The following is a 60,948-nucleotide window of genomic DNA, read 5'->3' on the forward strand; positions in this document are numbered from 1 at the left end:
AGGGATTTTCCCTGGGATTTAGCGAGCAAAAAAGTTTTACTTTTCTGTTGTTTCTGGTGGCGAACAGGTCTACCACTGGTTGACCCCATCTGCAGACGATCAGATTGAAAATGTCTTCGTTGAGAGACCACTCTCCTTGCCTTAACATGTTTCGGCTGAGGAAATCTGCTGCCACATTTTCCTTTCCTTTGATGTGGAGAGCCGTCAAAGATAGAAAATTGAGCTCTGCCATCTGGAACAATCGATCCGTGATTTGCATCAATGTCTCGGAACGAGTTCCCCCTTGCCGGTTTATGTAAGCGACTGCAACTCTGTTGTCCGACAGAATTCTGACGTGCTGGCCCTGCAGATATATGAGGAATTTTTTAACAGCCAATTCAACCGCCAACAACTCCCTCTGGTTGGATGAGAATGTTGTGAAGGGTTCCCATTGTCCCTGGACCACCATGTCCCCCATGTAGGCTCCCCACCCTGAAGAGCTGGCATCCGTGGTTATCACCCGGGACACATTTACTATCCAGGGGACCCCTGCTGATAAATTCTTTTTATCTGACCACCACCTAAGGGAATCTAGCGTGGTTGGCTCTAACGTTATTTTCCCATTTAACACGCCTCCCAAGGCTCTGTCATGGAACAAGACTTCTCTTTGTAGGGATCTGGTGTGGAACGGAGCCCACTTAACTGCTGGAATGCAAGATGTGAGTGACCCAAGTAGGGACATTGCTTGCCTAAGTGTCATGGAAGGTGTATTAATTGCATTTAACACATAAATTTGAATTAGATCTATTTTTTCTATGGGGAGGAGACACTGTTGTGTCACTGAATCCAACATTAGACCCAGGAACTTTTGAATATTTAGGGGCTGTAACTTAGACTTTTCGAAGTTTATGATCCAACCCAGGTGTTCTAGCTTGGCTTTAGTAACCTCCCATTGTGACAGACAGTGATCTATCGAGTTCCCTACAATGAGGAAATCATCCAAGTAAGGAATTATAAGGACGTTTGATTCTCTTAAGTGTGCCATGACTTCAGCGATTATTTTAGTGAACACTCTAGGAGCAGAAGTTATCCCGAAGGGGAGTGCCCTGAACTGAAAATGTTGAATCCTACCCCCCATTAGTACTGCTACCCTTAGGTATCGTTGGAAATCAGCGTGAATGGGTACATGATAGTAGGCATCTTTCAAATCCACTACTACCATAAAACAATTGTTGAAAAGCATTTTTATTGTTGAATTGATGGACTCCATTTTGAAGGTATGTTTCACCAAAAACTTATTGAGACCCTTAAGGTTTATAATGGTCCTATAAGACATATCCGGCTTTTGAATTAGGAAAAGGGGAGAGTAGAACCCTTTCCCTGCCTGAGAATACGGCACTTCAATCAAAACATTTTTGGAGCAAAGAGTCCTCACTTCCTCTTCTAAGGCAAATTGTTCAGTGGGAGATGAGCGCCAGGGTGTTAACTGGAATTTGTCCCGTGGGGTATGGACAAACTCAAGTCTGAGACCATGGGAAACAGTGTCTTTTATCCAAACACTGTTTGTGATTTTTGACCACTCTGCTGAGAAATGCGACAGTCTCCCTCCCACCGGGATTGCCAGTCATTGGTCTTGTTTTTTGTTTTCCGTCGGGTTACGGCGAAACATGAGACCTGTGCCTCTTTTTCGCTTATCATCCCATCTGGAACGATCCCTACCCGGTGAGAAGGTCCGCCTTCCTCCCCGATTGAACCTTCTTTTGTTGAAGGGACGACGATATGGATTGAAAAGGTTAGGAAATTTTTTCTTATCTCCTGCCTTCTCCAGGAGTTCGTCCAGGGTAGGTCCGAATAGATACTCGCCCTTACAAGGGATAGCGCAGAGTTTTGTTTTTGCCTGCATATCCCCCGGCCAGCATTTCAACCATAGGGCTCTTCTCGCAGCATTAGAAAGACCTGCTGCCCTAGCCGCCAATTTAACAGAGTCAATTGAGGCATCCGATAAAAAAGCTGCCCCCTCCTGGATTACTGGTAACGCTGCAAGTATGGAATCTCTAGAGGCCCCCTGTTTTAATTGGGTTTCTAACTGGTCCAGCCAGACCATTATTGACCTTGCCGTGCAGGTTGACGCCACCGCAGGTTTTAAGGAGCCGGCTGCCATCTCCCAGGTTCCTTTTAGGAAGGTATCCACTTTCCTATCCAGGGGGTCTTTAAGCGTACCCATATCCTCAAACGGGAGAGAGGATCGCTTTGCCACCTTGGCAATTGCCGCGTCCAGCTTTGGGGCCTTTTCCCAATTACCCACTGCTGGGTCATCAAAGGGATACCGACGCTTCTGCGCAGGTGGTAAGGAGCCTTTCCTTTCCGGTTTTCTCCACTCCCTGTTGATAAGTTCCTGTATCTTTTCATTCAGGGGAAAGACTCTGCGCTTCCTCTGTTCTAGGCATTTGTTCCTTAGATAGCTGAGGCTTGGGTTCTGTTATACCCATTGTGCCTCTGACCGCTTTTATTAATTTGTCTATCCTCTCTATGGGTAAACAAAACCGGGCAGCGTCTTCCCCCGACGAGGAAGATGATGCTGCTGAATCATCCGATTCTTCACTCTTGTCTTTATCCACAGATGAATCAGATGCCCACTGAGTTCTCTGCTTAGAGCCTGACTGTGAAAGATCCTTAATGGATTGCTTGACCTCCCTTCTAACCATTTCCTTCAGACTGGTCACCATAGAAGAGGATTCTTCTGCCACCTACAGGGATAAGTAAGGTAGACTAGAGTGTAAGATCTACATGCTATATCCCCTCCCTACTTTCCAGGACCTCACCGTCTGCTGGATACAGGGGTCACATAGTTTTTTAGGGTGTGAGTCAGGCAAGGGGACCCCGCAGATGGCACACTCCCTATGCTTCGCCTTACTGACGCTTTTCTTTCCCTGCATAAAACATATGAGGGGAAACTAGTCACTAAGTGAACTTTCTCGAAGATCACTTACCAGAGGCTGCCCACACCCATAGAGATACCGAAGCACGAGGGGGATCTTTTTTGGCTGATGCTCCAGACCCCTGTCTGGAGGAGCTTCTGCGGCCAGATCCATCGCTCCTTTTCTCACGTTCCTTCTCCATAAGCTTCTGGGGTTCTTCATCCAGCAGCAGAGGCTGCTGATCCTGATCAGACTCCATCTGAAGCAGTTTGGAGACCAGGAGCAAGGAACGCGCACCTGGAGCCGATATATAGCCCCTCCTTCGGCCAGCGTAATTGCACCGCGCTTCCAGTTGCTCCCCTTCCCCCCATGCAGCTGCAGGGGATCAGCCGACACCTGAGGGTGATGAGCGCACATTTTCCGGTGGGCGCCGCCATCTTGGAGCTCCTGCGCATGCGCAGAAGCTCCGTGACCCGGAAGTCACAGCTGGCTCCGCCTTCCGACGTCACCCCCGGCCCACAGCGCTTCCTGTTAGCGCTGTGAACAACGTGGGACGCCGAGACTTGCCACGAGACTCCGGGTGGCGCCCCCTCAATGTCGCCGACCCCTCAGAGCCTCCCCTAAGCCGCTCAAGGGAGGGAAACAATATACTCACCAAGCGCCGGCTTCGGAGATCGGACACCCCCTGGCGACCGCTCCACGCTGATGAGACACTGCCGTGCAGCCCCCCAGAGCCACCGTGTCTCCTTCAGGTACCCCGCACCGGCCGAGGTAGGAGACCCTCTCGCTACCCAATTCGGCCCGGCCGGCCTGGAATCCTAGTATCTTCCGTAGGATCCAGTCCCTTCAGGAACAGGAAACCAACTGATGCATGGGAGAGGTGCCACCCTTTTGTATCTGTAGGTTTCCTGTTCCTTAAGGGCGGATCCCCTCTCTCGTAGTGCTATCATGGGAGTCCGAATAAAAAGGTCTTATGGTCTGCATCCCTGGTGGCCTTTGGCAGAAAAGGGTTTATGATTTGCAATCCTGGTTGCCTAGGGAAGAAACGGGTTAAAGTCTGCATCCCTGGTGGTCTATGGGAGAGAATGGGTAAGAATATGCATACCTGTTCTAGTGAAGATAATGAAGATATTAAAGTCTATCTCTGGTTGTCTAGTAATCAAATGAAAGAGAAACCAGGACCATAAGAATCAGTGTGTCATTATGATTTAAACAAAAACAATTTGGTAATAAAATCCTTCTTTTATCTTTATTTGTGAAGTAATAAGAACCGGTTTTTGGAAATGAACGGTACTTTTCCAAGAATCATTTAGGAAGCTGTGGTGTTCAGGCTCCGTACACTATCCTATAGCCACTCCAAATCAATCCGATATTAATGGCACATCCAAAGTATAGACCATCAATATTGAAGTTGTGGACAACCCCTTTAATAAAGCCACAATAAAAATAATTTGCTTTCTGTAATAAGTTCTATAAACCTCTTATGGCAATCGTCAACATTATGGGAAGAGAGGAAGCAAACATCTGACGTTAGGTCTATGGCCTCGTCTACCCTTGTCCCATCTTGCTGTAAGGTCCTTAGCAGCATATTTCAGTGGTCTCCATTTATAGTCATAGGTCATGTATGGCAAGGTTTAGACCTTTTGGAGTCTTCACTTTGAAGTTGCTTTTTCTTTTTAAGATCACGGTATGCCTGGACAACGCGCTCCCGTTCATCCTCCAACAGCCTCTTTCTGGCCATGGAGATAACAGGTGGGGATGATGGTGTGCTGGCTTTGTCCAAAAGGCTTTTCAAGAGAAGCTTCTTTTCTCCCGGCTATAGATGTCAACAAAAAGTGTAAGATTATCGAACAAGGAAAACATCTTGCAAATCTGATATTTTAAAGATGCATTCCCTTCTAAATCCACCCATGAAGACTATAAGGAGAACTGTCTCACCTTAGTTTTGTCTGCACTCTTCCTTGGCTTTACTGTGAGAGTTGGGGGCTCGGTAACCACTTCCCCGAACATCACCGTGTCTGGCCAAGAAATGAAACCAGTAAATGATCAATCCTCACAGGGTATGTGCAGTACCTTTACATGGTATGCTCATATTGCCTTTGTTAGCTACTCGTGAGCTGTCGGGTGCCTGTTCTTACTACTATCCAACAAAGTAGATGTTCTGTTTCCCATACATCACCTGTGAATATGTCTTTTTCTAATCTGGTCTCTTTCTTGTCTTCTTTTCTCTTCAAGAACTTATCAAGACGTCTTCGGTCAAAACTGAAACAGAACACAAAGTTTGTATGCAAATTCATGTAGCTGCAAAAAGGGCAACTTGTTACCCCAGGTGGGTCAAGAACCAAAGGATGTAATATCCACATACTCTACTACCATACCAGTCTTAGAAAAATTACCATCTGGGCCCAGGGAACCCATAACAACCCAAACCCTGGACAAACCAGATCTAGTTGGCCCATATTGGAGAAGTCTCCACTGATCTCCATGATGAAGGACCATCGGTAACTAAAACTTTACAGCGTTTAGTTGGAATTTGTGGTGGGTGACTTATGCATCCTTTTAGAATATTACCAAAATTTAGGTATATGCACTTCATACTAAAATTTATCCCATCCAACTTTACCACCTGCTGTACAAATTACCAGTTTAACTAAATGCCCCCCAAAAAGTGGACAACTCCCAAGTCTTGTTCTCTATAACAGGTAGACATGGACAATGTTCTGCACAGATTCACCACAACTCACTCTTTCTTCTTCTGTGACTTCTCCTTCTTGGCCACCTCAGTCACTGGCTTGCCCTTTTCATCCACCTCAGTCTCTGGCATCCGATCCGGCTGGTTCTTGCTAAGGAAAATGACGTGTTGAGTTTCTCGGTCCATTCGTTCCAGATAGGCGTATACAGGTTCATGGATCTTCCTCTTGAACTTTGGGACTTTAATGTCTGTCTGCAGCTCTTCATTGTCAGGACCCTGTTTCTTTGCTGAAACTAAGATGGCAAAGTCAGAATCTAGTTATAAGACATTAATAATACATGTTTTTCACATTTCTAATGTCCCCATCATTAAAGGAGCATTTCCACCAAAACTAGATGTGAAGGCAAACTCTCCACCCAGGACACTTCTCTATGGGCCACTCAGAGATACCTTCCATTCTGGAAAACATGAAAGACGACATGCAATACCATATTTTACCCGAGGTGGCGTCATTTGCAAAGACACCCAGGATCCAGACATACAACCATCAACAGATTGCTGCAACAAACCGAAACCTTTAATATATTTACTATACTAATTTTTATCCGGGGTATGATGATGCCACATCATGGCTACAATGACTATTGGGAGCAGATACAGCACCCCTAGAGGTTGTCAAATACAACTAAACAATAACTCAATTAATTAAGTAAATAAGGCAGCACACTGCAGCGCTAGAACATACAAACTTGAAAAAACGAAATTTGAACTGCATTACTGCACTAGAAATATGAAAAATGAGAGCTTTTAGCGCATAAAAATGGCCAATTTTATGTGTACCTGGTAGCCCCTTTACGGCATCTCTCTTATACCAGGTCCTACGCTTGCCTTACCTCGCTGAGAATAAACGTCTCCATCTGAATGGGTACATGTGAAAACCTCTTACTAGACTAAAATTCTCTCTCATTTTTCATATTTCTAGTGCAGTAATGCAGTTCAAATTTAGTTTTTCAAGTTTGTATGTTCTAGCGCTGCAGTGTGCTGCCTTATTTACTTAACTATATACGAGTTGGCGACTCTAGGTTCAGCACCTGTTCACACTGAGTCTATGTTTGGATGTGCCGGTCAGGTTTTTGAAATGTATTTTCTAGCCTTCTGATCGTGCACTCCGCCCCCTAGCTTCAGGTGTTTTAATTACAGCAGGTCCAATACCCCTCCACAGAGAGAGAGAATTTTAGTCTAAGAAGAGGTTTCACATGTACTCATTCAGATGGAGACGTTTATTCTCAGCGAGGTAAGGCAAGCGTAGGACCTGGTATAAGAGAGATGCCGTAAAGAGGCTACCAGATACACATAAAATTGGCCATTTTTATGCTCTAAAAGCTCTCATTTTTCATATTTCTAGTGCAGTAATGCAGTTCAAATTTCGTTTTTCAAGTTTGTATGTTCTAGCGCTGCAGTGTGCTGCCTTATTTACTTAACTATATACGAGTTGGCGACTCTAGGTTCAGCACCTGTTCACACTGAGTCTATGTTTGGATGTGCAGGTCAGGTTTTTGAAATGTAAACAATAACTCAAATTATGGAGTCCTATGAAAACAAGCGTTTTTTTGGGAATCCAACTGATGAGACTCTCTCCCCCTCCCCACCAGCAAAATCGACTGGATTCTATGGCAGTATCCAGCAGCAAGTGTTCAATTTTGCTGCAGAGCCACCACAGGAAAAATGAAGAATTACATAGTTCTAATTAAAAAAATGAGCTGTTCATGAAATAAAGGCATATCCCGGGTCCTCCACAGTGAGGAACACTCTCTGCTCTTGGCAATATATGAGGGTCCTGAACGTTAGACCTCCTTCTATTAAGTCTATTCTCTACAAGTGGATTTGAAATTTTATTTTTAAGCCCCTTAACGATTAACCTTATATCCCCCACCTGGCTTTTTCTTTTTTTTCTTCGGATTGTTCATCTCCATGCGGCTCCTCATGATCTCTCGAAGCTTGAAGGGGATCTCCTGGGTATCCAGGTCTTTTGGTTTACTATTTGTTTTCTTCTTTTCAGGTCTAAATACAGATACATTAGAGCATTATAAATTACAAATCCATTATATACAAGTGCTTCTCACAAAATTAGAATATCAAAAAAGGTAATTTATTTCAGTTCCTCAATACAAAAAGTGTAACTCAAATTATATAGTCATTACAGAGTGATCTATTTCAAGCGTTCATTCCTGTTAATGATTATGGCTTACAGCCAATGAAAACCCAAACGTCACCATATCAGTAAATTATAATAATAAACAACCACCTGCAAAGGCTTCCTAAGCATTTAAAAAGATCCCTTAGTCTGTTTCAGCAGCTCCACAATCATGGGGAAGACTGATGACTTGACAGATGTCCAGAAGGCAGTCATTGACACACTCCACAAGGAGGGTAGGTCACAAAAGGTCATTGCTAAAGAAGCTGGCTACTCAGAGCGCTGTATCCAAGCATATTAATGGAAATTTGTGTGGAAGGAAAAAGTGTGGTAGAAAAAGGTGCACAAGCAACCGGGATAACTGCAGCCTTGAAGGGATTGTTAAGAAAAAGCCATTAAAAATTTTGGGGAAGATTCACAAGGAGTGGACTGCTCCTGGAGTCATTGCTTCTAGAGTCACCACACACAGACGTATCCAGGACATGGGCTACAAGTGTCACATTCCTTGTGTCCAGCCACTGATGACCAATAGACAACACCAGAAGTGTCTTACCTGGGCCAAGGAGAAAAAGAACTGGACTGTTGCTCAGTGGTCCAAGGTGTTGGTTTCAGATGAAAGTAAATTTTGCATTTCATTTGGAAATCAAGGTCCCAGAGTCTGGAGGAAGAGTGGAGAGGCCACAATCCAAGCTGCTTGAGGTCTAGTGTGAAGTTTCCACAATCAGTGATGGTTTGGGGAGCTATGTCATCTGCTGGTGTAGGTCCACTGTGTTTTATCAAGACCAAAGTCAGTGCAGCCGTCTACCAGGAAATTTAAGAGCACTTCATGCTTCCCTCTGCTGACAAGCTTTTTGGAGATGGAAATGTAATTTTCCAGCAGGAAGCAGGACTTGACACCTGTCCACACTGCCAAAAGTGGTATTAGACCTACCGGTAATTATGTTTCCAGGAGTCCATCCTGACAGCACCATGGAGGTCGTCCATCTCATCCTTACAGGGACAGGAGAAGTTAAAAAAACCCTCCCACCCACCTCAGTGCTTTTTCAAGTAACACACCATGATTGATGCAACTTAAATTTATTAAATTCCCATACAAAGTTAAGACACAATAGTAATAGGAACATCATCAGGGAGGGAACTGTGCTGTCAAGATGGACTCCTGGAAACAATTACCGGTAGGTCTAATACCAGTTTCCCAGGATGTCCCTCCTGACAGCACCATGGAGAATACCAAAGTACTTCACTTAGGACTGCCTGGGGGACCTTCCTCCCAAAGGCAGTCTGATTATTTGACATGTCCAACTTATAGTGTTTACTCTGGCCTAGGTTGTGGCCCTACAGATCTGCTCGACCGATGTCCGCATCCTCTCAGCCCAGGAGGTGGAGACTTCTCTAGTTGAGTGAGCCTTTTTATTTTTATGGAGGAGAAACCCGTTCTGCACTATATGCCAGGGAAATTGCTGAAATAATCCACTTTACTATAGTGGCCTTGGAAGCATGCTTTCCCTTATTCTTAGCCCCGTACTGAACAGATTGGAATCCTGTCTCCAACTGCCTGTGGCCTCTAAGTACCTGATGACCACCTGCCTAACAAAGAAAAGAGGGATTCCTTTTGATTTGCCAGATGATCACAAAACGAGGGTAGCACTATCTGGACAGACATTACCTTGGGCAGAAAGGTCAGATCTAACCTAACGACTATCCAGTTATCCAGAATCTGGATATATTGATCTCGGATGGGCAGAGCCTAGATCTGCCCTATCCTTTTAGTTAATGTAATCGCCACTAGTAATGCTGTTTTGAAGGTGAGTCTGGATATACTTATGTGATCTATGGGCACATATGGGGCCTTACAAAGGGCATTAAGCATCAAGCTTAAATTCCACAGGGGCATGATTGCCTTAACCTCTGCACTGCTTTAATAAACCTAGACACCCATGGGTGAGATGCTAAGAGATGATCTAGTAATAAAAACTTGCAGGAAAAAGAAAAGCACAGATAGGGTCTTATCTCACAATTTACAAGTGTCGTATTAGCAAAGAGCTGCTCACCTGATCGCGGTATAGTGAAAGCGTGTATATCCAAGCTGCCGCAGATCCAAGGGTCGACACGCGACCATAACAGGAATGTTATAGAGGAAGCGCGGACATAATCCACAAATCTTCCTCTATAGCATTTAAGAGATTATCTAGGTAGATGCTCAAGGACGAGATCTGAACCTTAAGGCTATGTGCACACGTTGCGTATTTTTTGCGTATTTTTTGCAGATTTTCCTGATAAAAACGCTATAAAATCGCTAAAAAAACCCGCAAACAATATGCATCCTATCATTTAGAATGCATTCTGCATGTTTTGTGCACGTTTGCGTTTTTTTCCGCAAAAAGAACGCATTCCGCAAAAAGAAGTAGCATGTTCATTATTTTTGCAGATTTTTTGCGGATTTCCCATTAAATTGGAAAGTCCGGAAAAAAAAACAAAAAATCTGCACAAAACACGTAAAAAAGACGCAAAAAAACGCATGCAGATTTCTGGCAGAAATGTCCGGTTTTTGTCAGGAAATTTCTGCAAGAAATCCTGACGTGTGCACATAGCCTAAATGTGATCGGCCTAAGATCTTTGTTAAAGCCTGTCTGGAGGAAATCCAACATTTTTGGGATGTCCAGCAGGCCCAAGTCAAAATTGGAACTGCCACACTCCAAACAGAACCACTTCCAATTTGGATCGTAGATATGACCTGGTCCGATAGACCCTGGGCCCTTAAAATGTTCCAAGCTGACAAATGGGGCCTCTCCAACTCGTGGTTAAAGACTTGACCCTGATGAATAAACCTTTCTCCGAGACAGCATCTTCCAGAGACAACCTTCAGCAAGGGGAACCAACTTCTTCGTGGCCAGAAAGGAGCGATTAGAAGTACCTTTGCCTGATCCTCCTGAGCACCCGTGAAATGAGTGCGATCGGTGGGAAAGCGTTTGACAGCCACAGGTCCACTCTAGATGGTCTGTGGGGTTCAGGTAGTAAAAAACCTTTGTAGTAGTGGGGTTCAGGTAGTAGTAAAACCTTTGCATTTTTCTTTGTTGCGAATAGATCTATCCGGAGAGTCCCCCAAAGTTAGCACAACTGCTGAAATACCTTCATGTTCAATTCCCATTCCATAGGTCAGATCTTCCGTCTGCTCAGATAATCTGCCACATCGTTCTGGGCTCCTTCCAGATGAACCGCAAAGACTCAGTCATCTTCGCCTGGGCAGAGAAAACTGTCCTGAGGACAGATCCTGAAGTAATCGATCTCTTGCTCCTCCTTGATGGTGCAAGAAGGACACTGTTGTCATGTTGTCTGAAATGATCTTCACATGTTGACCTTTCAATACTGAGAGATTTTGTTTCAGGGCTTCCCACACGGCATAAAGTTCTCTGTAATTTGATGACTAGGCCTGAATGTTTGGAGGCCAACATCCCTGGAATATCTTCCCTTCCAGGTGCACTCCCCAACCTTCTTTGCTGGCATCTGTGGTAATTACTACACAAGGAGAGGCAATCCACGTGATTCCTTGCTGAAGATTCCTGAGAACAGTCCACCAGAGCAGAGATTTCCTTACTGACAGGGATACGCAGATTCTTCTGTCGAGTGTCACCAGGAGTCTGTCCCAAGAGGATAGGATAGCCCTCTGTAGACTCCTGGAATGGAATTGGGTCCACCGAATGCAAGATATTAGTAGCCCTAGGATCTTCGTTGCCGTTCTGATGGAACTATGAGTTCGGGAATAGCAGAACCTTGTACTTTAGGACCTCCGTTTCTCCACTGGTAAGAAGAACGTTCTTAGCTTGGAATCCAGTAAGACCCCCCAGGAAAATCTTTCTGGATCCTAGCTCTAAGTCTGATATCTCCAGGTTATGACTTTTGGGTTTTCATTGGCTGTAAGCCATATCATCAACATTAACAGAAATAAACACTTGACATAGATCATTCTGACTGGTGGAATGACTAATATGAGTTTCACTTTTTGTATTGAAGAACTGAAATTAATTAACTTTTAGATGTTATTCTAATTTATTGAGAAGCACTTGTACATATAAGCTCCAGGGAAGGTAAACAAAAAAAAGGGGAGACTCAGCTGTCCAACTTATCACGGTCTATCTTTGTTTACTCTGCTACGGTGATGATGTGCCGTACAATCACGTGACCATTGCCCCCAATCGCTGGTCTCTGCTGTCTCATGCTGGACAGTGATTGGTTGTAGTGAACATTAATTTTTGCGAGAGCTGTATATGAAAATTAGTTATGCTGTCACTCTCAGACCTGTAGCTTTTTGATTTTTGTGTCAATGGACCTGCGCGAGGGATCCTTTTTGCATTTCACAGCACAGACATACGGCCGCAATGACACAAAACGTTTATTTTTTACATTTCACTTTGAAGTTGGAAAAAAAAGGCAATTTAAAACATTTTTCAAATATTCTTAAAAGTAGTTGATTTTTCCGTTTTGTTTTAGTCCCTATAGGGAGCTTGTACAACACGGCGCAATACCACATTCTGGGCTTTATAAGAGGTCCAAGATGCCAGCGACGGGGGCCTTTGTTAGGCCGTTGGCTGACATGGGAACCTATTGACTTTGCGAGGGGCCACTGGGCACCGGTACATGCACTCATTGGCAACCCACCTGTTTATATGCTGCCATCAGTTATCTAGATGGCTAAACAGAAGAACTGTGCTCCGATCTGCAGCTCTACTGCTGGTGTAGGCTCTGATCTGTGCTTTACATATCAGGAACTGGAGCTGCTGGTACCAAGGCTGATCGCTGAGGATCAGGGCAAAGTATACAGGAATACCAGGTATAAAACACAGGCAGAGCGCGTCACAAGCGAGTTATAGGCCTGGGATATTCTCAGTTATCACACCGCAATAGTAAAAGCCCCCATACCCGGGACATCATCAAGCACTGACACACAGTCACAAACCCTCACCGCTTCCCCTTTCCTACTCCGGGACCTGGAGACTTCGCTGGTTTCATCTGTTGCCGCTTTCCCATCGCGCTGTCAGACCAGTAAACACACGTGCAGCGCACGGGACGGAGAACTTCCGGCCACGGCGTTATACGTCATCGTGAAACCGGTGCACGCTTTACTATTCATGGTCGGAACGCGCCGATGACGTCACGGATGCGCCATCTTTGAAACTGGAACTTGTTTTTTTGTTCGTCATTTCCGTTTTTAGGTGTCGAGGGGGAGGGGGGAATGTGAATTGGAGCCCTAAAAAGAAGGGGAAGCGGGATCCATGTCCCAGACGGTGTCGGGGGGAGCGTTACTATGGTAACCACAAGGACCTATGTTTTGTGCCTTATCCGTGTTCAGTAGGGAATCTGTATATGTGATTTTCTGGATGTCAGAGCCATAAATATCAACCTTGTGTTGTAGTCTTGTGTGCACACGACAGTCCTGGTCACAATGCGCCATAACATTACCTACTTCATGTAGTGCCAGTTACAGTGCGCCCATAACATTGACAGTCCTGCCCCCATAACCGTGTCAGCCAAAGCTCCCCCATAACACAGAAATACACGACTCTTCCACATAACGACATACACAGGGCATCCATAGTATTGACAGCCACAAAGCCCCCATGTACTGTTCCCCCATAACTTACACGACACCAGCATAACAGTGACAATCCTGCCTCATAACACAGGCATACACAGTACCCTCCATAACACTGGCATACACGGTACCCCCATAACATAGACATACATGGCGTCCCCATAACACTGGCATACACGGCATCCCCATAACATAGACCTACACGGTACCCCATAACACTGGCATACACGGCGTCCCCATAACATAGACCTACACGGTACCCCATAACACTGGCATACACGACGTCCCCATCACATAAACATACACATACCCCCATAACACTGGCATACACGGCGTCCTCATCACATAGACCTACACGGTACCCCATAACACTGGCATACACGACGTCCCCATCACATAAACATACACATACCCCCATAACACTGGCATACACGGCGTCCTCATCACATAGACCTACACGGTACCCCATAACACTGGCATACATGGCATCGCCATAACATAGACATACACGGTACCCCATAACACTGGCATACATGACGTCCCCATAACACGGACATACATGTCACCTCCCCATAACACGAACATACACATCACCCCTCCATAACACAAATATAAATGGTGCCCCCCCCCCATAACACTGGCATACACGGCGCTCCCCCATAACACTCGCATACACAGCGTCCCTATAATATGGACATACACATCACCCCCATAACACTAACAGCCATGACGCCTCATAAAACACACATGGAGTCCCCATAATAGGGGCAGCCAGTGCATCCAAGAACAGCGACAGCCATGCCTTCCCCATAACATGGTCGGCCATATAGGTAGTGGTGATGAGTCCTATAACGAAGGTTTGACACCCCATGGAATCATTAGGAAATTGTGGTCAGGAGTACAACTGTCCTCTTAGGTCTGTAACCATATTACAATGCTCATACGTGAAGAGCCAGGGATGCTAGCAGGGAGGAGGTACGCAGGACTCATGTATGGCTGTCACCGAATATGAATGTAGATCAAACTCCTGCAAATATATTTGCTCATCTATAGTAGCCATGTTACTGTTCATGTGATTACCCACTGCCCACAGATTCTCTTTCTCGACACCCATCCAATCACTTGAGTACTGATCCATGGGAGGAGATCCACCAGAAAGTCTTCACCCATGGAAGAGAAAGGAATCCTTGGACTTCTGTATGTGGGTTTTGTCCAGTGACTCGCCGAGATTTGATCAAATCTGCCCAAATTCCTCCATTGCTTCAACTTTTGAAAAGAAGTCAGGCTATATTATACTCCTCACCATCCAGTCTGTTGTATCTTACAGCTGCTGACTTGCCTTCTACGAAGATTTCCCTCTTCCGCCTCCATCTTACTCATTAGAGATGGAACTTATTCTAGAAGATCCATGAAATCCTATGATCAAGGTGCGGAGAACACACACATTATGCCCTCTTTGGATAGTAACCCCCTGAAGACCAAGGATTCGTTTCCTGGAGATCCTCACCAGCTCATCGAACCTCATCTTCCACCTCCTCCCACTCACTGTTGTATGAGCGGCTGCCATAACTGCGTGTGGATTGCATATGCTGAAGAACTACTGGATCTGTACAAAGATGGAGGGGAGAGAGCGCTGGCCGCCCTGGAGACGCAGATAGACGATGAAAATATTAAGATGTTTATAAGGATGGAGATACGGTTCCGAATTCAGAGCAAACAACATCCATAGGAACTATGGTCAGAGGAATGAACAGTCAGTGACGAACGTTATGGCCACTAGATCAGCCTCCTCTGTCACCTTGTGACTTCCTGTTTGCCATCTATGACCCCCTGGTAGTCTCTCACGATCCTGAACACTCCCCTACAATTTTATGTCAAGTCTAAATGTTGGATTGTGGAGGCATCTGTATTATGGACTTAAAGTTTATAAAATGTCCATATGACTGTACTACCAAGGGCATAGCTGACAGATCTATAAAACTGGTATTCGAGTTTAACATCCCATGGGCAGGTGTTGCAAAATACCTGGAAGACTGCTGCCACCTTTTTGTAAAACACCACCTTAAGTGGTCTCCGTACCAAAGTTTGAGTACAATAAGTGTTCTGTATATAAATGTTTTAATTTAAAATATATATTTATTATAACTGAAGGTATGTTTTGTGAATTTCTTTCGTTGTAGGGCTGACTAAGGGAACCCCAGCATCTGTCAGCTTGTTTATGGCAAGTGTTATGACCTGGTGGTTAGGACAATAATGGACCTGGTGGTTAAGAGCACACGGAATGACCTGATAGTTACTAATAATACAGAACAAGCTCTGAGACGTGGGAACTCTGGTGACCGCAATCCCTAATCCTATCACACACACTAGAAATAGCCGTGGATTGCTCCTAACGCTCCCTATGCAACTCGTCACAGCCTAAGGAACTAGCTAGCCCTAAAGATAGAAAAATAAAGCCTACCTTGCCTCAGAGAAATTCCCCAAAGGAAAAGGCAGCCCCCCACATATAATGACTGTGAGTGAAGATGAAAATTACAAACACAGAGATGAAATAGATTTAGCAAAGTGAGGCCCGACTTACTGAACAGACTGAGGATAGGAAAGATAACTTTGCGGTCAGCACAAAAACTACAAAAAGACCACGCAGAGGACGCAAAAAGACCCTCCGCACCGACTCACGGTGCGGAGGAGCTCCCTCTGCGTCCCAGAGCTTCCAGCAAGCAAGACAAAAATCAAAATAGCAAGCTGGACAGAAAAATAGCAAACCAGAGAAAAACAAGCAGGAACTTAGCTTCTGCTGGGAAGACAGGTCACAAGAACGATCCAGGAGCGAACTAGACCAATACTGGAACATTGACAGGTGGCATGGAGCAATGATCTAAGTGGAGTTAAATAGAGCAGCCAGCTAACGAATCAACCTCGTCACCTGTGGAAGGAAACTCAGAAGCCGCAGCCCCACTCACAACCACCAGAGGAAGCCCATGGACAGAACCAGCCGAAGTACCATTTATGACCACAGGAGGGAGCTTGACAACAGAATTCACAACAGGCAAGATTATGTTAGACAGCTGTACTGAGCCTCAAGTAGTCAATCAGTGGTAATGGCTTCAAAAGGAAGAACTGCTTCACAGTGCCTTGCATAAGAGTGGGCCCACATAACTGTCAATCACAGCACCCCGTAATAGAAGCACTACATGCATCAACAGTCAAAATGACCCCAGAGTAGAATGAGCCACCTCTAGTGCCCTCATAAAGAGCCAGTTGCAGCATTAGTCACAGTGCCCACCCAACAGTGTGAGCCACAGCAAACTAATGTAGGCAGCCACAGTGACCACATACAAAAAGCCAAGTACAGCACTGTTTACTAGAGTCAGTTACAAGGCCCACGTCACTAGAGCCAACCACAGCACCCTGTAGGGATTCGCACTCTCAGGCATTAGGTAGCGTTCTAACAGGCACTGTATTCTTGGGTTAAAATAATGTGACGTTTATTTCCACTGCTTGTACAGTACGAAAACCATAAAACACAAAATCCCAAGCCCTGTCCAGGCACTAACTAAACAAAATACACTGGCTACCACACACAGCTGAGCTAGTCCCAGTTTGGTGAAAACACAATGGCTACTGTCTATAGCAACCATTGATTCTTGCAGATTCTGGCTTGTTCCTCTCTTTAGCTCTAAAACAATCCACTCTGCACAGCTTCCCCAACTGACTAAGGCCGGTTTCACACGTCAGTGGCTCCGGTAAGTGAGGTGCCAGTTTCCTCACATACCGGAGACACTGACTCACGTAGACACATTAAAATCAATGTGTCTCTGCACATGTCAGCGTGTTTTCACGGACCGTGTGTCCATTTGGAAAACACGGAGACATGCCAGTGTTCGTGGGAGCGCACGTATTACACGGACCCATTAAAGTCAATGGGTCCGTGTAAAACACGTACCGCACACGGATGTTGTCTGTGTGCAGTCCGTGTGCCATGCAGGAGACAGCGCTACTGTAAGCGCTGTCCCCCCCGCGTGTGGTGCTGAAGCCCCATTCATTACTACTCTCCAGCAGCGTTCGCTGGATAGAAGGAATGAATAATCTTTTTTTTATTTATTTTTGTTTTTAAAATAAAGTTGCCGGTAATCTGCCCCCTCCCACCCCCTGTGCGCCCGCCCGCTGGCATTAAAATACTTACCCAGCTCCCTCGGCGCTTACATCCTCTCAACGTCGCTGCTTGTCCTGTATGAGCGGTCACGTGGTGCCGCACATTACAGTGATCAATATGCAGCTCCACCTCCCATAGGGGTGGAGCCGCATATTCATAACGGTAATAAGTGGCACCACGTGACCGCTCATACAGGAAGAGCTGCGACGCTGAGAGGATGCAAGCGCTGAGGGAGCTGGGTAAGTATTTTAATGCCAGCGGGTGGGCGCACAGGGGGTGAGAGGGGGCAGATTACCGGCAACTTTATTTTAAATATAAAATAAAAAAAAGTTCATTCATTCCTTCTTTCCAGCGAACGCTGCTGGAGAGAAGAAATGAATGGGGCTTCAGCACCAGATGCAGGGGACAGCGCTTAACTAGCGCTGTCTCCTGCACGGTGCGCGTGGTACCCAGTCGGCACACGGATGCCGCACGTGTGCCACACTGATGTGCCACGTGAGCACACGGACAATTCCGGTACCGATTTTTCCGGTACCGGAATTATTTGGACGTGTGAGACTGGCCTAAGGTGAACACCTAGCCTGATTATATGCAGAGAAAGCCAGGTGTGTTGTGAATTCAGCTTTTGGGCTTCCTCCGGTGGTTGTAGAGGGTAATGCAGTTGTGCCTGGACTGCAGGATTGGACAGGTGTATCTACTAATTGCAAAACTGACTGGGGTATATAGCTTTGCAGGACTCTTTAGTCCCTGCCAGTTGTCCATTGTTTTTGGAGGATTCACTTCCCTGCTGGTCTCTCCAGTTTGCTGTGCTTTTCTTCAAAGATAAGTCCTGGCTTTGTTTTTGCTGTCCACCTGCTGTGGACCTTATAGTTCTGTGCATATTCATGTTTTTGTCTTGTCCAGCTTTGTCTGTGAAGGTTTTTTTGCAGCCAAGCTGTGTCTCTGGAGATGCAGATATACCCCCCCCATGTCTTTAGTCAGATGTGGTGATCCATATTTTCTGCGGTGGATATTTTCTAGTGTTTTAATACTGACCGCATAATACTCTGTTCTATTCTTTCTTTTTAGCTAGCATGGCCTCCTATACTAAAATCTGATTTCATATCTGCGTATGTCATTTCCCTCTCCTCTCACAGTCAATAGTTGTGGGGGGCTATCTATCCTTTGGGGATTTTCTCTGAGGCAAGATAGGTTTCCTGTTTCTGTCTTTAGGGGTAGTTAGATCTTAGGCTGTGCCGAGGGGTCTAGGGAGTGTTAGGTACCCCCCACGGCTACTTCTAGTTGCGCTGCTAGGTTCAGGGTTTGCGGTCAGTACAGGGACCACCTTCTCCAGAGTCCGTCTCATGCTGCTCCTAGGCCACTAGATCATAACACAGGTGCATCTAATCAGAGCCTGTGGGGATAGGATTTAATCCTTCCCTACCTGGCTTTGCTAGATATCCCCCCCTTCCCGTCCTTGCCCAAAGTAGGGGACTGGGCACTATCTGCCAACACAGAGTCTACAGGGCATTAAATGTACCAGAATGTGAGGCTCAAGCTTGATGACAAAGGTGACATACTACATCCACGAACCTGCTCCTATTTTTGGGTACCCATTTCCAACCATGCAGTTTTTTGAGAAAGTTACAAATTTCCCGCTACTTTGCCACCACAAACAAGACGTTTCAAGTGGGTCTCTATCCTTCCAGGGTTTTAATAGATTGCCATAATATATGGGAAAGGGCTTCCTTTTCCATGGTCAGTGTACTTTTTAATTGACCTATTCCACATTTTACACTACCTTATAGGGTCCCTACCACTGGGTAAGGAACTTGCTATCCACTGTAGGCACTAAACAAAAGTAACCGATCCCTAGGCATAAATTGTCCCACTTGAGCCGATCGGTTAAACTCCCTGAAATTTTTCCTCTTGGGTCACGTCAAATGTGCCAGAATCTCAGCCTTCAGCTTGCTGTAATCCTTGGAATCTTGCAGGACAAGGTGGTAGAACACATTCTGCGGTTCCCAGTAAGGTATCGAGTAAGAACTTTTGCACACTGCTCTGGGGGCAGTTTCTCCCTGTCTGCCACCTTTTCAAAGACAGTCAGAAAACTGAGGAAAGCCTCAATGTCATCCTACAGAGTCATTTTCTGTGAGGCTTCCCGTACGGTTCCACTCATCCGGATACTGTCACTTTGGCGGGCAGGTGGGGTCATCTCACTGGCCTGGACAGTTTCTGCCAGGAGAGACATCTGCTATTGCTGCTGCTGTTCTAACTGCTTCTGCAGCTCCAGCTGCTGTTGAAATGGTTGGATCAGTAGTTTGTTGGTTTCTTGTTGGGTCTGCTGGATCTAAAAGATCCTGCTGAGTGTAAAGACCCCGATGCCAATCTGTTACCTGCTAATTTGAATGGTTGCTTCCTGACTCTTCCACAGCATTTTCTGTTGGGGGAAGAATCAGGAGGGCACCTTGTACATTGGAAGTCGTATAGTCCTGACAAAATCGTCCCAACAGTTAAAAGAAGAATTGATCATGTTAATATACCACATACGCTCCTTTTGTTCTCCAGGTAGATAAACCTCCACCACAATAGTATGGTAGTGGCTTAAGGTACCTTCACACATAACGATATCGTTAACGATATCGTTGCTTTTTGTGACGTAGCAACGATATCGTTAAGGAAATCGTTCTGTGTGACAGCGACCAACGATCAGGCCCCTGCTGGGAGATCATTGGTCGCTGAGGAAAGTCCAGAACTTTATTTCGTCGCTGGACTCCCTGCAGACATCGCTGGATCGGCGTGTGTGACACCGATCCAGCGATGTCTTCACTGGTAATCAGGGTAAACATCGGGTTACTAAGCGCAGAGCCGCGCTTAGTAACCCGATGTTTACCCTGGTTACCAGCGTAAAAGTAAAAAAAACAAACACTACATACTTACCTACCGCTGTCTGTCCCCGGCGCTCTGCTTCTCTGCACTCCTGCACTGGCTGTGAGCGTCGGTCAGCCGGAAAGCAGAGCGGTGACGTCACCGCTCTGCTTTCCGGCCGCTGTGCTCACAGCCAGTGCAAGAGGAGTGCAGAGAAGCAGAGCGCCGGGGACAGACAGCGGTAGGTAAGTATGTAGTGTTTGTTGTTTTTACTTTTGCGCTGGTAACCAGGGTAAACATCGGGTTACTAAGCGCGGCCCTGCGCTTAGTAACCCGATGTTTACTCTGGTTACCCGGGGACCTCGGGATCGTTGGTCGCTGGAGAGCTGTCTGTGTGACAGCTCTCCAGCGACCAAACAGCGACGCTGCAGCGATCGACATCGTTGTCAGTATCGCTGCAGCGTCGATGAGTGTGAAGGTACCTTTACTCCACTCTTAAAGAGCGCTTGCTTGCATACAAGGAAATCTCGTTATCTTTTAACACAATCTCCATTCCTCCCAAAACCTCTCTCCTCCACATTTATAGGTTCCTCTTCTAAACACCTCTAAAATGTCTCCCGAGCATCACTTATCCTCTGGAATTCTGTACCCCAAGCCATTCAATTATTATCCACCACACTCAAACTTCAGAGAGAACATAAACTCACCTCGTCAAGAAAGCTTACCCCTGCAATAACCCCGCTGCCACCTCACCACCTTCGAAGCAGCTGCAACTCCCTAACCTAGTGTCTGCTTCCCCATTATGCTGTAGACCAGGGGTAAGGAACTTCAGGTCCGCGGGCCATTTACGGCCTACAATGACTTTTTCTCTGGCTCCCGGGCAAATTCACGGGGACCACAGTGCTTGGGCCGACACTTGTGGTTTGACGACCGCAGGTCCTTTAAGTTTCTTCTTGCTGTTTGAGCACACGCACTCAGCGTCTACTTCTGTATGCTGAGGGTGCAATGAAAGATTACGTTTTGACTACATTGCCTGCATCAGAGTTATGGGCAGAGTTATCGGGCGATTTGTATGGCCCTCGAAGGATGGTATAATTATCCAAATGGCCCTTGGCAGAAAAAAGTTCCCCACCCATGCTGTAGACTATAGGCCCGTGAGGGCAAGGTCCACTCCCCTCTGTTAGAGTCTGTCATTGTTAGTTTGTTCCCTGTAATTTATATTTAGATTGTGAGCCCCATCGGGGACAGTGATGATAATGTGTGCAAACTGTAAAGCGCTGCGGAATATGTTAGCACTATATAAAAATAAAAGATTATTATTTATATTTGTATTTTGTATGTAACCCCTCCTCCTCATGTACAACACCATGGAATCAATGGTGCTCTAAAACTAAAATAATGAGGAAGGCATCTTTAGGGAGAGCAGTCAGCTAGACAAGCTTTTGGCTGACACCTACCTGAGAAGTACAGGTACTTTAAGAAATAATGGAAAACATTCACAGGCAAGGGTCATAGCTCTTCATGTCAGTTCACTATCCATGTCTGCAGATGAGCTATCGGATTACCATGTGAGATAGAGAAGTGTAATCCTATTACTCCTGAGCCTATAAATCCATGGCCTCAAAAGAAAGGGCGGTTCAGTGTATTCCCATAGTTGAGCACATGAAGGGGCTGACTACCAAATGCCAGATATTGCTGCATCTGGATATGTGAAAGCAGTTTTCATAAGGTAAGGAGATGGCAAGAACTTCAATTTAATGGGAAATTGTTGGATTTTAACTTCTCCAGAAATATTTGGGCCCAATATGCCACCACCTATTTCTTGAGTTTATGGTCGTAGCTCTAAAGGTATGTAATCCTTTTCCCGTGAGCTTATTTAAATTTCTGTTTTACTTTAAGTCGTTGTCCTTGGGGAAAGTTAGTGTCCTACATACTCAGGATGATATCCCTAAGCAATTTATGGGATTATGTACATAAAATACAGTGAAATCTATTTGGATGGCACTGAAAAGTGGCCTAGACTAGTATACATAGTATATGATGGGGTTTAGATAAAAAGGTATTTTTTTAAAATTAGGTTTTATTTGTCGTCATTGTCACCAGATGTGGTCAAGTTTCGGTAAGACCCAACTCTTCTTGTCTATGGTTCCCTCAGACATTACCAGTTGACTGATTGAGGCTCAATGTTTTTCGTTGACTGCTCAAGTTTCTATTTGCATCTCCAATTCTTACCGATTTAATCCGAGCTCATTGGAGCATACTTCTCGATGTAAAGATTTGGGTAGCAAAAATGTATAACCTCCAACCACCAAACAGGATAGATTTCTTGACAAATGTGTATTATTCCCATTACACCTTACAAGGCCCCTAACCTTGACAATCTCACAATACCTAAAGTCCATGGCCTTACTGGTTCTACACCCTAGGATATACATTTTGGAACATAGTTAAAGGGTAATACTTTACACACGGCCATTATAGCTTCGGTAGATGTAGAAGAAAAAAAAAAACATCTTTCCACATGTATTGTTGAGTAAGTAGATCTGACTAGTATTGCAGTAAGAGATGGACAATACTGAGCATAATCCACGAGTTGAAGACCTGAGTCACCTCAAGCAGACGTTTGTCCAAGGATGCCCAGGCCTACTTCAGCCTGCCTTAATCAGTTTAGGTTTTTTTTTTTTTTTTTAATAAGTTTTTTTTAATTTTGAAGTGTAGTATTGTGTATGACCTGGTTAAAGAAGATTGCAATGTTGTCTATAACCTGGTTCCGGTTGAGTTGTCAAGATGACTCTAGCTAGAAAAAAAAGCCTGTTTCCATGTATTTGGCCTGGTACATCTTGTGTATGGTTAAATATAAGGCCAATGCCATGTTATGTATGGCCTGGTACAAGGAAGTCGCCGTCCCATCTCTTGCCTACTACAAGTGAGCAGCCATGTTGTCTATGAACTGGTGCAATGAGTTGCTTGGATATCTACAACACAGTTTAAGTTTTTTTGTCTTTGGCCTAGTACAAGAGAGTTGTGGTTTATAACTCAGCATTATATAGTTGCTATGTGGTCTTTGGCCTGGCATAAGAAATTTGTTTGACAGTCTTCTGCCTCCTAAAAGGTAATTGCTAGGATGGCTACAACCTAATGCATGTCTTTGGCCTGGTGTTAGGGAGACAGTTGTCACATTGTCTATGACCTTGCATAAGCAGGTTGCCAGGTTGTTACATGGGAGGGCATGTCTTTGGTCTGGTACTAGTAAGTTGCCATGATGTCTCTAGCTTAGTATAAGGCAATTGCTATGTATGGCTTAGCACAAGGCAGTTGCCATGCTATCTTCTGCCTCCAACAATGGAGTTACAGTTTTGTCCATTAACCTTAGACAACTTGGTTACTCCCTTGTACAAGGGCTATAGACAACATACAGCCATGGCCAAAAGAGTTGGAATTCTTGATTTTATTCCAGAAGGTAAAGTATTTCTCCAAGAAAATTATTGTAATTACACGTTTTATTCCTTTGTAGGTATTGGTACAACACACACAGAAAAAAAGGGCAAATTGAACATAATTTCACACAAAACCCTCAAGATCGTCTGGACAAAAATTGTTTCCAAAATTGTGGGTAAACAACTTTGTTTCAAGCATATGATGCTCGTAAAACTCACCTATGGCAAGTAACAAATATGAGCAATATGAAAATCACACGTGAAACCAGATAAAAAGGAATGAAGTTGACTGAATCTTTGCTGTGTGTGTGTGTCACACTAAGCATGGAGAACAGACAGGAGAAGAACTGTCTGAGGACTTGTAACCTTGAGATTGTTGATACCGTTCAACAACTTTGGTTCTCAAGACCATTTACAGAGATCTTGATGTTACTTTCAGGGCTGTGGAGTCGGTGTCCATTTTGGTGGAGTCGGTTTTAAATGGACTGACTCAGACTCCTAAAATCTATATATATAATTGTCTAAGGGTCACTTCCGTCTGTCTGTCTTTCTGTCTGTCTGTCACGGATATTCATTGGTTGCGGCCTCTGTCTGTCATGGAAATCCAAGTCGCTGATTGGTCGTGGCAAAACAGCCACGACCAATCAGCGACGGGCACAGTCCGGCGGAAAGATAGCCACTCCTTCCTCCCCGCAGTCAGTGCCCGCTTCGTACTCCCCTCCAGTCAGCGCTCACACAGGGTTAATGGCAGCGTTGACCGCGGTGTAACGCACTCGGTTAACGCTGCTATTAACCCTCTGTGACCAAATTTTTACTATTCATGCTGCCTATGCAGCATGAATAGTAAAAAGATCTAATGTTAAAAATAATAAAAAATAGTTACATACTCACCCTCAGCTGGCCCCCGAATCGAAGTGGCCGGTTACCGACGCTCCTCTCGACGCCCCAGTGACCGCTCCATTCATTGCGGTCTCGCGAGATCATGACGTGCTACGTCATCTCGCGAGACCGCAATGCACTCTTCAGACCGGAGCGCGAGGAGCATCGGTAACCGGCTGCGTCGATCCGGGGGCCAATGGAGGGTGAGAATGTAACTTTTTTATTTTAACCCCTTAGTGACAGAGCCAATTTGGTACTTAATGACCAAGCCAATTTTTGCAATTCTGACCACTGTCACTTTATGAGGTTATAACTCTGGAACGCTTCAACGGATCCTGCTGATTCTGAGATTGTTTTTTCGTGACATATTGTACTTCATGTTAGTGGTAACATTTCTTCGATATTACTTGCGATTATTTATGAAAAAAACGGAAATATGGCGAACATTTTTAAAATTTTGCAATTTTCAAACTTTGTATTTTTATGCCCTTAAATCAGAGAGATAGGTCATCAAAAATAGTTAATAAATAACATTTCCCACATGTCTACTTTACATCAGCACAATTTTGGAAACAAAATTTTTTTTTGTTAGGGAGTTATAAGGGTTAAAAGTTGACCAGCAATTTCTCATTTTTACAACACCATTTTTTTAGGGACCACATCACATTTGAAGTCATTTTGAGGGGTCTATATGATATAAAATACTGAAGTGTGACACCATTCTAAAAACTACACCCCTCAAGGTTCTCAAAACCACATTCAAGAAGTTTATTAACCCTTTACGTGCTTCACAGGAACTGAAACAATGTGGAAGGAAAAAATGAACATTTAACTTTTTTTTGCAAACATCTTAATTCAGAACCATTTTTTTATTTTCACAAGTGTAAAAACAGAAATGCAACCATAAATTTTGTTATGCAATTTCTCCTGAATACGCCAATACCCCATATGTGGGGGTAAACCACTTTTTGGGCGCACCGCAGAACTTAGAAGTGAAGGAGCGCCGTTTGACTTTTTCAATGCAGAATTGGCTGGAATTGAGATCGGACGCCATGTCACGTTTAGAGAGCCCCTGATGTGCCTAAACAGTGGAAACTCCCCACAAGTGACACCATTTTGGAAACTAGACCCCTTAAGGAACTTATCTAGATGTGTGGTGAGCACTTTGAACCCCCATGTGCTTCACAGAAGTTTATAATGTAGAGCCGTGAAAAAAAAAAAAAAAAAAAAAATTGCATTTTTTCTACAAAAATGATCTTTTTGCCCACAAATTTTTATTTTCACAAGGGTAACAGGAGAAATTAGACCACTAAAGTTGTTGTGCAATTTCTCCTGAGTACTTCGATACCCAATATGTGGGGGTAAACCACTGTTTGGGCGCACCGCAGAGCTTGGAAGAGAAAGAGTGCCGTTTTACTTTTTCAATGTAGAATTGGCTGGAATTGAGCTCGGACGCCATGTCACGTTTGGAGAGCCCCTGATGTGCCTAAACAGTAGAAATCCCCCACAAGTGACCCCATTTTGGAAACTAGACCCCCCATGGAACTTATCTAGATGTGTGGTGAGAACTTTGAATGCCCAAGTGCTTCACAGAAGTTTAGAATGCAGAGTCGTGAAAATAATATTTTTTTTTTCACAAAAAAGATATTGTAGCCCCCAAGTTTTTATTTTCACAAGGGTAACAGGAGAAATTGGACCACTAAAGTTGTTGTCCAATTTATCCTGAGTATGCTGATGCCCCATATGTGGGGGTAAACCACTGTTTGGGCGCACGGCAGAGCTCGGAAGGGAAGGAGCGCCGTTTTGGAATGCAGACTTAGATAGAATGGTCTGTGGGCATTATGTTGCGATTGCAGAGCCCCTGATGTACCTAAACAGTAGTAACCCCCCACAAGTGACCCCGTTTTGGAAACTAGACCCCCCAAGGAACTTATATGGATGTGTGGTGAGAACTTTGAATGCCCAAGTGCTTCACAGAAGTTTATAATGCAGAGTCATAAAAAAATATATATATATATTTTTCCACAAAGGATTTTGTAGCCCCCAAGTTTTTATTTTCACAAGGGTAACAAGAGAAATTGGACCCCAGAAGTTGTTGTCCAATTTATCCCGAGTATGCTGATGCCCCATATGTGGGGGTAACCCACTGTTTGGGCGCACGGCAGAGCTCAGAAGGGAGGGAGCACCATTTGACTTTTTGAGCGCAAAATTGGCTATCGTGTTTGGAGACCCCCTGATGTACCTAAACAGTGGAAACCCCCCAATTCTAGCTCCAACCCTAACCCCAACACACCCCTAACCCTAATCCCAACCTCATCCATAATCCTAAACACTAACCCTAACCATAATCACAACCCTTACCCCAAAACAACCCTAATGTCAACCCTAACCATAACCCTAATCAAAACCCTAAATCCAACACACCCCTAATCCTAATCTCAACCCTAACCCTAATCCCAATACACCCCTAACAACGTGTGTTGGTATGTCGGGCCGATGCATTGCGACGGCCCCGTACCGACGTAAGTGTGAAAGAAGCCTAACCCTAACTCTAAATTTAGCCCCGACCTTAACCCTAAATTTAGCCCTAACCCTAATCCTAGCCCTAACCCTAGCCCTAACCCTAACCATAGCCTTAACCCTAACCCTAATTTTAGCCCCAACTGCTCTTCTCCTGCCGGCCGGCAGATGGAGACAGATGGCGGGCGCACTGCGCATGCGCCCGCCATTTTCTTTTGCCGGCGGCCAGGAAGAGCAGCAGGAGGACCCAGGGACACAGGTGAGTATGGCAGGGTCCCCGAATCCCCCTATTTCTCTGTCCTCTGATGTGCGATCACATCAGAGGACAGAGAATTACACTTTGACTTTTTTTTTTTTTTGCGGTCGCCGGTAAACAGTTAATTACCGGCGATCGCAAAACAGGGATCGGTAAAACCGACCCCGATCATGCTCTTTGGGGTCTTGGCTACCCCCAACAGCCGAGACCCCAAAGATTCTCGCGGGACCGGCCGGCGGGCGCACTGCGCATGCGCCCGCCATTTTGAAGATGGCGGCGCCCACCGGGAGCCACGAGGAGCATCGGGGGAGATAGGTAAGTATTGGGGGGCTACCTGGGACCCCTTTTCTCTGTCCTCCGATGTGCGATCACATCGGAGGATAGAGAAATTAAAAAGAGATCACGTTTTTTTTTTTTTTGCGATCGCCGGTAAACGGTTAATTACCGGCGATCGCAAATGCGGGGTGGGTTAAAAAAACCCCGAATCATGTTCTCTGGGGTCTCGGCTACCCCCGGCAGCCGAGACCCCGGAGAAAATCCGACTCTGGGGGGTGCTATTTACTTTTTCCACAGCGCCGTTAATTAACGGCGCTGTGGTTTAAGTACCCTTAGCGGCCGCCGTTAAAAGGCGTATCGGCGGTCGCTAAGGGGTTAATTCCTTTTTTTTTTTTTAACAGGGATATGGTGCATACTACGTGACTGGCCAATATACTAAGTGACTGGGCAGTATACTACGTGGCTCTGTGCTGTATACCATGTGGCTGGGCAATATACTACGTGGCTGGGCAATATACTACGTGGCTGGGCAATATACTGCGTGGCTGGGCAATATACTACGTGTCTGTGCTGTATACTACGTGGCTCTGTGCTGTATACTATGTGGCTGGGCAATATACTACGTGGTTGGGCAATATACTGCTTGGCTGGACAATATACTGCTTGGTTGCGCAATATACTACGTGGACATGCATATTCTAGAATACCCGATGCGTTTGAATCGGGCCACCATCTAGTATATAATAAATTGGTACAGTAGTTCAATGCAGTATGTGATGTAAAATTTTTCATAAGAATTTGAGAAAGTTATGAAATGTCTTTTCTGTTCCTGATCTGACAATCTAAGCTTTTAGTTAAAAAATCTGTACTGCATTTTATGCAGGGCCGTATTTGGCATTCATGCTGCCCTAGGCACTGTAAGTGGTCACTCTCCCCTATTGGCTAGTCAGACTACAGTCTCATGCAGCCGTCAGTTGTACACGTACAAATTCTATCCGTATTTTTCACAACTACAGGTAACCATTATAGTCTGAGGCGGTCTACATATCCGTGATGTTTTATGGACGGTGTGCCTGTGCAAAACTTATGCAGATTTGTCCGTTTTTATTTACAGTGCAGCATATGAAAAGTGCTAATACAAGTCTGTGGGACCAGAAAAAAAACATATCACATGGTTAGTATTAGTATACAGTCTGTGCGCCATCCGTGTGCTGCCTGTGATTAACATTACAAAGTATAGCAGAGGCTTCAACATTTATTCATCCATCTGTGAAAACCACCAATAACTGATGGTAAAAACGGGCACACGGACCGTACACTGATGAAGCACGGACCGTACGTCCACTGATGACGCACGGACCGTACGTACACACATGACGCACGGACCGTACGTACACACATGACGCACGGACCGTACGTACACACATGACGCACGGACCGTACGTACACACATGACGCACGGACCGTACGTACACACATGACGCACGGACCGTACACTGATGACACTGGAACATTTTAAGTACGTGTTTAAACACAGACGAGTGAAGAATGCCCTTGAGTCACATGCTCGTGACGCCATCGCAGGTCCTGTACCATCCAGATGTAATTTCTTCCGTTTAGGCAGGGAGCTGATCAGTGTTCTCCTTCCCCTGCCGTGCGCTCGCATATTGAAATACCCCCCCGCATCCTGGCGCCCTAGGCACGTGCCCTCAAGTGCCTAGTGGAAAATGTACATGCTCATTAGTACGGCAGTGCTGTTATTCATATTCTCTGAAACAAGGCCAAAAAGCACAAATTCTGCAGGGGTATGTAAACTTTTGAGCACAACTGTACTTCAAGAAGCACCCAGAAATGGATGGAAACAAATTGCTGGAGAGTTATGACGTAGCCAGCAATGAGTCCTCCTGATATAATTTCCATTGATCACCTGTGGAGAGACCTTAAAATTGCTGTTAGGAAAGGGCACCCTTCTAACATGAGAGACCTGGAACAGTTTGCAGAAGAGGAGTGGTACAAAATTTCAGTTGAGAGGTGTAAGAAGCTTGGTGGTGGTTATAGGAGGCAATTGATTGCAGTTATTCCAAAGTATATTCAACCCAATATTACCGTAAGTTGAGGGTGCCGACAATTTTGTCTGGCCCACTTTTGGGCTTGTGTGTGAAATTATGTTCAATTTGCCTTTTTTCCCCAAATTTGTTTGTGTTGTTCCAATGCACGCAAAAGGAAATAAACGTGTGTATAACAAAACGTGCAATTGAAATAATTTTCGGGGAGAAATGCTTCATTTTCTGGAACAATTTCAAGTGTGCCAATACTTTTGGCCCCGACTGTAGACACTCCCTTATACATTAGTCTGTCACAAGGAAGGGAGTCACCATGTTAAACAGGTACTAGAGAGATGTTGTGTTTCCTATGGTCATGCTACAAGGGAATTGCCATATTGTCCCATGCTTTCTTTTGGGCTGTTATAAAGATGACTTAGCGTATGTGTCCACGTTCAGGATTGCATCAGGATTTGACGCAGGTAAAATCTGCACCAAAGGTCACTGGCAGGTCACCTTCGTTTTTCATGAGTTTTTTGACGGGTTTTCTTCAAGCGGATTTGTGTGCGTTTTTGTAAGCTCAATAAATATATACCAAAAAAAAATAAAAATGGGTGATGTCATTTCTTGTCCAACCTTTTCATTTACATACTCCATTGAAGAATAATGTTTACACACACAGATAATGATAGATAACAGATAGATCGATAGATAATAGATTATAGATGCTAGATAGATAATAGATAGATCTATTGTATCTATCTACCTATCGTATCGATCGTATCTTATCTATCTATAAATATATCTATCGATATATATATCTAGCCATCTATAGATATATCGATAGATAGATGATAGGTACGATAGATAGATAATACCAAGCCCAATGTTTAGTATAGCTATGTATCTATAGATATATCAATAAATATATCTATAGATAGATTATCCATCTATCTATATAATCATCTAAGGGGTACTTCCGTCTGTTTGATGTCTTTCTGTCTATAACGGAAATCCGGCCACAAATTGGCCCCTCCCTACTCCCCATCCCGGACCAACTTTTTTACTATTGATGCTGGCTATGAAGCATCAATAGTAAAAAGATATAATGGTAAAAGAAATAAAAAAAATAAAAATAAAAAATCATGCTATTCTGACCTTCCGTCGCCTCCGCAGCTTTCCCGCTCCTCCCGATGCTCTCGGCAGCTTCCGTTCCCAGAGATGTACTGCAAAATTACCCAGATGACTTAGCGGTCTCTGGCAAAGACCGCCAAGTCATCTGGGTAATTTTGCAATGCATCTCTGGGAACGGAAGCTGCCGGCCGCATCGCGAGGAGCGGGACAGCTTCGGTGGACGACGGAAGGTGAGTATATAACTATTTTTTATTTTCATTCTTTTTGTGGGCTGCTATATACTACGTGGCTGTGCTATATACTACGTGGGCTGTGCTATATACTACGTGGGCTGTGCTATATACTACGTGGGCTGTGCTATATACTGGGTGGGCTGTGTTATATACTACGTGGCTGTGCTATATACTACGCGGCCGGCCGCGACCAATCAGCGATATTGGCGTGGAATTTAACCCCCACTCACAGCGCGACATACATACATATTCTAGAATACCCGATGCGTTAAAAATCGGGCCACCATCTAGTAGATATGCAATAGCAAGGCCGATGTTTATGAATGAACGTTTAATTTTTTTTTTTTTTTTTAAAAAGGGAAAAAAAACGGCGTGCGCTCCCGTGCAATTTTCTGCGCCAGAGGGGGAAAGCCGACGGCCGGGGGCCAATATTTGTAGACTGGGAAGGGGGTAATATTCATAGCCTAGAGAGGGGCCATGGGTATCAGCCCGCAGCTCTCTGCGTAGCCTTTACTGGCTATAAAGATAGGGAGACCTCTCCCCCCCAAAAAAAAAGACGTGGGGTCCCCCTATATTTTATAGCCCAAAAGGCTACGCAGACAGCTGCGAGCTGATATTTATAGCCTAGAGAGGGGCCGTGGATATTGGCCCCCCCGGCTACAGATACCAGCCGCCCCAGAAATGGCGCATCTGTAAGATGCGCCAATTCCGGCACTTAGCCCCTCTCTTCCCACTCCCGTGTAGCGGTGGGATATGGGGTAATAAGGGGTTAACGTCACCTTGCTATTGTAAGGTGACATTAAGTCGGGTAATAATGGAGAGGCGTCAATAAGACGCCTCTCCATTATTAATCCTAGAGTAGTGAAAGAGTTAAAAAAACAAAATAAAGACACAGCCAGAAAAAAGTATTTTATTATTCTTAATTTAACCATACTTCAACGCCTGCAAAAAACGTAAAATAATAAACCGTATACTACCTGTCCGCCGTAGTCCAATTAATAACAAGTGTCCCACGACGATCTCCCCTATAGAACTCTAGTTCTGCCATGTATCACTGAGGTTACCTCAGTTGAGGGTCTCACTTTATGGCATTGCTGCGTGGGAACATTCTCACACAGCAGTGCCACAAGTGAGACTAGGGACTATTTTTTACAGTGGCGGAGGAATACAGTGCTGAAGGATACCTTCCTTCATTGTATTCCTGGAGCCCCTGGAGAGCGGTTGCATCACCTGATGCTGCTGCTCTCCACGGGAGATCGTCGTGGGACACTCGTTTTAATTGGATTTCTGCAGATCAGGGAGTATAGTGTTTGTTTATTTTAATATTTTTTTTTTACAGGTGACACTGGCTTCGGGGATCAAAGTGACAAGTGATGGTGAGTATGTAATCTATGTTTAATGTACTGTATGTCTATATGTATGTACTGTATGTATGTGTTGTATGGTGCATGTCGTATGTTGCATGTTGCATGTTGCGGCATGCTGTTGCATGTCGCATGTTTTTGCATGTCGCATGCTGTCGCATGTTGCATGTTGTCACCTGTCGCATGTTGTATGGTGTATGTGCACACAGTCTAGACGAGTCCAGCTCTGTACATCTGGATGCCTGACATCTAGGATGTAGCAGAGATGGTAGATGATTGCCGGAGATAACTCTCCAGCGATCACCTACACTACAGCGTTCTCGCAAACAGCTGATCAGCAGTTTGCGAAAACCAGACTAGTGACCGGAGAGAAGTCCCGGTCACGTGCACGGCAGTTCTCGCGATAACATAAGTTATCGCGAGAACTGCAGTGGACGAGGGACTTCCGGCGGCGGGACAGGTGAGCCGGCAGAAATGTGTAGTAAGCTGCATTTATGCAGTTTCTACGTATGTGACTAATCATTAGATGCGATTTTATCGCATCTAATGATAGTCTATGGTACATTTACGGCGCAGCGACGGAGCGTCGCCGGATTGTAAACAGACATGCTGCGTTCTGAAGAGACGTTTACGCGGGTCTGCCGCCTGCGTGTTTTACCGCATAGTGGAGACGGGATTTCATGAAATCCCCTCCTCTATGCTGTAACATCTGGACGCTGCGTGTTTGAAGCTGCGGCTCTACGCAGCATCAAACACGCAGCGTTTCCTGAACGTGGAAACATACCCTTAAAGAAGTTGCCATGCAATCGATATTCATGAGGCAACTCCCTTGGAACAGGCCTAATAGATACAGGGTGGCTCCGACTGAGCCAGGCATGACTTTTCAGACAATACCTATAATGTCAATGAAACCTCAGTGGTACACAAGACTACGGGATACACAGTACCAGGGGAGGCTGATCATACGGATTGTGTCCCCCACAATCCACTTGCAGTGAAGGTATTTTGCCTCCTCAGCAGAACGTCCCTGTGATTCTATAACATCACATGTAGTTGATGGAAGGGCTCAATCTTTTCATTGTATAAGGGTATGTTTCCACGTTCAGGAAACGCTGTGTTTTTGACGCTGCGTTTTTCCGCATCGTCAAAAACGCAGCGTCCAGATGTTACAGCATAGTGGAGGGAATTTAATGAAATCCCGTCTCCACTATGCAGGAAAAAACGCATGCGTTTTTGCCACAAAGACGCACATGCGGTACGTTTTTTCACAACGCAGCATGTCGTTACAATGAGCAAAACACGCAAGTACACCGCAGGTGACCTGCCAGTGACCTCAGGTGCAGATTTGGTCAGGATTTTACCTGCATAAAATCCTGACCAAATCCTAAAGCAAGCCTGAACGTGGACACATACCCTAAGAGTGACATACATATAGTAATGATTATAAACATCAATATTTGGAATATTATATAGTTAAAGCTGTGGCTAATCCATTTCCAGAGTTTGTGACTCAAACAGTCAGCAATAGAGCATCCTGTAGTCCACAGAAGGCAGAAGATTTCCTATGACTATGGCTGGAAAATATTCAGCTAGATTTGCGATAGGCCGTAGGCCTCTTTCACACTTCCGTCGGAATGTGAACGTCGCAATGCGTCGTTCTGTGAAAAAAACCACATCCTGCAAAGTTGCCCGTAGGATGCGCTTTTTTCACATAGACTTGTATTACCGACGCATCGCAACGTATGGACACATGTTCCATACGTTGTGCACTGGATGTGTCGGTAATTGGCGGCCTGTCGTTACGAAAAAACGTTCAATGTAAAGTTTTTTCGTCCGTCGAAACCGCCATTTTCGACCGTGCATGCGCAGCCGGAACTCCGCCCCCCTCCTCCCCGGAACTCACAATGGGCAGCGGATGCGTCTGAAAACAGCATCCGCTGCCCACGTTGTGCACAATGTCCGTCGGTACGTGGGGCCGACGGTTTGCGACGGACCCATACCGACGGAAATGTGAAAGAGGCCTTAGTGGGATGGGGTATAAATGTGCTTCAGATATGCTTTCTTCTGCTCCTATACTGACCCATGTGTCTCCATGGTTACAAACTACATACATACCTGTATAGTCTTATCCTTCAGTTGTATTACTCCACACCCTCTGCCTTTTCATCTTGCCAACCTACAAATAGCAGGAGAGTGTGCAAATGGAAGGTAGGAACATCTCACTGCGGGTTTGTAGTATGTAACCATGGAGACACACAGCCCTTCATGTGAACTGTATACACAAAATTCTAAGAGAACATTTATCGTATATAAAAGGCTTTGAAGGTATGAACAGGTCCGGGTAAGGAGCATAGACGTTTAGATCTCTAACAATCCTAAAAAACCCTTCTAATCAGGTCCTGTTTACACTGCCTCATGGTTTATTACATTTTGGTTCCATCCTACGGTGGCACTCCGCACACAAGGTGAAATTTTCACCTTCATAGTCCCCGCTAATTATGGATTTATGGCCATATTCTGGTAGTCTGTTACAATAGCCTGCTAAGATCAGCGGTAGCGATTGTCAGGACGTCCCAGAAATCTCTTAAAAAGTAGTAATAGCTGTGAAAACCACGTCAACTGCTTCTTGAACCTATTTGTGCTGGCCCAATAGTAAAGTTAAAAGAATATACCGTAGCTACTATAATTCTGCCCCTATGCACAAGACTATAACTACTATAATACTGCCCCTATGTACAAGAATATAACTACTATAATACTGCCCCTATGTACAAGAATATAACTACTTTAATACTGCCCCTATGTACAAGAATATAACTACTATAATACTGCCCCTATGTACAAGAATATAACTACTATAATACTGCCCCTATGTACAAGAATATAACTACTATAATACTGCCCCTATGTACAAGAATATAACTACTATAATACTGCCCCTATGTACAATAATAACTACTATAATACTGCCTCATATGTACAATAATATAACTACTATAATACTGCCCCTATGTACAATAATATAACTACTATAATACTGCCCCTATGTACAAGAATATAACTACTATAATACTGCCCCTATGTACAAGAGTATAACTACTATAGTACTGCCCCTATGTACAATAATATAACTACTATAATACTGCCCCTATGTACAATAATATAACTACTATAATACTGCCCCTATGTACAATAATATAACTACTATAATACTGCCACTATGTACAATAATAACTACTATAATACTGCCTCATATGTACAAGAATATAACTACTATAATACTGCTCCTATGTACAAGAATATAACTACTATAATACTGCCCCTATGTACAAGAATATAACTACTATAATACTGCCCCTATGTACAATAATAACTACTATAATACTGCCTCATATGTACAAGAATATAACTACTATAATACTGCCCCTATGTACAATAATATAACTACTATAATACTGCCCCTATGTACAAGAATATAACTACTATAATACTGCCCCTATGTACAAGAGTATAACTACTATAGTACTGCCCCTATGTACAATAATATAACTACTATAATACTGCCCCTATGTACAATAATATAACTACTATAATACTGCCACTATGTACAATAATAACTACTATAATACTGCCTCATATGTACAAGAATATAACTACTATAATACTGCTCCTATGTACAAGAATATAGCTACTATAATACTGCCCCTATGTACAAGAATATAACTACTATAATACTGCCACTATGTACAATAATATAACTACTATAATACTGCCCCTATGTACAAGAATATAACTACTATAATACTGCCCCTATGTACAAGAGTATAACTACTATAGTACTGCCCCTATGTACAATAATATAACTACTATAATACTGCCCCTATGTACAATAATATAACTACTATAATACTGCCACTATGTACAATAATAACTACTATAATACTGCCTCATATGTACAAGAATATAACTACTATAATACTGCCCCTATGTACAAGAATATAACTACTATAATACTGCCCCTATGTACAATAATAACTACTATAATACTGCCCCTATGTACAAGACTATAACTACTATAATACTGCCACTATGTACAATAATATAACTACTATAATACTGCCCCTATGTACAAGAATATAACTACTATAATACTGCCCCTATGTACAAGAATATAACTACTATAATACTGCCCCTATGTACAAGAATATAACTACTATAATACTGCCACTATGTACAATAATAACTACTATAATACTTCCCCTATGTACAAGGCTATGCTATAATACTGATCTCTATGTACAGAAATAACTACTATAATACTGCCCCCCATGTACAAGAATATAGATACAGAGCTATATTGATGCCCTTATGTACAGTATAGAACATAACTTCACCTCCACCGTTATCTCTGCTGTTGGGAGAGGTTACTATGTGTTTCTCTATAGGAGGAGTCACCTGATTAGAATTGTGTATGTAGAATCTCAGCGACACTTGTACTATGGTCCATTCATGTCCACTATGAGCAGTTGTGTTTGTGGGCTGTATCCTCCCTGCTCCTGCAGTGTTTTTCTTGTTATTACACATCACATTATTATAACCGTCTCTCATGCCCTTGGGTTAAGAGGATCAGGCTTGAGCTGAGTTAATAAAAAGGTCAGCACAGATTACAGATTCTATTCAAAACTCTACTAGTTAAAAAGTGAGTCATTAACCAGAGAAAGCAACGGGAAGTCATTTTGATAGGCTGCCTTTGTTGGAGTTGAATTTCGGACCTTACAGTTGCAACTGTGCCATGCAGTAAAAGTCAATGAGAGCCTTAGGAATGATCAAATAGATCTAGAATACACGATTTTTGGAATGGTTTGGTCCAAAATAGAGTCCATCACTATGAAGCGGTATGATATTTTTGGGGTGTCACCAGTCAGGTTTAGGTTACCATACTTTAGTTTTGGGATTTGATTACCTATTTGGTCGAGAACCAGCTCAGAGCCCCCTGTCATGTGTATGTATGATGGAGGAAGACCCTTAGGCATGATTCACACAGAGTATGGTCCGTGAGGCACAGACTTTCTCATGGCCTGATCTTGACAACCTCATATATGCTATTGAGTTTGGGTCAGGATATCTACAGTTGATCTATGCATCATGGACAGAGACACATGTGAATCTGGCCTAAGGAACATAAAAAAAAGGTCAAACTTTGCCCACAATATTGATGCCAATCTATTTACGCACATGCTGGGTCCTCATATGGTAGTTGTGTAATCCATTATTAGCAAACAGGCCCAATTTCGATTTATTCCTTCTCTGTATGATCGCATACTCATAAATAGCCATGGAGTCAACCAGCCAAACCTAGACTAGGAGGTCAACCTGCCATACCCTATGTTTTGTTTACATGGACGATAAATTTCTTCTATAGCTGTCTATTCATTGTAGTGAAGATTCACCCACTTAAAATTTTATAGATCTGCAAACAGTGGAAGGGTACCATAACGTTGACATAAACACCAAATTCTCAAGACAGGACTTCCAAGAAATACAGATAACGTGCTAGGAAATGAATACCATATAGATGGTCCACATTGTTTCTAATGGGAACTGGCTGGGTGAGCCTGAACACTTTCTCATATGGCCAGTGTTTTGGAAAGGGAATCCAACCAAATCCAAAAGTCGTGCTGCCCATGTAGATGCAGCTTTGTCCCAATGTTTTATAGGCATTATAAGAAGGTTATGTCTCACCTGGTGAGGTGCATCCACAAAGTGCCTGATCTGAATGAGCAGTTTTAGATGTAGAACGGAGAGGTGATGCTGGTGCAGCACAGAAGAGGAGCTGGAACAATGTTTGACCCATGTGGCGCAGAGCTGGAACGGCAGAAACTGGAGACTTGGAATAACTGATCATTATAGCAGTGGGATGCCAACTGCTTGAATTGGGTTTTAATGAGGAGGACGGATGAGTTCATTGAACTCATCACATAACCTCCAAGGACTAGTTTGGTAACGAAGTACACATGTACAAACCTGATGATTCCTCGCTCGTGTCCACTGTAGGAATCCACCCAACTCATTTGTAATAGGGTCCCATACAAAAGACGCTGCTGCATCCTATTGACCTGTATTTCTTTAGTACAGTATGAGTATTTATGGACTTTTCCTTTCTTGCAGGTAGGTCTAGCATTTCTACCTTCACCTGGTGTCACCTGGATTTTTTTTCCATTTTGCCTGTGATAGGGACGCTAAAGAGGCTTCAAGCTCAGCATGAATCTTGAGCCAGCAAAGCCGGAGATCAAATCAGCCACACGGGTGACTGGAGGACCTGCCACCCCAAGGAAAGGACCACCAAAATTTAAACAGCGGCAGACCAGGCAGTTCAAGAGTAAGCCTCCGAAGAAAGGAGTTCAGGGGTAAGAGAACACGAACCTTGCTAACACTTGATATCACTGCAAAATGGTCTATGAAGAATACTGCAAGGACATTCAGACTGTTAAAAGGGTTGTCAAAAAAAAAAAAAAAAAAAGACACACACACACCCCTCTGTATTGGAAAGAACCTTTAAAGAGAAATGGAGTGTACTGTGGAATGTAAACGTTTGGGTACCCCTGGTTAAAATTAATGTTTGAGATCATATGCAAATTGCCTCTTCTGAGAAAAAGAGGACTTAACTCTATAGCGCCACCTGTTGTAAGTAGCGCTCCTACAAGTCACAATCAACTCATTAACGAGTCGTGCAATATGACTTAGGATTAAAGCCAAATCAGTATCTCAATTCGCAGACACGGTGTTTGGGGCTCTTGGCCCTCGTCAGTGCGAAGCAAGAGAACTGATTTGGCTAGGTGATAGGCTCTGGACTGGGGTCATGTCATCTTCATCTTGCGTAACAATAAAAGGCCTAAAAAAGGTTCAAGATGACACATTTCCTTTGTAGTTTAGGCAACAAAAAAATTATACAATTTTAAAAATTACAAAAAGGAAAATGGGCCGACGCAAGAGTTTGGGCACTGCTCATTCTTCTCGACCTCTCTGCAGCTTTTGACACTGTTACATAGTTATTAAGGTTGAAGGAAGACTTTAAGTCCATCCAGTTCAACCCATAGCCTAACCTAACATGCCCTAACATGTTGATCCAGAGGAAGGCAAAAAAAAAAACCCATGTGGCAAACAGTAAGCTCCATATTGGGAAAAAAATTGCTTCCCGACTCCACATGTGGCAATCAGACTAGTTCCCTGGATCAACGCCCTATCAAGGAATCTAGTGTATATACCCTGCAACATTATACTTTTCAAGAAAGGTATCCAATCCCCTCTTAAATTTAAGTAATGAATCACTCATTACAACATCATATGGCAGAGAGTTCCATAGTCTCACTGCTCTTACAGTAAAGAACCCGCGTCTGTTATTATGCCTAAACCTTCTTTCCTCCAGACGTAGAGGATGCCCCCTTGTCCCTGTCTTAGGTCTATGAGAAAGATCATCAGAAAAGTCTTTGTACTGTCCCCTCATATATTTATACATTAAAATAAGATCACCCCCTAGTCTTCGTTTTTCCAAACTAAATAGCCCCAAGTGTAATAATCTATCTTGGTATTGCAGACCCCCCAGTCCTCTAATAACCTTGGTCGCTCTTCTCTGCACCCGCTCTAGTTCAGCTATGTCTTTCTTAGGCTAGGTTCACAGTGCATTAGTGGGTGTCCGCTAACAGACTCCGTTACATGGCGCAATTGTCGCAATTAACGCTACGTAACGGATCCGTTAGCGCACCCATTGACTGCAATGTGCTAACGGATCCCTAACGCATTGCAAACGTATGCCATTTTTGGCATGCGTCTGCGATGTGCCATTAGTTTCGGTCGGATCTCGAACGCTGCTTGCAGCGTTCAGGGTCCGTTCCTCGTTAGTGCAGATCGGGCATCTGTGCTAGCGGGATTGCCGAACGCAATCCCTTTTTGGACACTGCATTAGCGCAATCCGTTAGCGTATCCGCTAAACGGATTGCACTAACGCAATGTGAACCTAGCCTTATACACCGGAGACCAGAACTGTGCACAGTATTCTAAGTGTGGTCGAACTAGTGACTTGTATAGAGGTAAAATTATGTTCTCCTCATAAGCATCTATACCTCTTTTAATGCATCCCATTATTTTATTTGCCTTTGTAGCAGCTGCCTGACACTGGCCACTGAATATGAGTTTGTCATCCACCCATACACCCAGGTCTTTTTCATTGATTGTTTCGCCCAGAGATTTAGAATTAAGCACAAAGTTATACATCTTATTACTACTACCCAAGTGCATGACCTTACATTTATCCCCATTAAAGCTCATTTGCCATTTATCAGCCCACGCTTCTAGTTTACATAAATCATCCTGTAATATAAAATTGCCCTCCTCTGTATTGATTACCCTGCAGAGTTTAGTGTCATCTGCAAATATTGAAATTCTGCTCTGAATGCCCCCTACAAGGTCATTAATAAATATGTTGAAGAGGGCCCAATACTGACCCCTGTGGTACCCCACTGCTAACCGCAACCCAGTCCGAGTGTGCTCCATTAACCCCTTTACCCCCAAGGGTGGTTTGCACGTTATGGACCGGGTCAATTTTTACAATTCTGACCACTGTCCCTTTATGAGGTTATAACTCTGGAACGCTTCAACGGATCCCGGTGATTCTGACATTGTTTTCTCGTGACATATTGTACTTCATGATAGTGGTAAAATTTCTTTGATATTACCTGCGTTTATTTGTGAAAAAAACGGAAATTTGGCGAAAATTTTGAAAATTTCGCAATTTTCCAACTTTGAATTTTTATGCAATTAAATCACAGAGATATGTCACACAAAATACTTAATAAGTAACATTTCCCACATGTCTACTTTACATCAGCACAATTTTGGAACCAAAAATTTTTTTTTGTTAGGGAGTTATAAGGGTTAAAAGTTGACCAGCAATTTCTCATTTTTACAACACCATTTTATTTTAGGGACCACATCTCATTTGAAGTCATTTTGAGGGGTCTATATGATAGAAAATACCCAAGTGTGACACCATTCTAAAAACTGCACCCCTCAAGGTTCTCAAAACCACATTCAAGAAGTTTATTAACCCTTCAGGTGCTTCACAGGAATTTTTGGAATGTTTAAATAAAAATTAACATTTAACTTTTTTTCACAAAAAATTTACTTCAGCTCCAATTTGTTTTATTTTGCCAAGGGTAACAGGAGAAAATGGACCCCAAAAGTTGTTGTACAATTTGTCCTGAGTACGCTGATACCCCATATGTGGGGGTTAACCACAGTTTGTGCGCATGGCAGAGCTCGGAAGGGAAGGAGCGCCATTTGACTTTTCAATGCAAAGTTGACTGGAATTGAGATGGGACGCCATGTTGCGTTTGGAGAGCCACTGATGTGCCTAAACATTGAAACCCCCCACAAGTGACACCATTTTGGAAAGTAGACCCCCTAAGGAACTTATCTAGAGGTGTGGTGAGCACTTTGACCCACCAAGTGCTTCACAGAAGTTAATAATGCAGAACCGTAAAAATAAAAAATCATTTTTTTTCACAAACATTATCTTTTCGCCCCAAATTTTTTATTTTCCCAATGGTAAGAGAAGAAATTGGACCACAAAAGTTGTGGCACAATTTGTCCTGAGTACTCTGATACCCCATATGTGGGGGTAAACCATTGTTTGGGCGCATGGGAGAGCTCGGAAGGGAAGGAGCGCCGTTTGACCTTTCAATGCAAAATTGACAGGAATTGAGAGGAGACGCCATGTTGCGTTTGGAGAGCCACTGATGTGCCTAAACATTGAAACCCCCCACAAGTGACACCATTTTGGAAAGTAGACCCCCTAAGGAACTTATCTAGAGGTGTGGTGAGCACTTTGACCCACCAAGTGCTTCACAGAAGTTTATAATGCAGAACCGTAAAAATAAAAAATCATTTTTTTTTCACAAAAATTATCTTTTCGCCCCCAATTTTTTATTTTCCCAATGGTAAGAGAAGAAATTGGACCACAAAAGTTGTGGCACAATTTGTCCTGAGTACTCTGATACCCCATATGTGGGGGTAAACCATTGTTTGGGCGCATGGGAGAGCTCGGAAGGGAAGGAGCGCCGTTTGACCTTTCAATGCAAAATTGACAGGAATTGAGATTGGACGCCATGTTGCGTTTGGAGAGCCACTGATGTACCTAAACATTGAAACCCCCCACAAGTGACACCATTTTGAAAAGTAGACCCCCTAAGGAACTTATCTAGATGTGTGGTGAGCACTTTGACCCAATAAGAGCTTCACAGAAGTTTATAATGCAGAGCCGTAAAAATAAAACAAAATTTTTTTCCCACAAAAATAATTTTTTAGCCCCCAGTTTTGTATTTTCCTGAGGGTAACAGGAGAAATTGGACCCCAAAAGTTGTTGTGCAATTTGTCCTGAGTGCGCTGATACCCTATATGTGGGGGAGAACCAGCGTTTGGGCGCATGGGAGGGCTCGGAAGGGAAGGAGAGCCATTTGGAATACAGACTTAGATGGAATGGTCTGCAGGCGTCACATTGTGTTTGCAGAGCCCCTAATGTACCTAAACAGTAGAAACCCCCCACAAGTGACCCCATATTGGAAACTAGACCCCCCAAGGAACTTATTTAGATGTGTTGTGAGAACTTTGAGTCCCCAAGTATTTCACTACAGTTTATAACGCAGAGCCGTGAAAATAAAATAAAAAATTTCCCCTCAAAATTATTTTTTAGCCCCCAGTTTTGTATTTTCTCGAGGGTAAAAGGAGAAATTGGACCCCAAAAGTTGTTGTCCAATTTGTCCTGAGTGCGTTGATACCCCATATGTGGGGTGAACCAGCGTTTGGGCGCATGGGAGGGCTCGGAAGGGAAGGAGCGCCATTTGGAATGCAGACTTAAATGGAATGGTCTGCAGGCGTCACATTGCGTTTGCAGAGCCCCTAATATACCTAAACAGTAGAAACCCCCACAAGTGACCCCATGTTGGAAACTAGACCCCCCCACGAACTTATCTAGATGTGTTGTGAGAACTTTGAGCCCCCAAGTGTTTCACTACAGTTTATAACGCAGAGCCGTGAAAATAAAAAATCTCTTTTTTTCCCACAAAAATTATTTTTTAGCCCCCAGTTTTGTATTTTCCCAAGGGTAACAGGAGAAATTGGACCCCAAAAGTTGTTGTCCAATTTGTCCTGAGTACGCTGATACCCCATATGTTGGGGTAAACTCCTGTTTGGGCACACGGGAGAGCTCGGAAGGGAAGGAGCACTGTTTTACTTTTTCAATGCAGAATTGGATGGAATTGAGATCGGTCGCCATGTCGCGTTTGGAGATCCCCCTGATGTGCCTAAATAGTGGAAACCCCCCAATTATAACTGAAACCCTAATCCAAACACACCCCTAACCCTAATCCCAACGGTAACCCTAACCACACCTCTAACCCAGACACACCCCTAATCCTAATCCCAATCGCAAATGTAATCCAAACCCTAACCCTAACTTTAGCCCCAACCCTAACTGTAGCCTTAACCCTAACCCTAGCCCTTACCCTAGCCCTAACCCTAGCCCCAACCCTAACCCTAACCCTAGCCCTAGCCCTAACCCTAACCCTAATCCCAACCCTAACCCTAACCCTAGCCCTAACCCTAGCCCTAACCCTAGCCCTAGCCCTAACCCTAACCCTAGCCCTAACCCTAGCCCTAACCCTAGCCCTAATCCTAGCCCTAACCCTAGCCCTAGCCCTAACCCTAGCCCTAGCCCTAACCCTAACCCTAGCCCTAACCCTAGCCCTAACCCTAGCCCTAACCCTAGCCCTAGCCCTAACCCTAACCCTAGCCCTAGCCCTAACCCTAACCCTAGCCCTAACCCTAATGGGAAAATGGAAATAAATACATTTTTTTCATTTACTTTTATAGCGGGTTTTTAGCGGATTTTTATGATTGGCAGCCGTCACACACTGAAAGACGCTTTTTATTGCAAAAAATATTTTTTGCGTTACCACATTTTGAGAGCTATAATTTTTCCATATTTGAGTCCACAGAGTCATGTGAGGTCTTGTTTTTTACGGGACGAGTTGACGTTTTTATTGGTAACATTTTCGGGCACGTGACATTTTTTGATCGCTTTTTATTCCGATTTTTGTGAGGCAGAATGACCAAAAACCAGCTATTCATGAATTTCTTTTGGGGGAGGCGTTTATACCGTTCCGCGTTTGGTAAAATTGATAAAGCAGTTTTATTCTTCGGGTCAGTACGATTACAGCGATACCTCATTTATATCATTTTTTTATGGTTTGGCGCTTTTATACGATAAAAACTATTTTATAGAAAAAAATAATTATTTTTGCATCGCTTTATTCTGAGGACTATAACTTTTTTATTTTTTTGCTGTTGTCGCTGTATGGTGGCTCGTTTTTTGCGGGACAAGATGACGCTTTCAGCGGTACCATGGTTATTTATATCCGTCTTTTTGATCGCGTGTTATTCCACTTTATGTTTGGCGGTATGATAATAAAGCGTTGTTTTTTGCCTCGTTTTTTTTTTTTTTTTCTTACGGTGTTTACTGAAGGGGTTAACTAGTGGGCCAGTTTTATAGGTCGGGTCGTTACGGACGCGGAGATACTAAATATGTGTACTTTTATTGTTTTGTTTTTTTTATTTAGATAAAGAAATGTATTTATGGGAATAATATATATATTTTTTTTTCATTATTTAGGATTTTTTTTTTTTTTTTTTTTTTTTTTTTTTTTACACACTTGGAAATTTTTTTTTTTACTTTTTTACTTTGCCCCAGGGGGGGACAATACAGATCGGTGATCTGCCAGTTTGCACAGCACTCTGACAGATCACCGATCTGTCTGAGAGCAGTGCAGCGTTACCAAGTGCCTGCTCTGAGCAGGCACTTGGTAAGCCACCTCCCTCCCTGCAGGACCCGGATCCGCGGCCATTTTGGATCCGGGACTTACTGCAGGGAGGGAGGTAGGAGACCCCCGGAGCAACGCGATCACATCGCGTTGCTGCGGGGGTCTCAGGGAAGCCCGCAGGGAGCCCCCTCCCTGCGCGATGCTTCCCTGCACCACCGGCACATCGCGATCATCTTTGATCGCGGTGTGCCGGGGGTTAATGTGCCGGGGGCGGTCCGTGACCGCTCCTGGCACATAGTGCCGGATGTCAGCTGCGATAAGCAGCTGACACCCGGCCGCGATCGGCCGCGCTCCCCCCGTGAGCGCGGCCGATCGCGCTGGACGTAATATTCCGTCCTTGGGAATTAAGGCCCACCCCACATGGACGGAATATTACGTCCAATGGCAGAAAGGGGTTAATAACCACCCTTTGTTTCCTATCCCTGAGCCAGCTCTTAACCCACTTACACATATTTTCCCCTATCCCCATTATTCTCATTTTATGTATAAACCTTTTGTGTGGCACCGTATCAAAAGCTTTTGAAAAGTCCATATACACTACGTCCACTGGGTTCCCTTGGTCCAGTCCGGAACCACCATCTCCTACTCTCTAGGCTCCAGTCACTAGGCATTAAGGAAACTGCTCTCTCCTGGTTCTCTTCCTATCTTTCTGACCACTCCTTCAGTGTATCGTTGGTTGGCTCCACTTCGTCCTCTCTTCCTCTCACTGTCGGGGTACCTCAGGGCTCAGTCGTTGGCCCACTTCTCTCTCTACACAGCCCCAATTGGACAGACCATCAGCAGATTTGGCTTTCAGTACCATCTTTATGCCGATGACACGCAACTACATACATCATCCCCTGACCTTACCCCAGCTGTACTACAGAATGCCACTGACTGCCTGTCTGCAGTCTCAGACATCATGTCCGCTCTCTATTTGAAACTCAACCTCTCCAAAACTGAACAACTTCTGCTCTCGCCATCTACTAACCTCCCTAAATCTGACATTTCCCTCTCCATAGGTGGCACCATATAACACCCCAGCAGCAGGCGCTCTGTCTGGGTGTTACGTTTGACACCAATCTCTCCTTCACTTTCCATATACAATCTCTTGCCCGCTCGTGCCGCTTACACCTAAAGAACATCTCTAGTATCCGCCCTTTTCTGACCTAGGCCTCCCCCTCACTCGACTTTCCCCTCTTCAGTCTATCCTTAATGCAGCAGCTAGGGTCATCTACCTGGCTAATCGGTAATCAGATGCAGCCGCTCTTCGCCAGTCATTACACTGGCTGCCCATTCATTATAGGATCCAATTCAAAGTACTTTTTCTCACCTACAAAGCTCTCCACAGTGTGGCACCCCCTTACATCTCCTCCCTCCTTTCGGTCTATCGGCCTAACCGACCTCTGCAAATGACGTTCAACTAACCGCTGCACTAATCTGTACCTCCCACTCCCGTCTCCAAGACTTCTCCCGCGCTGCACCAATCTTCTGGAATGCTCTACCCCAAGAAATTAGGACCATTCGCAATTTGCATAGTTTTAGGCACGCCCTCAAAACATTTGTTCAGAGCGGCCTATCACGTTCCCTAATGAAAGTCATTTTATGTGTAAGGGCACGTATGTAGCCCAATTCACTATCCCCATCTATCCCCCACCCCTTGAAGATGGCTGGACCATCATTGTAAATAAGCTCCTGTACTTTGTATCTCCACCACCTCATTGTAGATTGTAAGCTCTCACGAGTAGGGTCATCTTATTGTGCTTTAATTATTGTATTGTTAACGTTGTTACTTATAACTTGCGTTTGAAACTGTTAAACTGTAAAGCACTGCGGAATATGTTGGCGCTATATAAGATTATTATTATTACTACTACTACTACTACTACTATTGGACATTTGTGTGTTCAGATAACTTTGACCAAGATTTCAGACCTTAATTAGCCTGTTAAGGTTATGGCTTGTTAACCATCAGCGTTCAGAAAGGCCAGGTGATGCAAATTTCCCAAAGTTATAAAAACCCAGCCTCCTCTAAACTTGTGCCATAAAACAGTAGCCATGGGTTCTTCTAAGCATCTGCCTAGCACTCTGAAAATGAAAAATAGTGGCGGCCCACAAAGCAGGAGACAGCTGTAAGATGATAGCAAAGAGTTTTCAAATTGCCCTTTCCTCAGTTCAAAATGTAGGCAGTTAACAAGAACAGTGGAAGCCAATATAAGGCCTGGAAGACCAAGCAACATTTCAGTGAGAGTTGCTTGTAAGTGGCAATCCAGAGCCTCCACTTTACTGCAAAAGACCTTTAGAAAGATTTAGCAGACTCTGGAGTTGTGGTAAACTGTCCTACTGCACAAATATGCCCTTCAAGGTAGAGTCATCAGCAGAAAACCTCTCCTGCTTCCTCGCCATAAAATTCAGTGTCAGAAGAATGCAAAAGAACATATAGAAGCCTGATGCATTTTGCAAACAAATCCTGTGGACCGATCAGTATAAAATAGAATTCATTGGTCACAATGATCAAAGCTATGTGTGGGAAAAAAAACCCCAAAAAAACAAAAACACAATTTCAGGAAAAGAACATCTCGCCAACCATTAAGCATACCCATTTTCCTTTTTGCAATTTTTTAAATTTAAGAGACGATTTACTTTTTTTTGCCTAAAATACTAAGGAAATGTGTCATCTTTAACGTTAACCTTTTTAGAAATCATTTAATTTACAACTTGCTTAACTGTTCACAATACCAGTAATTTTGACAAGGGGTGTCCAAACTTTTACATGCCACTGTATTTATCAAATAAAAGGGAGTGTCCATTTTAAATAGTCCTATTTGCCAGAAACGTTACTTGATAAGCAGACGCCTTGATGTCCTTCCACTGGACGTCAGCAGTTAAGGAATGTGAAGGAATCCAGCAACAAGCGCCCCAATTTGCCTGCAGCATCACCACAGGTGAAATTATGCATTACACAGTTCCTATTCCATCTCAGCATTATATTTAAAGGGGTTCTCTGGAGCAGAAAACCCTGTTAAGAAGTTATTCATGGGCATTTAGAAGGGTCTGATGTAGATCCTATTGTGATCTTTCAGCAAGGTTTCTTTCTTTTTACCCCTGCTCTCTCCTTCCCAAAAAGAACATCACACTTGTGCACAAAATCTGTCTGGTATCTCAGCGCTGCCCCATTCACTTTTGTAGAGCAGAGCTATCAGAGGGTGTGGAGTAAGACGACAAAGTTCAGACTATGCAAATGATTTAGTTTAACATCTGTAACTATAGAGAAGCATAAGTCTGCATAGGATCTGTGTGCACAAAACGGTAGCTTTCATTGCTTTGCTATTAGATGCATAAGCATACACAACTGCAGTCAATACAGCTAAAATATCTCCATCCTTCCCTTACAGCTTTGGTGACGACATCCCTGGAATGGAAGGACTAGGAACAGGTGATACAATCTTTCCATTGTATTATTTCATTATGGAGGTGAAAGGGTTAAGTCACTGATATATTAAGAAAAATGACGACGTACGATAAAAACAAAAATTAGATCCTGAAAAAGTTGAGGATTTTAAAGAAAACCCATTTTAGAAAGTTGCGGTATACTAGCATGAGCTATGAGATGTTCACCTAGGATGCCATCATAGCTCTTCCGGATATTTACTGATCTATAAAGCCATCCACAACCTGCCCCCTCCCTATATCTCTGAACTAATCTCCTGATATCTTCCCTCACGTAATCTCCAATCCTCCCAAAACCTCCTACTCTCCTCCACACTTATTCGTTCCTCACACAACCGTCTCCAAGATTTCTCCCGAATATCCCCCATCCTCTGGAATTCCACGCCTCAGCAAGTCCGATTATCCACCACTCTCAGATCCTTCAGCGGAACCTGAATACCCACCTCTTCAGGAAAGCCTACAGCCTGCAATTCTGCCGCCTCACCACCACCAGAGCCGCCGCCTTACCACCACCAGAGCTGCTGCCTCCCCACCACCAGAGCTGCTGCACCCCCGACCTTCTGTCTCTTCCTCATTATCTTATAGAATATAAGCCCTCAAGGACAGGGTCCTCTCCCCTCTGTACCAGTCTGTCATTGTAAATTTGTTTACTGTTAACGATATCTATAACTCTGTACGTAACCCCTTCTCATGTACAGCACCATGAAGTTAATGGTGATATATAAATAAATATGATAATATTTACACATTAACCAGCCACATAGACAAGCAGGGATAATATTTACCACCAGGTGAATAATAATAATAATAATAATAGGCAAGTAATCAGACAGTGTATCTTTAGTTCTAACGCTACATCTGTTATCTATTTTCAGACATCACAGTCATCTGCCCCTGGGAAGCCTTCAACCACTTGGAGCTGCACGAATTGGCCCAGTATGGCATCATCTAGAGACCCCAGCTGTCCCACTGGTCAAGCCTGTATTTATTTCCTGGCGGCTGGATGCTACAAGGAGGTGTAGTGCGTAGTGATCGGTAAAGGACAAGGTCACCTAATTTTGCTTTTCCGAAGTCTCTTTGCTGAACTTGCACACACGCTGCATTGGTCCCAAATAGAGATCTCCATCACATCCACCATATTGTGCAGTCCGGGAGAATAATCATGTAAATCTACAAAAGATTTGAAAAATTCCCTTGGTGCAGAGCAGGTGAAACTATTTTTCTTTTCTACCCACATTCTCCAAATTCCTTAAGAGCCATATCGTATCTCTGCTACCTCTCCTGGCATCATTACTGTGCGATAGCCACAACATATATTGTCTAGGATTAAATTATGGTCTCTCCTACATCTTTGTGAAAATCTGGCCTCATCTATTTAGTATTAGGGACCAGGAGGGGGTACAAAGAAGCCATGATTAGGGAATTTAGTCACAAAACCAAGGGTAAGAAATGGATACTCTGCCCTTAATGAAGAAAGACTGTCACCCAAGTCCAATCACTCATGATGGCGTCCATCTCATCAGACGCTGGAATAGAGCACAAATTTATAATCTTTATTTTGGGAAGAAGCCTTCTCCTGTGTTAACAGTTGCCTTCTATTGGGAGACAGGCAAATAGGTGGAATTTTGGTTAAGGGGAAGGGGGATGTCAGACTTTCCGATAATGTAGAGTAAATTGTATAGGTTACATTTTTCCTTCTCCATCTGCAGGGTACTGTATGTCTTATCCCCCTTGTTAAGTTTTTGGTTGTATTAAGTCACAATCCAAAAGTAATGGAATATACAATAAAACATTACCAAAAAGTTGTTTTTTTTCTTCCCTCTGTTTCAAGGATCTCTGGCTGGGAGGCAGATTGCTGGAGCAAGAACCTCTTCCCACCACTGTCTCCAGTGAGGAAAAATTAAAAAATACCACTTATCAGAAGGATAGGGGCATGCAGGCTCATACCAACAATCCCCCGAGGAAGGAGTAAAACGTGTGTTCATCAGCTGATTGGATCATTAATGCCGGCATTAAAGTCATTATTATTGGCAGAACATTGTCCTAGTAGACAGGATACACTCTGCCGATAATTATATTCTATGCACATAGATCATATTAACAATCATTCTGTGTGCATCAAATTCTGGTCAGCCAGTCTAAATAGGCCATTAATAGACTTCCCATTGAGTTATATATAACTGTACGGCAATATGCACCCCAATAGACTGTAAATAACCAACCACTGAGACCCCCATAAATCCAGAGAACGAGGCTCTGTTAGAGCGGAGAGTTAGCCACACGTATGAATCCATAGGATTGACAGATGGCGCATCAGAGCCCCATTCTCGGGATTTGTGCGGGTCCCAGTGGTCAAACCCCATTAATCTGCAAGTTATAACCTTTTTTCATTATTATTATTTAAATTTTGTTTATTTACAACTGCTATGTTTTGCGCTACCGCAACAAAATAAATTATAGACAACTACCTACCAACCCCCCTAGCAGGTACGGAAACGCTGCTGTTTATTTTCTGCAGCATGTGAATTCTTTGTGCGGATTCCGCAGCGTTTTACACCTGTTCCATAATTGGAATCCACAGCTGTAAAAACGCAGGTGAAATCCGCGCAAAAATTGCAGTAAATCCGCAGGGAGTTTTACCTGTGGATTTTTCAGAACCTGAGCGGAAAAATCCGCACACGAATCCGCAACGTGTACACGTACCCTTATTGGGGTCTTGGAGCAGAAGGGACCAGCTGTTCAGAAAGTAGGCGATATAGGCAAGTCTTCTGCTCATGTAGAGATCTGGTCAATTTGGAGCAGAAGTAATGGAGCCATAAGTACGTTAAAGTGGTTGTCCAAAATTAGAAAATCATAGCCGCCATCTTCCAAAAACAGCTCCCCACCGGTTCACAGGTTGTGTGTGGTATTGCGGCTTAGCCCCATTCCTTTATTGGAGCACAGCTGCAATACCAAACAAAACTTATGGATAGTTGTGGAGGTGTTTTTTTGGGCACACCATATATCGAATCCCAGACAATCTCTTTTCACTCATCCTGTAAAAAAACAAACAAATGTACTATGGCTTGTCACAGATAGGTTTGATAATATTAAAAATAGGATTTCTCTCCCTCAAAGAGTGGGTTACAGCTCACCCCCTGGTACAATTTGTAGGGCATATTTGTTCCTCATGTCAAGTGTTCCTGGTGTGATGTTAATGCTGCACTAAGCACGATGGACACTCTCTGCTTCAGCTCCTTTTCCCCCTCTCAAAGCATGCAGTCTCAGAGAAAGAATGCAGCTTCATCTCCCTCCTCCCAATTAATAATTGTAATGATGTAAACAGACATGTGGAAGGCTGAGGTTTTGCACAGCCTGTAGTTGCATTCCCTTGATGTCCTGATCCTGCCCCTCCAGATGAATGCTCAGCTTCCTGCGTGCTGGGTGATATAATCTTGTACATACAGTACCCGTCCTTGCTGCTGTCTCTATAAATCACTTGTAATCTGCTCCTCTAATCCTGACTGCTCAATGGTTTTATAAGATAAAGGATGACGTGTAGGGGTATATCCTGCGGATAAGCTGGTACATATGGTATACTGGTTTAGGCAAGGCCCAAAACACTTCCAGATTAATCTTGGCACCTTCTCAATGTGTGCAAGACATTTATTTTAGGCAATGATTCCATACACTATAGCCAGTCTTAAGCAACAAACGTAAGGCAGATGAAGCAGCCTGGAAGATGCGGCACACATTTTCTTGACAAGATTCAACACCAGTCTCCAATAGCATTATGATGAACCCATCATGGCATGTCGAAAAGGAGTGCCTCCAGCAGCAGGGCACCATGCCAGCTTTGGGACCAAAGTGTCCTTATTCCTGGTTCAATTGTAGGAATGGAGAACATTCAACTATCTGAATGAGAGTCAAAGGAAACGTCACGTGCCCTTAGTGGTAGGTTTCCATTTTTTTTTTTCTACCAAGCATTAACACTCCACCCATGTATGCTCATTTTCAGCTGACGTTTGGATTCTTACCTGACATGTTTTTGGCCCCTACTAGTAATAGAAATGTATTAGATAAGTACATATACGGCAAGTATAGGCTCACCAAAGCTGGGGTCTACCAGAAGACCTTCTAGGAGGTCCCCCAACGATAGAAGTTCACCAGCTGTACCGCTTTGGACCACAACACAGGAACCGGCTCTTCATGATTAAAGAAGTGTTCGTAAACCAGATATTGGTGCCTGGCTTTACCATCCACAAAAAAAACAAACAACAAAATTAGGGTCCCAGAGGTGGGACCACATCCAACAGGTGAATGGCTGTTCCATGACGCCTGCTTGACGATTCTTGATGGACATAGTAGAGAGGTGTCGCAGCCTTTGAGCCATCTAATAGTGTTCACAAAAGTCAAACTGGTATCTATTTAGTAACTGCATCTTGCCTCACATTCCAATTAATGGCATTTATATTTGCAAATATGCCATAAACGCCCAATAGATGAGAATCCTAGGTATAGAAAGAAAAAAAAAAAAAGGCCCTACAGATGTCATGGGACATCTTATTTATCGCAACCAGCTGACAGTGCATTGGATAAGTAAATGAGACCAGTGCGTGGGCACTTCTACATATGGGTTATAAAATGGAAACATGCCTCTATGAATTGGTTTTATCATTTCTCTCTCGAGAGAGAGAGAGGTGAGGGTAGGACCAGTAGCTATCAGGCACTCATGGTTATTTTGCGTATATGAAGTAAATGGATAAGATGAAAATACCTCATTTAAAGAAAAAAAAAACAAAAAAACATGTCACTTGGTCCAAAGTGGTCAATTTTTTTCACTTATTTTATTCCCGCTGTTCCCCCTGAGAATCTAGTTTTTTGTTTAGTTTAAGAATGCTATACAGTTCCAGAGATAAGGGCCTTTTTATTTGTTAGTTTTATGATCAATAGAGCTAGGCTCAGTAATTATGCAAAGCAACCTAAAGACACCCCCAAGAGGATCCGATTAGCCACACCCGATTATAAAAACCACAAAAAGAAGCCCATATCTCTGGAACGGAATGACAGGTTTCATTTAAACAAAAAAAAAACAAACAAAAAAAAGTGATCACTATGGGGAGCAGCGGAAATAAAATCAGAGTACTTGACTTTTTAACAGGTCCTCTTTAATTAAAGAAAGAGGTCTCAAACTATAGTTCCATTAGATCAGACATCACAGATCAGCACCATTAATATGGAAAGGGGTTTGGGGAGGTTGAAGGTTAGAGTCCCTACTACTAACACTAACACTTTTATATTTCTTCTTTTACAAAGACGAACCAACCGAGGTAATTTTCAAGATCAGTAGAGGTCTTATATTTTTGGTAATTCTGAATTAGGGCAGAGACAGACAGAAGAAGGCCCCTGTGCAAGAACATGGCCCTTTACAGTCTGTCTTGGAAGTGGAGTGAGACCCATTACTTCTTGGGCCCCTATGTAGCTGCACCATTGATCGTCCACCCCTGATCTGGATGATACGTCAGAGCAGCGAAATTACCCACAGCTGCCGTGCACTAGTTTGAAGATGGGCAAGGAGCACCATTACGGTGACAGAACCATAACAAATAACATATACCCACCTCTACGTCACCCATTTACCATTGTAAGGAGGAATGATTAAACATTGATTTTAATAAATGGATTTTACTATTCTTATTTCACTCATGACCCTTTGGGCACAAACAATACATACAAGTTCAGTGGCGGCCACCATCAGGTAAGCAGCAGCAATATCCCAAATTCTGCGGTTGATCCAAAGTACAAGTTGAGGGATACAGCCTCCCAGATAGATCAGGCTGGCAGCCGTGGCCTCACTCATACCAAGAGCTCCAAATCCACACTGGGAATTGGGCACAGTACCGTTCTGAAGTGGGTCGATACAGCAAGAATAAGGGACACCACAGGAGTTGACACCAGGAGAACTGCAGTTGAAATACCTGTAGAAGTAGAGACTCTCGTTAGGTCCATATGATTATATCAACCCTCATCACAGTAGATCAGTGTTTCCCAAACTCCAGTCCTCCCGGACCCCAACAGGGTCTCAGGATTTCCATAGTGCTACACAAGTGGGAGAACTCCTGATACTTCCATCACCTGTGCAATACTAAGGAAATCCTGATAACATGACCTGTTGGGGTCCGGGAGGACTGGAGTTTGGGAAACACTGCAGTAGACCTTCAGCTAATGGCAAACACGTTGGTTAGGGGTTGTATTGTCGGAGACACCTCCTCTTGGATCAGACACACCATGTGCCCGACCATCTCCGCACCCCTAGCCATGAAATACATGGGCTAGCTCATTACATACATGCCCTAATACGGCATAAGGACAAAGCTTATCTTTATGATACAACCCTTTAAAAAACTGGTCATAGACCTCGTAGGTTTGCCCTTCAAGTACTATTTTACAGGGTTGATGTAGACAGGATCAGTATAGTATGTTATGTTTTATTTCGATCTTGAGTTACATCCTGTATTATGCTTCAGAGCTGCACTCACTATTCAGCTCACTGCCATTAGACAAGCTTGCTGACAACTCTGGTAAATTAAAAGCCATGCTATGATTGGTTGCTATTGAACATTACAAAATGCTGCAAGATGATGATACAAAAAGTAAGTCTGGATTACAACATGGGTTGACTCAACCAATACTTACAGATTTGAAGTCCAGTCGTGGTAGGACTGTACTCCACAACACTCCATGCCAAGTTGTATCTCATCCAATATAAACTTGAGGTCTGAATCGTCTTGGTATCTATTCACGGCTACCATCATGGTTGTCTTTAGCGAATCCTCAATCTGTTTGTGAAAACACACAACCACCAGGGCCACCACACATTGTACAACCAACAACGTGGTAATCCCAGCGAAAAAAAATTTGAGGAGGCAAATGTTCTCCCGGATGAAGCCAACGCATCCAGATAAAGACAAGACGCAGATGACCAACCCCACCAGTACGAACACAAGCATGGGGTCGGTACCCAGATTATTGATCTGCTCACCTATTAAGGACTGCTTGTCCACAAGGCCCCAAAATCCAATGCACAGCAGTCCGAAGCCCAATATGAAGAAGATGAAGTTGAAAAAGAACATGAGATATTTGATGAAAGATAGAAAGAGATCGGCATGATGGCCTCGAGGTGGTGGCCAGTTTTCCGGCACAATGGAGAATGGGGAGTTGTCCACTTCAGTATTACTATGGGTATAGTATTGGAAGTCATCTGATTCCTCACCATATTTTCTATTCCAATTTTGAGCACCCTGAAAATGAGGTTTTAAAATGAGAGAAAGTTTAGATTTGTACAGGTGCACACAATCATTGTCACTGCCTGTGACCCCACATTGCCCACCCAAGCCGAGGCCTTGCCAGCCACCGCTCGCCCAAACCGAGACCTCATTAGCCAATGTCATTATGAGTCGGAGTTATGGCCTGCCCACCCCATCATATCACCAGCCACAGCGATTGTCTGTTCACCAGCCTGCGCATTACCAGGCACTGTCAATGACTCCCCAAATGACTGCTTAGTCAGTCAGCTCTCTCCAGAATGTGGTCAACCATAGTCTCTGCCCTCAATATCATTGGTAGCCATGTATGACGGAAATTGAAACTTGGGCAAAAGTGGGCCGCCTAGGAATTTGTTTCCTGGCTTTAAGCCTACTACAGAGTAATACCTAGTATTTTCAAAACCAGAGGCAACAATTTAAAATATTGCCGTTTTTCTAGATGTAGGTTGTACATATGCCCAGAAAAAAAAAAAAAAACCTTCCCAGGGGCCACAAGTAAAATCCCTGCACCCTTTTCTGCCCTGATCCATCTTTAGACAACATAATTTGCCGCTGCGCCCCCTTGGCAGCAAGATGCAGTCCCTGCCCCTACTCGCCCAACACATATCTGATGGACAGAATTTTGCCAGGTTTTTAGCTTCTGGATGTAAACAACAAAAAAGGTCTTATTCACTGGCAGCAAGTGGAGAACTTGAAACAAAGGCCCTGATATATCATAGTTTGGTTTATTTTTATTGACAACTTTGCGAATCGAGATGGATTCATGAAATGTGTCTTTTACCAAATGTCCCGTTTTTTGGGACACCTCACTCCAGTCACTAAGTTTTTCTGGGGAATTTTTATTTTTGGCGCTTTTTAAAAGCATGTGTGACTTTTTGCACTAAAAAGTAGCAAAGAAAAAAAAAAAAAAAGTGATCATATTTTTAATTTGTGCAAAATTCAGGAGTCTACTGATCCAGTATGATAAATTTGGTGCAAAAACAAAAAAGCCCCATAATTTCATATCACAAGCCAGAATAGAGAAAGAAAAGTGACTTCAATAACTGCACATGATGAATCGGACCCAGACCCCATCTGTATTAGAAAGTTTCAGAATTTATGAGGAGACTTAATATATGTTGAAAAGATTTTTTTTATTATTTTAGTAAAACCAGAGCACAAATACCCCCTTTCCCACCCAAACATTAAAATTCTGGAACACACAGATTAATAAGAATTATCACCTTGGATAACAAGTTTCTCGATTCCTCGTGCTGTCCTGGATTTCTTCGCAGTTTTTGGAGCAGACGATACATTTTTGTGCCCCTTTTCACACGTATAATGTTCTGAAAGGGGCTAATATCATATGGACTCCAGATATTCTGGTGATTATCCCATCCCCCAGCAAGTTAATCAGGAGACTGGAGGTCAGCCTCTAATCATGTGAGGCACCATGTCTTCCAGTGCAGCTTGATTTCGCCTCCTTTATTTAACCCCATCTATGCTGGAGACTTCTCTGATCTAAGTTTCAACGATAGAGGATCCATAAACTGACCCCCCCATCCCTATTAATGACTAGAATAAAGGGGTCCCTGGTGCTTGGAGGGGTACGGTGCCCAATAAGGCTCTAGCACTGGACTGCAACATGTGAATAAAGCAACTCTGCCTGCAATACAGGTCACCATCGTTGTATGGCACTGAATAATACACATGAATAGGGTGGCATTGTGACCCAAAAGTACCCTGACAGCGACATGCAAGTATCCAAAATTCTGAGCTGATTTGATTGTATGTGGTCACAGTACCTTGTGAGTTGCAGTGCATCCCACTCACTTGCATTACGCTGCGATGTAGCATCCGACCTGTGTCAGGGTCAAAGTAGCAACAGGCTTGGCTCTAAAACAAGCCATAGACATTAGATGGTCAAATCCCTATGATCTATTGTTTTCAGGTTTCCGAAAACCCCTGTCTCCTAGGTGCAGTTTATTAAAAAACAGCAAAAAAAAAAAACACCCTGGGCTTTACTCACCTCCTCCCCCCCCTTTAATACTGAGGCATTGCTTGCCAGGTATGATGCGGGATCACTGTGTGAGCCTGCCCCCATACACCCACTTACGACTCGCGCCGTATATATATGCAGCGCATGTCGTGAAGGGGTTAATCTGAAAGTTTTATGACTAGTTTTGCATCAAATTTTTTCTGGGTGCAGAAAAACACTCTGTGTGATCCCGGCCTTAAGGTTCTTATGACCCCTTCCCTTTTACAGGACAGTAAATAAAGTCTAAAAAAACAAACTAAAGGACATATTTGGTGACGCCGCCTGTGTCACCGTCCAAATTAATAAAATATCATCACATTTATCCTATACAAAAAACCTAAAGAAAAAAAATCACTGTTTTCTGGTCACTTTGTCGCCCCCCTTCCCCAACAAGGGGGGCTTTGCTGGTGACACTGTTGGGCAGAGAGCAGGACATGGGGGGCTTTGCTGGTGACACTGCTGGTCAGGGAGCAGGACATGGAGGGCATTGCTGGTGACACTGCTGGTCAGGGAGCAGGACATGGGGGGCTTTGCTGGTGACACTGCTGGTCAGGGAGCAGAACATAAGGGGCTTTGCTGGTGACACTGCTGGTCAGGGAGCAGGACATAAGGGGCTTTGCTGGTGACACTGCTGGTCAGGGAGCAGGACATGGGGGGCTTTGCTGGTGACACTGCTGGTCAGGGAGCAGAACATAAGGGGCTTTGCTGGTGACACTGCTGGTCAGGGAGCAGGACATGGGGGGCTTTGCTGGTGACACTGCTGGTCAGGGAGCAGGACATAAGGGGCTTTGCTGGTGACACTGCTGATCAGGGAGCAGGACATAAGGGGCTTTGCTGGTGACACTGCTGGTCAGGGAGCAGGACATGGAGGGCATTGCTGGTGACACTGCTGGTCAGGGAGCAGGACATGGAGGGCATTGCTGGTGACACTGCTGGTCAGGGAGCAGGACATGGGGGGCTTTGCTGGTGACACTGCTGGTCAGGGAGCAGGACATAAGAGGTTTTGCTGGTGACACTGCTGGTCAGGGAGCAGGACATGGAGGGCATTGCTGGTGACACTGCTGGTCAGGGAGCAGGACATGGGGGGCTTTGCTGGTGACACTGCTGGTCAGGGAGCAGGACATGGGGGGCTTTGCTGGTGACACTGCTGGTCAGGGAGCAGGACATGGGGGGCTTTGCTGGTGACACTGCTGGTCAGGGAGCAGGACATAAGGGGCTTTGCTGGTGACACTGCTGATCAGGGAGCAGGACATAAGGGGCTTTGCTGGTGACACTGCTGGTCAGGGAGCAGGACATAAGGGGCTTTGCTGGTGACACTGCTGGTCAGGGAGCAGGACATGGAGGGCATTGCTGGTGACACTGCTGGTCAGGGAGCAGGACATGGAGGGCATTGCTGGTGACACTGCTGGTCAGGGAGCAGGACATGGGGGGCTTTGCTGGTGACACTGCTGGTCAGGGAGCAGGACATAAGAGGCTTTGCTGGTGACACTGCTGGTCAGGGAGCAGGACATGGAGGGCATTGCTGGTGACACTGCTGGTCAGGGAGCAGGACATGGGGGGCTTTGCTGGTGACACTGCTGGTCAGGGAGCAGGACATGGGGGGCTTTGCTGGTGACACTGCTGGTCAGGGAGCAGGACATAAGGGGCTTTGCTGGTGACACTGCTGATCAGGGAGCAGGACATAAGGGGCTTTGCTGGTGACACTGCTGGTCAGGGAGCAGGACATGGAGGGCATTGCTGGTGACACTGCTGGTCAGGGAGCAGGACATGGAGGGCATTGCTGGTGACACTGCTGGTCAGGGAGCAGGACATGGGGGGCTTTGCTGGTGACACTGCTGGTCAGGGAGCAGGACATAAGAGGCTTTGCTGGTGACACTGCTGGTCAGGGAGCAGGACATGGAGGGCATTGCTGGTGACACTGCTGGTCAGGGAGCAGGACATGGGGGGCTTTGCTGGTGACACTGCTGGTCAGGGAGCAGGACATGGGGGGCTTTGCTGGTGACACTGCTGGTCAGGGAGCAGGACATGGGGGGCTTTGCTGGTGACACTGCTGGTCAGGGAGCAGGACATAAGGGGCTTTGCTGGTGACACTGCTGGTCAGGGAGCAGGACATGGAGGGCATTGCTGGTGACACTGCTGGTCAGGGAGCAGGACATGGGGGGCTTTGCTGGTGACACTGCTGGTCAGGGAACAGGACATGGGGGGCTTTGCTGGTGACACTGCTGATCAGGGAGCAGGACATGGGGGGCTTTGCTGGTGACACTGCTGGTCAGGGAGCAGGACATAAGGGGCTTTGCTGGTGACACTGCTGGTCAGGGAGCAGGACATGGGGGCTTTGCTGGTGACACTGCTGATCAAGGAGCAGGACATGGGGGGCTTTGCTGGTGACACTGCTGGTCGGGGAGCAGGACATAAGGGGCTTTGCTGGTGACACTGCTGGTCAGGGAACAGGACATTGGGGCTTTGCTGGAGACACTGCTGATCAGGGAGCAGGACATGGGGGGCTTTGCTGATAACACTACTGGTCCAGGAGCAGGACATGGGGGGCTTTGCTGGTGACGGATAGCGAGCATTACATGGGGGAATTTGCTGGTGACACTGCTGGTCAGGGAGCAGGATATGGGGGGATTTGTTGGTGACACTGCTGGTCAGGGAGCAGGATATGGGGGGATTTGTTGGTGACACTGCTGGTCAGGGAGCAGGACATGGGGGAATTTGTTGGTGACACTGCTGGTCAGGGAGCAGGACA

At 44.4% G+C, this 60,948-nt stretch overlaps 3 protein-coding genes across 11 annotated transcripts; 1 reads left to right on the forward strand and 2 right to left on the reverse strand.

Annotated features, from left to right (window-relative positions):
• Window positions 1-4,119: 4,119 nt before the first annotated feature.
• CCDC137 (coiled-coil domain containing 137) lies at window positions 4,120-12,899 on the reverse strand. Of its 2 annotated transcripts, none has more exons than XM_069750740.1 (6): window positions 12,744-12,899; window positions 7,523-7,650; window positions 5,642-5,882; window positions 5,077-5,159; window positions 4,836-4,915; window positions 4,120-4,713 (listed from the first exon to the last, which is right to left on the reverse strand). In XM_069750740.1, exons 1-6 carry the CDS (start codon window positions 12,806-12,808, stop codon window positions 4,516-4,518), a joined length of 795 nt encoding a protein of 264 aa, XP_069606841.1. In that variant the 5' UTR covers window positions 12,809-12,899; the 3' UTR covers window positions 4,120-4,515. The 2 variants fall into 2 exon arrangements, with proteins under 2 accessions (XP_069606841.1, XP_069606842.1); XM_069750741.1 differs by having other exon boundaries at window positions 4,303-4,713; window positions 5,642-5,876.
• A 99-nt stretch (window positions 12,900-12,998) lies between these two features.
• On the forward strand, window positions 12,999-50,680 carry PDE6G (phosphodiesterase 6G). 8 transcript variants are annotated; one of them, XM_069750743.1, is made up of 5 exons: window positions 12,999-13,088; window positions 32,493-32,529; window positions 38,686-38,924; window positions 48,824-48,864; window positions 49,754-50,680. In XM_069750743.1, the coding sequence occupies exons 3-5, from the start codon at window positions 38,779-38,781 to the stop codon at window positions 49,828-49,830; spliced, it is 264 nt and encodes an 87-aa protein (XP_069606844.1). In that variant the 5' UTR covers window positions 12,999-13,088; window positions 32,493-32,529; window positions 38,686-38,778; the 3' UTR covers window positions 49,831-50,680. The 8 variants fall into 8 exon arrangements, with proteins under 8 accessions (XP_069606844.1, XP_069606843.1, XP_069606850.1 ...); XM_069750744.1 differs by lacking the exon at window positions 12,999-13,088 and adding an exon at window positions 22,008-22,105; XM_069750750.1 differs by lacking the exon at window positions 12,999-13,088 and adding an exon at window positions 22,008-22,105 and having other exon boundaries at window positions 38,752-38,924.
• Window positions 50,681-54,016: 3,336 nt separating this feature from the next.
• TSPAN10 (tetraspanin 10) lies at window positions 54,017-57,551 on the reverse strand. The gene is made up of 3 exons (XM_069755655.1): window positions 57,406-57,551; window positions 55,554-56,158; window positions 54,017-54,835 (listed from the first exon to the last, which is right to left on the reverse strand). Exons 1-3 carry the CDS (start codon window positions 57,475-57,477, stop codon window positions 54,529-54,531), a joined length of 984 nt encoding a protein of 327 aa, XP_069611756.1. The 5' UTR covers window positions 57,478-57,551; the 3' UTR covers window positions 54,017-54,528.
• Window positions 57,552-60,948: the final 3,397 nt, after the last annotated feature.

The sequence above is a fragment of the Ranitomeya imitator genome, chromosome 2 (genome assembly GCF_032444005.1).
Source record: "Ranitomeya imitator isolate aRanImi1 chromosome 2, aRanImi1.pri, whole genome shotgun sequence".
Lineage (NCBI taxonomy): Eukaryota > Metazoa > Chordata > Amphibia > Anura > Dendrobatidae > Ranitomeya > Ranitomeya imitator.

What these genes read in the sequence shown, in the direction of transcription:
- PDE6G (XM_069750743.1), top strand. Translation starts at nt 38,779, where the DNA reads ATGAATCTTGAGCCAGCAAAGCCGGAGATCAAATCAGCCACACGGGTG. An exon ending in CCGAAGAAAGGAGTTCAGGG is followed by an intron (nt 38,925 to 48,823) that starts GTAAGAGAACAC and finishes CTTCCCTTACAG; the next exon opens with CTTTGGTGACGACATCCCTG. An exon ending in AATGGAAGGACTAGGAACAG is followed by an intron (nt 48,865 to 49,753) that starts GTGATACAATCT and finishes ATCTATTTTCAG; the next exon opens with ACATCACAGTCATCTGCCCC.
- CCDC137 (XM_069750740.1), bottom strand. Translation starts at nt 12,808, where the DNA reads ATGGGAAAGCGGCAACAGATGAAACCAGCGAAGTCTCCAGGTCCCGGA. An exon ending in AAGTCACAGAAGAAGAAAGA is followed by an intron (nt 5,160 to 5,641) that starts GTGAGTTGTGGT and finishes GTTCTGTTTCAG; the next exon opens with TTTTGACCGAAGACGTCTTG. An exon ending in AGAAAAAGACATATTCACAG is followed by an intron (nt 4,916 to 5,076) that starts GTGATGTATGGG and finishes TTTCTTGGCCAG; the next exon opens with ACACGGTGATGTTCGGGGAA.
- TSPAN10 (XM_069755655.1), bottom strand. Translation starts at nt 57,477, where the DNA reads ATGTATCGTCTGCTCCAAAAACTGCGAAGAAATCCAGGACAGCACGAG. An exon ending in CGAGAAACTTGTTATCCAAG is followed by an intron (nt 56,159 to 57,405) that starts GTGATAATTCTT and finishes CCTCATTTTCAG; the next exon opens with GGTGCTCAAAATTGGAATAG. An exon ending in CACGACTGGACTTCAAATCT is followed by an intron (nt 54,836 to 55,553) that starts GTAAGTATTGGT and finishes CTACTTCTACAG; the next exon opens with GTATTTCAACTGCAGTTCTC.